This window comes from Lolium rigidum, chromosome 1, assembly GCF_022539505.1.
Source record: "Lolium rigidum isolate FL_2022 chromosome 1, APGP_CSIRO_Lrig_0.1, whole genome shotgun sequence".
NCBI lineage: Eukaryota > Viridiplantae > Streptophyta > Magnoliopsida > Poales > Poaceae > Lolium > Lolium rigidum.
Window position 1 is genome coordinate 195920376 of NC_061508.1, and position 72089 is coordinate 195992464.

At 43.1% G+C, this 72089-nt stretch overlaps 2 protein-coding genes across 2 annotated transcripts; both read left to right on the forward strand.

Moving 5' to 3' along the window:
• Positions 1 to 2741: 2741 nt before the first annotated feature.
• Positions 2742 to 15179, forward strand: LOC124687377 (protein CCA1-like). Its single transcript, XM_047221172.1, is given in 10 exon segments — positions 2742 to 2813; positions 8747 to 8834; positions 9058 to 9086; positions 9243 to 9443; positions 9520 to 9631; positions 9823 to 9884; positions 12778 to 12999; positions 13100 to 13985; positions 13988 to 14463; positions 14554 to 15179. Coding segments are annotated over 7 exon segments (2145 nt in total). The 5' UTR covers positions 2742 to 2813; positions 8747 to 8834; positions 9058 to 9086; positions 9243 to 9404; the 3' UTR covers positions 14902 to 15179.
• Positions 15180 to 66536: 51357 nt separating this feature from the next.
• Positions 66537 to 67217, forward strand: LOC124682932 (cysteine proteinase inhibitor-like). The gene is made up of 2 exons (XM_047217532.1): positions 66537 to 66764; positions 66886 to 67217. Exons 1-2 carry the CDS (start codon positions 66561 to 66563, stop codon positions 67198 to 67200), a joined length of 519 nt encoding a protein of 172 aa, XP_047073488.1. The 5' UTR covers positions 66537 to 66560; the 3' UTR covers positions 67201 to 67217.
• Positions 67218 to 72089: the final 4872 nt, after the last annotated feature.

Genomic DNA, 72089 nt, shown 5'->3' on the forward strand with positions numbered 1-72089 from the left:
CCCGCACCGCCGCAGGATCTGAGCCCGTGGAGAATCTGGGCCGTCCGCCCTGTCCGGCAGCCACCAGCCACGAGTTGCCTTCCAAGGATCGGACGGCCAGCGCAGGGGGAACGCACCGGGCCGACGGTCCAGATCGCGCTGGCGCCTGGTGGAGCGCCGGAGGCCACATGCTGCCGGGCGCCGTGGGGAAAAGCGCGGGCGTGGCCACTATATTTTAGCCAGGTGCCCCTCCTTGCGGGGCCGGGCTTGAGCCTATTTTGGGTCGTTTCTGGCCGCATATATTCAGACACTGGTCTTGCCTGCCCCTTTTGCGTCTCTTGCTTCTGGGTCCCTGGAACTCTGCGTTTTCTGCACACATCCGGGGAAAACTTTGCCTTGCTTCCATGGAACTTCTTTTGCAGCCAATCCTAGTACTGACCTCGCTCGAGCTAAGAAAATTATGGAAAGGACAGTGACCTCTCTAGAAGAGACTATATTTTTTTAACGGGTCTAGAAGAGATTCTAGGGCCACGAGTTCAGTGAAAATGTAAATAGCTTCTAGCTTGGTGAAATTTTATTCCTAAAAAGTTTGAATAATTTGGTTTAACATGCTCCGTCCGTCACATGAAATTTGTCTTAGATTTGTCAAATTTTAGATGTATCCATATCACTTAGTAGATAGTATAGTGTGTAGATACATCCAAATTTCGATCAATCTAAGACAACTTTTATGGAACAGAGGGAGCAGTTGCTGTCAGAGATAGTATATACAGTTATGTTTGTACAAAAAAAAATCATTGGCCACCTTTTTCATGAGGAACCTCATGCAACTTGGCAACTTTTCTTCCCGCAATGTCTTGTGGGGTGAGAATATCCTCTCATTAATCATCAACAAGTAGGACTCACACAATAACAAAAAGAAAGGTGACAAAGAAGACCTACCATTTGTGATTATTGTGACTTTGTATGCAATGACAAAGATAGGACTAGCAACAAGTGATGTCAAAGCTCACAATAAGTGATGTCAGAAGTTCAGATTTATTGGGTCAATTATGGTGTGTTTAGGGCATGTACAACGCGGCCGCTAACACGTGCGATGGGGATAAGAATTAATCCTAACCGTTTTGCCTAGGCACGCTCCAAAATCCTGGCATCAAGCCTAGCATCGATGCTCAAAATTGAGCAAACGCTTCAATGATGTCATGTGCTAGATAAGCACGGAGGGCAAGGGCGGACGACAATTTGGCGCTCATAACTAGCACCCCACGTTGGCTTATAGATATTTTTTTGGTATTTTTTTTTTCAATTAAGCGCCCATCTTTGCTTCCAGGGTTGTACATGCCCTTATAGCCGAGGTTTGCTAGTTGATCTTCTTTTTGTGGGTAGTCACTTAACCACACCGCCCCCACTGTTTGTACATGTTCAACACATGAAAACAATAGTACAAAAGCCTTCAACACACCAATAGTTCTTGTACATAGGGTTGCACACTTAAATATCACCGTGGGCATGGAGTCTCTGGACCACACAAGTTTTATACATGCACATTCCGCAAGTGTATGAGAGGCATGGAACAAAATGGATAGTTGATATATTCCTTTGCCCCACATAAAGATGCACTAACCATTTTCATCCATAAGGAAAAAAATATAGTACACAATAGGGTTCAAAAAATAAAAAAGAAAGAAAATAGTACAAACATGATTTATAAGAAACTCATGCATAATCTATATATCACGGAAACTACGTGTGCATGGTGTGTAGAGCATATAAGAGGTAGAAATACAGAATCCCGAGACGTAATTAACTTTGCCCCAATTGTAGTGGGTTTTTACAATTTAATAAAAAAATACATAAGAGGTGGATAACATAAATATATATATCATGAGATCCTTGGAGCCCTTAAAGAAACAAAAGGCATATTTTGGATTTTTAAAAGAATGTTTTTTTTGCATGTGGACTATATCAATAATAATACATAATTGTTATAAGTATACTACTAGCTTATACTCCTGTAGTTCCACACAACATAAATAATTTTTTTTCTATTGAAATTTATGACGGGTAGGCTGTACATAGAACACATCTTGGATTCTCCAAAAACCACTTCAGACTTTTAAAATATGATTTTTTTTCTCAAACCCCGTCCAAATCACCACATGAGAGGCCCAGAAATAACCTTGGTATTCTTCTCTTTTCCTAGAATGAAAAATAGGGTCACCAATTTTTTTCACCCACGAGAAACAAGTCAAGAAGGACAGTATACTGCACAACACAAGTAGCCAACACTAGCGGTGGTTTGCAATATCGATGGTTGTGCGAGGTTGCCGCAGCAAGACTGCGTGGGAGGAGGCCGAGAAATCCACAAGCAAAGATAGTGGCTGAGATTTGTCGCGGCGGCGAGAGCGACCCCCACAGGCTTCCGGCCACAAACACAGCCTCCACCCTGGAGTCTCGACGAGCCGGAGCACACAGCGAGGCCCGCACCCGAGTACCCGACATCTGCACCCTTCTTTCCTTCCTAGCTCGCGCGCGCACCCACCCACGCACGCTTGCTTCTTGGCTAGTCTGCTAGCTAGCTAGATCCCCAAAGCGGAGGTGCTTCTTCCGGAGGCGGAGCTGCTGCGCCGGCGCCCCGCCGCGGCGGTCGCTTGAGGTGTGTGTGCCTGGGATCGGGATTGAGATTCCGTTTTTTGCGTGATGAACTGCTGATTTTCTTTGTTGATTTGATCTTGTGTGTGCGGGGTGGCTTGTTCGTGCAGGCCGCCGCGCGCGCGGAGGGAGGGCTGGGCGGGCGACGTGGGCTGTTAGCTTTCCTTGCTGCTCGCCCCGAGGTAACCTAGAACGCATACAAGTTTTCCAGAATTTTCTGCTGCAACCGTCCCGACACGCTTCTCTGTTTCCTCCGTTTCTCGCTATAGTTTGTGACGCAGTCCACGGTTTGTTCGGCCTCTGTACTCGCAGTGCTTGATTTAGCGTTGCTCTGCTCAAATGATCGTAGTGGGCACACGCTCAGACTTTTCAACTGTAGCTCTTCACTGAGCCTGTCAGATGGCTTGCCTGTCGTTCTTTAGTAGTATAAGGGTCGGACTGCAGCTCTCAGATTGGCTTGTTCTAGCAGGTCTGCTAAGTTTACTGAGCTGTGATTTTTTTTTTTTTTTTTTTTTTTTTTTTTTGCTCTAGTTGGTCGTGTACTCTGTGTGCTTCTTGCTCTAGCCAGTCTCGGTCTTGTAGGTTGAGATGGCTGCGATGGGACGTTTCATTTCTTGTCTATTTTAGTGTGGCGAGGGATAAAATGACGAGTGATTTCCTTCTTCAAGTTCTTGCAGGTATAAGTCTGTAGGGTCGACCTGGTAATTTAGGTACAAGTTTTTTTTTTGAGGTGCGACTTTATCAGATCCCTGAATCTAATATGATGCTCTTGATAATCTGAAGTTGTTTTTAAACACAGGGTGTAATTTCTTATTCTGAATTTGCTATTCAGGGAAAGAGCATCTTAATGTAATGTAATTAAGCAGGTGAGTTCATTTAATTAGACTAGGTGGTGTAGCGAATTGAACTACGAAGAAAATTTATTTGTCTGCTAATCAAACTGTCGTAGGTTTCTGGTAGTTATGACTACACATTTATTATGGTAAAATTCGCAACTGACCTAAGAAAAGCAACTCTTTTCGAAAAGCTTAGGAATCCTAAAGCAACATATGCATATTAAGGCAGTTTACCAGAAAAGTCCTATTTCTCTCTGTTAGTTGATAGTTTTGCTTCTGGTAAGCTCATAGATCTGCTTGCAGGCATATGGGTTGTCCTTTATAAGTGATTGAGATTGCGGGAGCTAGACTCATGGATGCTCTCTCAGTTTGATACTGTTCGTGGATGTAGAAGAGGTCCATTGGCGAGCCTGGGAGCTACCGTAGCCAGCCTAGCTGCTACGTGATCAATTAACTTAGAATCGGAAAAAAGGTAAAGAACATGCTCAAATAGACAGAGGTACTGGAGCAGCAAGGTATGCCCATAAAGATGACCAGTTAGCTTCTTGGGAATCATTCACTTTGACTTTTTGTGTAGAAACTAGGAAAAAGGGAGTCTTTAATTTATAGTACTCCCTCCGTTCATAAATAAGGGACTCAACTTTCTCTAGGTATGGTTGTATCTAGACACGTTTTTAGTGTGTAGATACATCCATATCTAGAAAAAAGTTGAGTCACTTATTTTTGGACAGAGGTAGTACTATCCTTACCATACTCTTTCAATCTTGTTTAATTTAGTTTTTGTACCATATTTCCTCATTGTTGTTAATGTTAGACTCTAGTAAAATAGAGACCAAACACTTCCATGGTCTACTTAGCAAATCATGTAAAATCCTAAGCAACTTATATCTAGTGGTCAAGGTTTTTTATGTTCTTATAAAGAGAGTTTTTATTATCTGAAATGCCACATCAAGGCGATACAAGCAAACGAATTTACACCTGGGCTCTACATAGCAAAAATGCAGACAACCCAACGAACGAAACTTAAAAGTTTCAACAATAACAAACTGTGATGACAAAAAGAGGAAACTGTAATAAGCTGTAGGAGGCCAGTGGATATATTTCTGTAAGTCTGAAAAAACGTGAGGGTGCAGTGAACAAAGCTTTAGTAATCATTTCCCTATTTATAACTAATCCCACTCAAACAAAGTTTTGAGAATGACCAATAACTGACATGGAAAAGAATAACCATGACATGCCAAGAGTGTTATAACCCTGGGTTAGTCTAGCTTCTTTTGCTAAAACTTACTTCTTTCTTAAAAAATAGTTTGGACTTGGAAAGCAAGGGTCAATCTCTAGAATCAAGTTAGGGGTTATTATAAAGTATTTTACAAACATGGTTATTTAGTCAACCATTCACCAGTCAAACATAACCAACTTCTTGAATGACTTCGACATCATCGAGGCCAGTTGTGTCCATAATTTCCCCTTGTGACATTTCTCAACCTTTGTGACTAAATTTGAGAAGCCAATTTGTGGGAGGGGATGGTATTTGAAATCATTGTACATGAAGGTTACATGTCACAGCCACCCATCCAAGGCACCACCTGTGCGAGTCCTCCTTGTGATGCCCTTGATCCGTGCCACAGCAATTTTGATGGACTTATGGAATTGTGTCTAATATGCGTACGAGTTAGACTACAGTTAAACTTGTAATTAGCAGAGGGTTAGGTGTTTGAGTTGAACACATGTAACCCAATATTAAGACATAAAGTCAAAATAGACTAAACAATGCTGGTAGGCTAGACAGTAGATCACGAAAGGGGTGGACTGGGTGCGCCCTTGCAGGGGTGCCGGACCTGTCACGGCCCAATGTTTGACATAGGTTTGATGGCATTGGTGGGCTCTGTCGTTGGTTGTAGTATGTTGATTTAGTATATGGGGAGGAGTGCTCGTAGTCATGCCCCGTGGAGTAGGCAAGTTCACTGAACCTTGTCAATAAATCTCGTTGTCATGACGTGATTGCTTGTCCTCATATGATTGACGTGCGCCTCAGATTATAAACAAGTGGTATCAGAGTGAGGTTTGAAGGTCCCGTTATTTCGTTGACTTAGAGGAGGATCAACATTGATCGTGGCTGTCAGAATATGTGGTGGAATGGCCAAGGCGGTCAATGGAAGGCCAACAAACTCAGCCAATATTCCAGTCGGAGGAAGCGATCGAATAGCAACATCGTCCAGTTTGATGATTTGTTAAGAAAAAATAGAGGTCAAGGATAGTCTTGGTAAGTCAATTTTGATCAATCTGAAAGTATCACCAAGTCCGTGGTAGAGCACACGTGCATGGGCCCTGTGCAGGAATGCACCAAGGCGTGTGGTGTAGCACTCATGAGGTGTGATACCATGAGCTTTGCCTAGACAGCGATAGCGCAGTGGTAAGGAGGACCATGTGCGCAATGGCTAGGCCACGAACGCCTAGGTTAATGTGAGGTGGTCCAGTGGGTGGACAAGGTGCTGCATCAAGCTGCAGAGGGGGAAACATACGCATAAGACTCGGAGGAGCTTGGAGTGTGTCGTGCAATCAGACAAGTTCGACTAGAGCCATAGATGCAAGTAGGTAGCCCAGGCAGTCTGGCAGATCGACAAAGAGGTCGATCAAAATAGAAGACATAATGTGATTGGCCATTGCGACAAAATAGTGTGATTCTAATGTTGTCCATCCATGTTGCCACAGTAGGCCTGAGGGCTTCAACTAGGCGATGTCACGGTGTTGATTCAAGGTGGTGTACACACACACACACGAAGAGAGATCTCGAGTCAAAAGTTGCGAGGGTGGAAAAAATCATCCACCACGGAGTCATGTTGTAGGTGGAACTGAAGTCTAAAGGAGTTCTGATGGAGGGGCTATGATGTAGTGCGTAGAGAGTCGAAGCCTATTCCTCCTTAAAGCGAAAGCACGTGATCCAGGCTAGAGCTCATCGGTATGGGTGAGGCTTGCAACTCGGCATCGGTCGGTTATGATTGGTGGTTCGTTGTATTGGGGGTTGGGGAGGTAGGTTTGGATTCATGACCTATGAGACTCAACTGATGGAAAGGGCTACAACAATCCACTTGTACACTTCAACACCCACACTCACGTGTGAAGGGGAAGACAAATCAACATGTGTAGAGACTCAGAGGTAGGCTCAAGAGGCCTTGTACATGGTCCGGTGACTCAGAGGTATAACTCAAAAGGCATATACGTGGATACAAGCCTTAAGCTCTGATACCATGTCAAGCTTCATGCACTAGCCAACGTAACCAAAAGTCCAAACTGAAGGAAATGGCTAGTACAATTCACTTATACACTTCAACACCCGCGCTCACACGTGACGGGATACCATGTCAAGCTTCATGCACTAGCCAACACAACCAAAAGTTCGAACCGATGGAAAGGGCTAGTGCAATCCACTTATAAACTTCAACAACTAGGTCTATAGAGATTGAAACAGACAAAAGTTGCCTGTGGATATTCGGAGAAAGTGGTATCTGGAGAGGCTTAAAGAGCCCAAAGTAGTATATTTGGTGTTTTAGTGCACTTCTGGGTTGTTTGGTGCAGATGGCAAAGTGCAGATGAAGAATGCAGGCGGCAGAGTGCTATATTTAGGGCATGTAAAGGCTATCTAGAAAAAGGGGATGAGACAACTGTGAAGTTGACTCGGGAAGACTAAAAGGCAACCGTGAAGTCCCTTCAAGTTTCAGACATGCTCTCAACAAGAGAGAGAATGATGAGTTTAGTAATTCTTATATGTGGCACCTCATATGTGAGTTTTTTTGCTTTCACATATATGAGGGAATTAGGCTACAATGGTGACACTACGATGGTGTTTGTAGATATGATTACTTTACGATCAATGTGGGATGTGTTGATCTTTTCGTGGGAAGTTTGACGACACAAAAGAATAGTGGGAAGAACATGATATATTTGTTCACCCTAGGTAATAAATTAAATTAGTTGGATCATTGACTATGATGAAGAAAAAAGGGACTACAATTGCATGAATCAAGCAAGAAACTTGGAATAGTTGCTCTCCATCGCTTGCGACTATTGCACCATCTCTCATCCCCCAGCTCACACTTGTGTGTGCCTCCCCAAAAGCCTTTGCACTCCTAAAATCTTAGCTCTACTTTCCATAACCACATCATCCAAATCAAATGATAAAAAAGAAACATTTGATTTGAATGAAGTAAGGCTTAGTTAGTTCTGTGTATTCTGTCAATCTTCATGCACTAGCGAATGCAACCAAAAGTCCATACTGCTCAGGCCTATATGTCAACAAAGAGGGGGCAACAACAATTTTAGGATAATCTCAAACTTGAAACCCTGGGCTCTGATACCATGTCAAGCTTCATGCACTAGCCAACGCAACCAAAAGTTCGAACTGATGGCTAGTGCAATCCAGTTATACACACGTCAACATATTCGACTTCCTTTTCTGATGAAGATCTAACCAATCTAGTAAATTATTTCTATTTTTATGGTCTTGTTTTTTGGTTGCCTTTGGAAACTTAGGTTAGTATACGAAGGTTTAATTTATTTCATGTTTTACGGGCTTGTGCTTCAGTTTGTTTTCACATCATTTCTTGTAAAAATGCATAAGGTGTTTGGTTGATTATTACTTTATGTTCTAGAGTTGTTGGTACACCATTTCACAGTTCAACTGGTTCTTAGCCCAGGCAGCAAACCAAATCAGTTATAGCAATGGAACTTGTTGGTCTCATAGCGGCACATTTTTTCTTCCCTTGGTAGCTCAAATATCTTGTGTCTTGAGTTTGGAAAAAACTTTTGCTTGATCTCATTTTAGTAAATTTCAAGTGTAGGAGTTACTCAGGGGATCATTCTTGAGCTTGAGGTCCTGCATTTGTGCTGCCTGCTGTTTTGATTCACGGACTACTCATTTCCCTGTACCCTTTTAAGAAAAATACTGGAACTTCTGAGCTCAGTTTATTCAGGTAGCTGTGATCTTGTTAGTTTTTGGTTGATCTGAGTTTTGAAGTTTGTCAATATGCCTGGAACTATTGCTAGATTTGGCATTTCTTTTATCATGAACTGTCACTCATAACTGGAAGTTGATAGGACCTCACACTAATAATGTGGATTTTAGGGTGTTTGTACTTAGCTGGTGATCTGGATTGGGTTGCTTCTTGTGTTATTGCTTTTCAGCTTCTGTATGGTTTCGACTGCTTTTGTGAGTCTAATCGGATTCTTTTTGTGGATTGGTTGCATGATCTGAATACTTGAGAGTTTTAATCTGATTCTAGAGTTGAAGATCAAGATAGGAGGAAGGTTAAACTCTTCCGACTCATTTCATGTGTGCAACAAGGCAACTGCAATAAGGGCTTTCAGTAGGTAAGTGGAATGGTGCTGTTCCTTACATTGTTAGATCAAGTTATTCTTATATTTATGAAATTATTTAATTGTCTTAATTAGCTATGCCTGATTTTAGGATGAAATGAATTTCTCTTTTCTCTGAGTGCGTTCATATTTTAAATGTCAAGCGAGTGGAATTTTATTTATTTAAGGGGTGAATGTGTATTAAAATGGTGCTGTGCCATGTTGCATTGTTTTGCAGATTGACTCCAGATGGATAAATTCAAGTAGGTGAGTGAACTTGACCCTGTAGATCATGATCCAATTTCAGTTTATGAGTAGAGTGGTGAATTCCCTAGGTTTTGTATTTGGTCTGTGACAACTAATTTAACTGCTTTTTCTGGTTGGGTGCATAAATTTGAAATATTTATTGTGTTGGTGTGATAGAGAGGTGTAGGAGGAGGTATGAGATACTACTTGCGTCAGATTCAGCGTTTGGCTGGAGACTCGGAAGGAGGAGCAGTGTTGTTTGTAGAAGACCTCAACTCCAAGTGACAAGGCGACCAGTTGTTGACACTTCCTTCTTTTTTTGTTTTTTCCCCTGGAAAGATGGAGATGAATTCTTCTGGTGAGGAAACAGTAATAAAGGTGGGTTACTCATGGATCTGCCTGTTAATTTGTGGTGAAAGAAACAACATTTAATTTTCTTGATTTTTGTTTGTAGGTGCGGAAACCGTACACAATCACAAAACAACGGGAGAGGTGGACCGAGGCAGAGCACAAACGGTTCCTTGAAGCCCTCAAACTGTATGGGAGAGCTTGGCAGCGCATTGAAGGTGAATTTTTGTATTTATCATACCTTGAGTAATTGTAAGCCTTTCCCGAATTCATCGATTTGCGCTTGCTGATCTTTTATAAGGAAATGCTTGATCATTATTAGTAGTGGTCTACCTATATGAAGTTACTATGTTGTTAATATGAACTTATTTGTCTTATTTTCTTATTCGCCTTTTTGTTTGTTGTACAGAGCATGTTGGGACAAAGACGGCTGTGCAAATCAGAAGCCATGCTCAAAAATTCTTCACCAAGGTTCTTTCTCTATCTTCTTGGCTAGTGCTCATGTCTGACTATTTCCTTATTTTTCGCAGTTGTTTCGTTTTTTCTCGGTTATAAAAATGGATGCTTGCTTCATGATGTTTATGTCTTCACTTCACTGAAATATTTCTTTCTTTCTTTCATGGTACAGTTGTTTACTTCAATACTGAGCATGAACAATCAAAGATTCGTGTCTTTTGACTATCATGAGAACGATGCTTTATTTAATTGATGCTCTGCTGATTCATGAACATATTAAGTTAAAGCATGTTAAAATGGAAATATGCTAAAAAGTGTTTGCTGATTTGTACTAAATTAGTAATGCTGCAGAAACTCGATATTGAACACCTCTGGTTCTCTCATTAATTCATGTACACATCCATGCTGCAAGAGAACATTATGGCACTAGTTAAATTTGCATATGGAGTCCATAGTGTAAAATTGGATATTTGCACACACTTGAGTGGACTACAGGAAATGCCTAAGGAACTGTATGTCAAATTTATGCTAACATGCTGTTGGAACCACCATCAACATAGGTAAAAGCTTTAATCTAACATGTTTCACTCTCTACCTTGTGTAAAATGACCGAGAGGTATTTGAGTATTTTTTATTTACCAAAGCATGATGTTAATCCGCAAAATTACACACCGGCATGGAGAGTTGGAACTGTAGAATTGCATGCTCTAGCCAGTTCAACCAAAAGACTGATCTTATGGAAGAGACTAGACAATTATATTCAACACCTCCCCTCATGTCTAGGCCGGTGTTTTTTTTCTAGACGCACAGGCCTTGGACGTGGATTGTTGGATCTTTTTCTAGGGAGGCCGCAAATATTTGCTTTTAATACTGCGTTGGCCAGGATTTGATCCCGAGACCTTGTGGCTTTGATACCATGTAGAATTGCATGCTCTAGCCACTTCAACTAAAAGACCAATTTTATGGAAGAGACTAATTATATTTAACAGGAACGACAAAATTTATCTTCTTTCCCTTCTTTCTCTCATCTCTGCTTTCTGTTCTTTGCTGCCTATCCTAGGATACCACTCCAAAAGCCTACTGCAGTTGGTTCTGATTTTTGGCCAAACTCGTCCGGTTAGTCTGGTTGCCAAAAAGTGCCTTGTTTTCTGGCATTCTGAATCTCCGTTTGGAGATTTTGAATGGAAGGTGTAACTTAGAAGCAGCTAGAAGCCTATTGTTATAGAAGTTAGTTGAACCGTGAGCATGATATTGATAGTCTGAAAATTGAAAACTTGCAGTTGTGGAATGCCCTTAGGTTGATGGTCGTAAAATAATTCTTAGCACAGGATAATTCTGTAAAAGATGCTATCAAAGAGCCAGTTTAAGTGTGGACTCTGAAGGGTTATGACTTATGACTATTCCAATACTTCAGATGAAGTAGCATTAGGCTTGTAGCAGTAATTCCGACGATATAGCTGCAACTAGTAGCTGCTGGTCTGTGGCCTGAAATCCACCGTGACTAGCCTTCAGTATGTTGCTTGATCTAGTAGTGAGCACATTAACCAAATTTAAATTTGGTTCTTATTACAATTAAGTATTTGGTCTGGTTTGTCTTCATCTTTTGGTACCCCATCTCCCGTCACTCCTGTCATATTAGCATCTAGCTAATTGCCATAACGTTCTTCTTGGTGACAGCCTGCCATCTCCTTATAACCAGTCCTAATTGGTCAGTAATGATGGACGTCATGGTTGATGTTTTTTAAACTGAACATGGGCATGTTAATCTGGGGCCATGAGGATAATAACATAAGGATAACACTCTTCTTATGCAGTGAAAACTTGTAAGAACTTATGATAGTAAAGCTGCCAATGCTGGATATTGAACTTCATACTGATCGGCACTTTTGATGCCAAGGAAAACCGATTAAGATTTGTCCTGACCGTAGAGTTTGCCATGCCTTTTAAGTTAAATTCAAATATTCAAGTAAAACCAAATAGTGTTAGCATCTAAGGAGCAAGAGGGTGATTCTGGGAAAAAGGATCAATATGTCTGCAAGAAAAAACAAAAAAAAAGGTCACCAGCAAGGAAACTTGTGCACATACAGATAATTTTTTGTGAGCATACAGATAATTTTTTGTGAGCATACAGCCAACCTCCATGGCAAGCCATCTTATATGATTACAACTCTGATGATTCATCACAACATACAGATAATTTTTTGTGAGCATCAATGAATTCATAGCTTGGCTAATGGGTGTAAAAAAAACTCATGTCTGACACTTGCTGATTTTGCCTCCGTTGCATATTGTTCCTCACAATACAATGTCCCCTCATACAATTCTAAAGTCTAAACCGAACTCATCAACAAAGAACCTTGGCATGGTGATCATCAGTAATCTCCTCATACCTTAGCACTGTAAAGAGCTTGTGTATTTTCCAGTTGGTTCCTGGTTGGTTTGAGTACGTAAAGTGAGGCAAAATCCATCCAGCTACAAATGCATGTTCCTAGTACTGGTGGCTGGTGATCGTCAGTAATTTCCTCATAGCTTAGAACTGTAAAGAACTTATGTATTTTCCAATTGGTTCCTGGTTGGTTTGAGTACCTAAATTGGGGCGAAATCCGTCCAGCTACAAATGCATGTTCCTAGTACTGGCAGCTTCTAGAAACTCGCTGCCAAAGGTTTTCAGTTACCTTCAAAGATGATATATTTTTGAAAACTACAAAATCTACTAATAATACTCTTATGAGACCTATGCAATAAAACACCGCATGCATATATTGATGCAGAGACCGGGAATCTCCCCATTTCGAAAAAAAAATCTGGTAATAACAGTTCTGTGCACATCAAATTCACTGTTCCTCCAGCATCTGGTCCTAGTTTATTATCGGTATCTATTTGTATGTAACTAATTGGGAAATTGCAGCTGGAAAAGGAAGCTATCAATAATGGCACTTCTCCGGGGCAAGCTCATGATATCGACATACCTCCACCACGGCCTAAAAGAAAACCGAACTGTCCATATCCTCGAAAAGGTTGTCTCAGTTCTGAGACACCCACGAGAGAAGTTTCAAATGACAAGCCAACAAAATCAAATGTAAGCTTGAGCAATAGCAATGCACAGACGGAAAGCAATGGAACTCTTCAGGTAAATGCATTTGTAATTCTGTGCTTTGGTTAGAGCTGTGTTTATTCTATCCATATTGCTATTCTTCATTTTCTTTAACACAAAGCTCGATTGCATTCAGAAACTTCAAAGAATGGAGCTGTCCGAAAACGGTAATTGCTCAGAAGTTCTTAATCTCTTTCAAGAAGCACCATCTGCCTCATTTTCTTCTGTTAGCAAGAGGTCTTCAAATCATGGTGCATCTAGGGCAATTGAACCGACTAAAACAGAAATCAAAGATATGGCAACCATGGAAAGGAATATTATATCCATTGATGTTGAGAAGGATGTAAAAGATAATAATGATCAGCAAATGGAAAGTCTCAACAGAGTCCAAACCTGTTCTAAATATGACCATTCTCATGAAGATTGTCGGGATAACTCAAGGCAACACATGAAGTTAAAGCCAAAGACAGTGGAGACATCGTATATGAACCAACATGCTGTAAGTGCTCCACAGTGCCAAATGAATAAAACTGGGGCAACTGACATTCCAGTGCCTGGCACTGAAGGAAGTCATCCTGATCAAACAAATGATCAAGTGGGAGGAGCCAACGGAAGCATAAATGGCATCCATCCAACACTTCCTGTGGATCCAAAATTGAACATCAGCTCAGCGGCGCAGCCCTTTCCCCACAACTATGCAGCGTTTGCACCAACGATACAAGGTCACTGCAACCAAGATGCCTACAGGTCTTCTTTTGATATGTCATCCACCTTCTCCAGCATGCTTGTTTCCACATTGTTGTCAAACCCAGCAGTACATGCAGCCGCAAGGCTTGCAGCATCATACTGGCCAGCAGCAGACAGCAACACTCATATTCTTCCAAATGAAGAAAATCTTACTGAGAATGCTCAAGGAAGACATATTGGCTCTCCTCCCAGCATGGCTTCTATTGTAGCAGCTACAGTTGCAGCAGCATCGGCATGGTGGGCAACACAAGGTCTTCTCCCTCTGTTTGCTCCCCCATGGCTTTTCCATTTGTCCCAGTTCCTAGTGCTTCCTTTCCCACGACGGATGTTCAGCGAGCTTCAGTGAACTGCCCAGTTGACAGCTCATCGAAGGAATGCCAAGTAGCTCAAGAGCAAGATCAACCTGAAGCTATGATGGTTGTAGCATCTTCAGGGTCCGGCGAGGATGGAAAAGCGGAGGTGTCTCTCCACACTGAGTTAGAGATATCTCCGGCTGATAAAGCTGAGACAACACCTGCCACAGGAGCTGAAACAAGTGATGCATTCGGAAACAAGAAGGATCGCTCTTCATGTGGCTCCAACACGCCGTCAAGTAGTGATGTTGAGGCAGAACATGTTCCTGAGAAACAAGACCAAGCTAACGACAAGACACAGCAAGCATCTTGCAGTAATTCTTCAGCTGGTGACATTAACCACCGCAGATTTAGGAGCATCGCAAGCACAAGTGATTCATGGAAGGAAGTTTCCGAAGAGGTTGTAGTCTACCAGCATTGCCCAATTTCATTTGTATGTTACTCTTTGAGCATCTATCACTGTTTTTCTAATTCACATTTCTGCTGTCAGGGTCGTATGGCTTTCGATGCACTTTTCAGTAGAGGAAAGCTTCCCCAAAGCTTTTCTCCTCTGCAAGCAGAAGGGTCGAAGGCGGTTGCCAAGGAGGGACAAGATGAAGCAGCTACAGTGACGGTCGACCTCAACAAGAGCCCCACGATTATCGATCTTGAATTGGAAACATCGGTTGGGCCAAAAGCTTCCTTTCCCATTGAATTGACACACCTGAATATGAAATCCCGCCGGACAGGCTTCAAGCCTTACAAGAGGTGCTCGGTGGAAGCAAAGGAGAATAGGGTGCCTGCTGGTGACGAGGTTGGTACCAAGAGGATTCGCCTCGACAGTGAAGCCTCCACCTGATTTGCGTTCCATGACATGGTTACTGGCTTCTACAAGTAGTTTATTTTCAAGAAATTATAAGTATTTACATCTAAGCTACTATTGGACTTCTCAGTCCTTGCAATGCAGTGTTTCACAAAACTCAATTTATTGTGTCTTGTATGTTAATGCTTGCCAAGCAGGCCCTCTAGACTGTCAACTAAGCATTAAGCACCTATACATGGTACATTCTTGGTAAAAGGCAATTCTGCTTATTTTTGTACAATTTGGTGAAGGATTATACTTGGAATTTTGCTTCATTTTGCTGGATCATGTAGGTTTGTTAACTTCACAAAGGGAACATGATCGCCTTCTACAGCTACATTTCGCACTCTCTTTGTGATGTTGCAAAGATGGATGTACAGATCATTGTACATACGCGTTTCCCAGTTTTTTTTTTTTTTTTGTATATATGGCCCACTTGCCCAACCAAGAGAGCTGGGAAGAATAAATAAAAGAAAGTGTCAAACGTGTCTACTTGCGAACATGGTTAGGACACAGTACTACATTATTGACAATTCATGAATGGATACTTATTATGATAGTGAATATATACAAGTTGGCCTGCAAAATTATACTCCTAGCCAAGGCCGCGCGACTGGTAGATATATTGTGTACACATTGGTAGTCTACTCGAAATGGTTGCACGAACCGACTGGTGGCTGCGCTTTGATCCGAGGGAAACCCAGAGGATAACCGCACTAGACACAATGGAAACTACCAAGGGGGTAGCTTCCGTGAAACCAAGCGGAAGAGAGTGCTGCGAAGCGGCAACCGAGCAAAGGGCCTAAGTGGTCTGTAGACTGGTAAAACAATTTTTTTAAATATAGGTATTGCGGAACCCGATTAAACTTATCTAGCAGTAAGTTAGTTCCGAATTTATTATTATTATATACTAAAAGCAAAATAAGGATGATTAATAGAACCACCATGTTAAGCCACATCATCTAAATTATATTAGCATTAGCAGTTAGATATAAATTAAGTGGTCATGATTTAATGGATGATTATTACTTACGTAATTGGATGTAGCTTCGTTTGACACGTAGAATATAAGGAGAAGACCGTACCATATCTATAGTTTTTTTTCTCTGGTCCGTAGTAGTCTTTTAAACTAGGTGGACTCTCCTAATTGATTTTTTGCCCGAGCATACCTGTTTGAATAGGAGACTCTAATCAGAAAAAGAAACTTAAGCTCACGCTAGCTATGCAGTCCGTTTAGTAAACAAAAAATTAACAGAATAAGAAGGGATTCACGTATAGATTACCTGAGATCGACCATAAAAATAAAAAGATGTACGCGTAGAAGATTAGCTAGCTAGAAGTTGAAAGCATGATTTAGTAAAAATATTTTTGCTGTTGCTTAAACTTATAATATAGTGAAGTTTAAATGTACGTAAGTGTATAGATATATGCATGTGCATGGTTAAGTCTATTACTCCCTCCGTTCGATAAAAGATGTCTCGGATTTGTCTAAATTTAGACGAGGCATTGCTATATCCTAAAAAAAGGCTTTTTTGAGGCGCCATGTTAATCAACATAACCAAAAAAATCAATGATTTTAGTTTTAATATTTAATATTATACGTGTACAAAGAGATCGGCAATGACCAACATCATGCCGACAGAATCGGTCGATGGAGTGCCGGTCGCTCATCGATTCATTGGTTAAGTCCAGATGTTACACGTAAATCTTTTTCGACCTTCCGTGTGAGGCTAGGCCCTACAAAAAGAACATCACACCCATTTAAAGAATTTCATAAAGAATATTCTGGCGACACATCAACTGGTCCGAGTTCATTATATATAGAATTTACTTTGTCTAACACAGTTACGTTTTATCAGTATCTTTGATTCTCAAAATTAAAATGTATATAGGAGATTTTAGTGTCATGCATACTCGATTTCTCCTAAACTTAATTCGTACCAATAAAATATTATTTTCGATAGATTCGAGTGTGATGAGAACTTAATTTTAAAAACTATAGCAAGATAAATTGGTAGGCAAAAACCTTCTCAAATCCAACAAAAAAGATAACGAAGACGCTATGAAAGAATATCGCGAAAATATTCTTATTTTCAACTTCTAGGTAGCTAAAATATGCTTATAAAAAGTGAAACAAAAATCCCCTAGGAAATATAAGCATATGCCATATGAATAATAACAAACCACATGATTATACATTACAACTTAAAATTCAAAGAACACAAACTTCAATAGCAAGAATACATCACATTTACATAAACTGCATTTCGCCATAATTGATCATGTCCATCGGAGGGACTTCGTAGAGCTTACGTGAATTATGGGCTGAAAGTAGCACTCCACATGGATATTCTAAATCTATCTTCTAGACGATTATTTTGTTCAGTTAAGACAACAGTATCAACTGGTTAAATCTAGAAGACTGCAACACTAAAATATAACATATATCTTCACATTTATTTTATTATTATAATAGCTTAAAGTCTCAAGGAAGAATTAAGTGGAAAAATACCAAAGATTATTTATCCAGAATTAATTAATACATTTCCTACAACACAATAAATACAATCTCGAACTTTCTAAAATTAATAAAGATGATGCCCTCGCATTTGCGAGGGCCACCTTGCTAGTTTACAAAAATATATACAAGTTGCCCCAAACCCGATTAAACTATCATCTAGATTTTGCTCATCACGAATTTATATCCTGAAATAAATTAATTTGCATTCCCTTCTCTACAAGTACTGGAGTGATGCCACTATAATTTCTATTTGTTTTATTTCTAGCTATTACAGTAACATTTTGCTATTATTTATTTCATGACCAATTTTAAGCAATTGCACATGTTGATTCACATTTCCTACTCTATAGTTGTTGCTATCATAACTTCTATTTGGCTCATTGTTTGTTACATGTTGTTGCTCTCTTAATTGGTGCATAAAGCAAGAATATGAAGATTCAACATAAAAGTAAAAGAAGGGTCCTTCGTAGAAGGAAGCAAGACTAATAAGTTTTATAAACCTTCCAATAATTATGGTACTCATTAGCTTTGAGATCTTATTACCCCTATCATAAGCATCTTGAATGGTTAAAGTTAATGTGAGGGCAAATATGAGTTATATGCTTGACAAATCACAAGTTGAAAATCTCGTGCCCCTTGAATACGAGTACCTAAACCACATGCTACTCAACTTAGGTCCCAAATAAGTTCTTGTCATTGTAAATATACATGTATCATTAAGAACGCCAACGGGGTACCCCTGATATAGGAGTACTCCTGTCCATGATATAGCAGCATTCCCATACCAAAATGACAAGACAAACAGACAATAAGCATCTCAACAATCCTTTTATTTACTATGGGATAGCTTTTTATTGAAGATGCTTCACAGAATGCTCACTATGGTTTGCAGTAAATTTCCACCATGAATGATGCATGGCTTAAGTTGGCCACCCAGGCGTTTCTCTAACATATATACAAACTCCATGGACTTACAAGTTTCATTTTATTTCATACCGCTAGGCATCCATAAACAAAAGAACATGATATCAACTAAATAGGAATAAGTGCAATGTTGAAAGCGTGCCCCATGAAAGCATGGTTGTGCTAACTCCCAACTCGTAATTTGCAAGCATATAATCTTCATAAGATAGTCACAATGGTTCAGTTTTATTAAGTGCAAGAAAGTAAATGTGCTATCAAGTTCGTGAGAGCTTTACTAACTAATTTTCTCATGACAAAATTTAATTTGGAAGATAATAAAAACATGATGAATATACTTGGAATAGCAATGATGTTAGTAGGTAGATATGGTGGACACGTTTGAAAAACTTTGGTTTTTGGTGGTTGGATGCACGAATAGAGCTCATACTCAGTACAGACGAAGGCCAGCAAAAGACTGACAGCGACCAACTAAGAGAGCAATAATGGTCATAATCATGCATAGCAAAAAAAACATTATCAATCAAAGCATAAAGTGATATTGCAAATAAAAAACTAAATGATCATAGAGGCTTTAGTTGACTGGTTTGTAGTCATAACATGGTATAAGCATGTGCCAAGTCAACCCAATAAAGCATCAAAGGAGAATACCACAACATTATGCTTTGTATGATGGAAATAAAACATGATTCTTTCAATAGCACATTATGCACTCTTAGCTATTTGAGAAAAGTCATGCTACAAAAATAAATACTAAACATATAGTAAGAATAGCATCCAACATGACATGCCAAAGTCTATGCCACGGTCTAGACAAGCTTTCTTTTGCATCACTATAAGCATGAAACATTTTACTCGTCTCCAACACCAACCAATTTATTTGAAACAACTCTCATAGATAAAAATCAATATGGACCAGAGAGCTAATCATACATGAATAAAGAATACTAACAAGCGCTGAAAAAATTCCGGTGAAAAAACAAGAGCTAAACGGAGTACTAGCAAACTAGGACACCCGCAGAACAATCAGAGCGAAAACTAGAGTGTTCTATGCAATTAAAATGGAGTGTGTCATTCTCCAAAACAAATATGCTGAGATCCAACCATATGCTACAGCAAACAAAACAAAACAAAAAAAAACAAAAAAAAAAAGAAAGACACTCCAAGAATAACACATAGTATATGAAGCAATAAAAATATAGCGCATAGAAAGATGACATGTTGCTTTGTTGATGAAGAGGGGATGCCTTGGGAATCCCACAACTTTGACGCTTCTACCTCTTGTATATTTCTTAGGGTGACATGAGAATCCTCAAGATATAAATTTTGTCCATACTTCATCTCATTACATCATTCTTCTCTTCCTACACTTGCAAACTTCCTTCATATTACACTTCACACAATTCTTATTAGCAGCATTAGTGCAATCAAAATAACAAATTCACTTGGGTTCAGTTCTAAAATATATCAAATATCTATTAAAAAATAAGCTACTGCAGCAACTTCTTCAAAAAGTTATTTCCTTAAAATAACTCAAAAAGAAAGAGATTAAGAGGCAAATGCAAATAGTGGCAGAAATCTATCAAAATAGAATAGCAGGTAAATATTGATTTTTTTTGAAAATCTTCTGCTGCTCAAATCGAAAAGTGTTCAACTAACAAAAGTTAGATAATAACCTGGGACATATTCACAAAAATTGAAAGCTCAAAATTACATTCTGCCTGGGAATACGAATTTTTATGGTGACAGCACTGAGAATCGCTTCGAGGACAGCAACTTCCCCAAATCTTACTTTCTTCCTATTAGACCATTCTTGGCACAAAAACAAAATAAAAATGATAAGGAGAGGTTATTACAGAGGTAATAACTTACAAGACTCAACAAAAAAAATTACAAAAATAAAATATGGTTATCTCCCAAGAGTGCTTTTCTTTAACACCTTTCAGCTAGGTGCAGAAAAAGAGCTAGCATCAAGTATTATCAAGTGAAGAAGCATCAAGATTAATGCAAGAAGTATTTTCAACAAGGATTTGCATTTTATCAATATAAGTTTTAGAAGACCCTCTCTCAGTACTTTTGGGTTCACTACTTTCATCAAATGGTTTTCAGGGATAATCTAATCAAAATTCTTTTCCAAAGCTTCATGCATTCCTACGAGTTTGAAATGTATTGGTATTTTGATTTCCCCTCTATTTTCAAGTTTGGTTTTTTCTACCTTTTCAAGTGTACCAATAACATCTACACATGAGCCTAGCATCTTAAACCGATCAAAGACTTTCCTAGCTTCTATAACAACATCTCCAAATTCTTTAAGCAAAGTTTCTAGGATAAAATCTCTCTTTTCATCATCCTCAACTTCATGAAGTTTAAGAAACATTTGTTGCATTATGGGGTTAAGGCTAACAAACTTAGCCTCTAACATCCGAACTAAATATGCTGTAGCAGTTTCATAATTAGGAGTAAGTTCTACAAGGGATTTATCCTCAAAATGTTTATGCTTACTAACATGATTAAAGAATTCTTCAATGTTATCTCTCCCAATAATAGAACCACTCCCACTGATAGGTCTTTCAGATCGTACTTAGGGATCAACATAATGAACTAAAAACAAAATAACAACTATAAGAGAAACTAATTTTTTGTGTTTTTGATATAAAGAAGCAAACAAGACAAAAAATAAACTAAGCAAAACAATAACAAAGTAAAGAGATTGGAGTTGAGAGACTCCCCTTGCAGAAATCCTCTTTCTCCCCAGCAGCAGCGCCAGAAATAGAGCTTGATGAGCGCAGATTGCACACTGTTGGGGAACCCCAAGAGGAAGGTATGATGAGCACAGTAGCAAGTTTTCCCTCAGTAAGAAACCAAGGTTTAATCGACCAGTTGGAGAAAGGCGTGACTTCTGAAGGTATAGCTAGCTGACTTGTGGCAGGGCGCACTACCGGCATCAGAAACAACGTGGAACCTGCACACAACACAACCAAAATACTTTGCCCCAACTTACAATGAGGTTGTCAATCTAACCAGTTTTGCTGAACACAAAGGATTAAATGTATAGTGTGGAAAGAGATGTTTGTAGTGGAATTAAAGAGAACAATGCTTGCAGTAAGTAAACAAAACATGATGATTGTATCAGTGTAAAAGAAAGGACCGTGTCCACGGTTCACTAGAGGTGTCTCTCCATAAAGATAAATAACATGCTGGGTGAACAAACTACAGGGCAATTGACAGAATAAAGACCATACATGACAAGATGATTACTATAAGATTCGTTTGGGCATTAAAACATAATACATAGACCGTAATCCAACTGTATCTATGACTAATAATGCACCTTCCGGTTATCGTCTGAACCCCTTCCATTATTAAGTTGCAAGCAACAGATTATCGCATTACGTAATGTGTGTAAAGTAAACAATAGAATTACCCTTGGATAAAACATTGTTGTTTTCTCCCTAGTAGCAACAACACATCCGCAATCTTAGAAGTTGTTGTCACTCTTCCAGACACTAGAAGCATGAACCTACTATCGAGCATAGATACTCCCTCTTGGAATCACAAGCATTTACTTGGCCAGAGTATCTACTAGCAACGGAGAGCATGCAAGATCACAAATAACCTATGACAAGTATATAATCGATCTCAACATAGTATTCAATATTCATCGGATCCCAGCAAACACAACATGTAGCATTACATAAAAATGATCTTGATCATGATAGGCAGCTCACAAGATCTAAACATGAGGCACAATTAGGAGAAGACAACCATCTAGCTACTGCTATGGACCCATAGTCCAGGGATGAACTACTCACGCATCACTTCAGAGGCGGGCATGGCGATGTAGAGACCTCCGGTGATGATCTCCCCCTCTGGGAGGGATGCCGGGAAGAGATTCAAAACCCTCCCGAGCTAGGGTCTGCGATGGAAGCCAGGACGAAACTTTTCGTGGATGGAGGCTCGGGTGTTTAGGTTTTCCCGAGATCGTGAATAAATAGGCGGAAGGGCGAGGTCGGTGGAGGCCAGGGGCCTCACACCATGCCATGGCGCGGCCAGGCCTGGGCCCGTGCCATGGGGCGGTCTGGCCTCCCTGTGGCCTTTCTTTGTCTCCCCTCTGGACTCTGTCTTTGTTACGGAAAAATAAGATCTTCGGCTTTTGTTTCGTCCAATTCCGAGAATATTTCCTATACAACTTTTCTGAAATACAAAACAACAGAAAACATGGAACTGGCACTGTGGCATCTTGTTAATAGGTTAGTGCCGGAAATAAGGATGGCAATGGGCAGGGTATGGGCAGGGTAGAGCAATACCATACCCATACCCGTATAGCCAATGGGTACAAACTTCTACCCATACCCGTACCCATGGGTATAAAACTTTACCCATACCCATACCCGTGCAGGTACCCGTACCCATTGGGTACCCGGTGGGTAGGATAAATTGTACATAAGTCAATCACAATTTTACATTTATCGATAACAAATTTGATTAAAAAATTTAACTATCTCAACTTAATAACATGTAGTTGAGTACATAACAATTAACATAATATAGAAATCACATTCTCATATTCTAACACACAACAAAAATAGACATGTCACATAAGATTTGACAATAAACGGGCAGGGTATGGGTTTACCCGCGGGTACGAGGCTATACCCGTGCCCTGCCCATGACTTAACGGGCAGGGTATGGGTACTACCCATGGGCATAAAAGTGTACCCATACCCTGCCCATGCGGGTAGGGTACCCGCGGTTACCCGTACCCGTGGGTAAAATTGCCATCCTTAGCCGGAAAATGTATAAAAGTGCAACGAAGTGTAAGGAAATCACATATAAATTGGTGTAAAACAAGCATGGAGCATCAAAAATTATAGATACGTTTGCAACGTATCATGCTCCTCGCATAGCTTGTTTTACTCTATCCCATGCAGCCCTCGAGATCTGAACTATTGTCCGGGGGGAGGCATTTTGTCCACCCGATAGCTTGTTCACCTTGATTTTCTTTAGGTGATGCTTGTTACCCGCTTCCTTGAGTGAGATCACCAGTTTTGACGAGAGGGGTTGCCGAGGGAGTCAAAATCCTCATATCCTTCCCCAGAGTCGCCCGTAGTGATTGCATACACCTGATGACGCGCTTGAAAAACTTCATTATAATTTTTTCCCCAATCTAGATTGGTTTCATTCATACCAGAGTTGATGTAGTCGCATAGATCATGATCGATGGAGTCCTCGTCCTGATCCGATGGCGCTTCGCTTTTGTCGTCATAAGGAGATTCCGTCGAATACATCGGCGAGATATACCCACCTTGATGAAAAGTTGTCGTTGCTGGCACCGATAACCGGCGAGTTACCTCGCTCTATGAGCCGACGGACGATGTCATGTTTGGCGGTGCTGCGACTGTCATCGATGGACCCAAAGAGATCAAATCCAGAAGGCGAGAAGAACCTCTTGAACCAACTTGGAAGTTTTAGCTTCGGACCGTCGGATCCATCCCCTGATCTAGGTTGTCAAAGATTAGGGGAAGGGCGGGTGGGTGTGGAAGGAAACTGATGGAACCGAACCTGATCTAGCCACCAACGATCATCGAGTTGTTGCTTGGTGAAGCCGAGAAAATTGCCGACTCCAAGATCCCCAAAGATGGCGCGAATTGAAGAGGAGCAACCTCGGCAATGTCCATGGTCGATGGACTTAAGGTTTCGGGGAAAAGTGGTTCACTAGTGGTTTCATCGATTGGTCAGACAAGCAAAGCTATCTGACAGATTGATTATGAGGCTCGATCACCGTAAACTAGAACAAGCAACGGTTACAACAATGATTTGATATCCGTCCCGAAGGATCCTCCTAGCCTTTATATATGAGTCTAGGTCTCAAAGTCCAGTTCGGGTTGGTTTACATATGTTACTTGCCTAACTAGAAATACGTCGGCTACTTTCATGGGCCTTTCCTTATTCGACAAGATTCATCTTGTGGGCTTCTACTTCTATCATCATGGGCTTCTCCAACGTACCCACCAGGGTTACACAAGCCATAGGCCCAATTAGGCATACCCATGTCACGCGGAGCTTGCCATCCAAGTAGTGGACATGGATACATGAAGATATGTCGAGGAAGAATCTCTTCCCTAATGGAGCAATCCGCAAGAGTTTATCAAGCAAGCACATCAAGAAAGGCATTCCATATTAAAGCGGTCAAGATCTTCATCATCCAGCTCAAGTGGAATGCACAAGATCAAGGTTTCTTCTTGATACGCTTTCTCTCTTACTGGTCTCTTATTGGTGTTGGGAGACCGGGTTTTAGAATAGTTGTCTGTACTATCAACAGGGCTCTCGAATGAGTAACTTGGTCGTATTGTTTGTGAGAGATCAAACCCTTGCATGCTTTGCAGCATATTTCTTGGTTGTTCTTGGTTCTTATCCATGTGATGTTTTAGAGCTTGTCTTCATTCTCATGACAACCTCCCTAGTCCATCGAAAACGGATTACGCATGTATCACTTGTTACGTTTCAGAGTTTGGCGCTTTATCAGTGTTTCTCGTATTGAGAGCTCTTGTCGTCCTCTTTCCAACCAAATTGCTTATGTCCCAATCGGAGTTCCCAAACTCTAGATATTGCATTTACAAGTTTTTATTTTATTTTATTTGAAAACGAAAAGAAAAAAGGGGGAATCCGGTTTGGGCTGAGTGGCTGTACCGCCCGAGTTTCTTGTCCACTACTAGTCGGGGTTTTGCATGCTCTTGTCTCCACCTCGGTGCCACCGGGCCAACCCAGATTCGTGCCCTGCTCTTCACTGGCTCGCCTGCTCCAGGCCACCTCCTGCCAGGGGCTCCTACTCCTTGCCCCGTGCGGCCTCCATCTGAGGCGCTGCCTAAAGGGCTCCTACCCCCGCCATATTTTTTCTTTCTTTCTTTTGATTATCTCTAAATATGCTCAAAATTTCAAAAATTCTCAAATTTTAGAAAAAAGCACAAACTAGAAAAATGTTGAGATTAATAAATATTTAGATTCAAAATATGTTTAAATTCGAAAATGGTTCAATTTGGAAAAGGTGCAAATCAGAAAAATGTTCAAATTTAAAAATGTTAGATTAAAAATGTTCAAATCTAAAAATTTCAAACTTGAAAAGGTTCAAAAATGGAAAAGTCAAAAATAAAAAATGTTCATAAAAAATAAAAAAATGTTCAAAAAAGTTTAATTTTTAAAGTTCAAAAAACCAACCAGGAAAACGAAAAACAATATAAACCAAAGAAAAATAGAAAAACCAAAGAAAACAGGAAGAAACCGAAAAAACCGGAAAACGAGGAAAATTTAAAACCGGAACCATCTCATCGCCTTTGATGGGCTAGACCCAGCGTGCGTTCTCTTCAGGTTGCCCTGATTATCAGAGTGACAATGAGCGGCGAATAAGAATTGCCCCTCCCGCTTGCCTCGCTCGCCCGCCCGCGCGCGCTACACACCCGGTTGCTCGAGTGCGCTACCTCGTCACTTGCTCGCGACCTCGCATGCCGCATCCGCTTGCACGCTCGCTCGCTCACCACTCGCCCCGGCTGGCCTAGCTGAAGCCTAGGCCGCCTCTCCTCCCTTTCCTTTGCGCCACACGCGGGCGGTAGTACCGAACGATGTTGCAAATTTGGCCGTTATTGGCTCCAACAGACATATTTCTTGCGCCTGTTTATAGCTTTATTCTTGTTCTTTTTTGGCCAGCTCTTTCTCCCCATTCTCTCTCCTCCATTGTTGACCTTGAAAATCCCCCTCTACATCTTGATCGTCCAATAATTCTTGAATCTTTTCGAGGGAAAAGAGAGAGGAGATCTAGATCTACTACTCCACCAATCAAATCCCTCTCTTTGTGAGGGGAACCCTTTGGAACTAGATCTTGGAGAAATTTTGTGTTCCTCCTACCTTTTGTTCTTCCTCTCTTACTCCCCAATAGCTTTAGTAGCTTTTGTTGAAATTTGGGAGTGAAGGACTTGAGCATCTTTGTGGTGTTCTTGCCATTGCATTGGGTGCATTGGTTTGAGTTATCTATGGATATTTAGTCTCGTGAGAGTTCATCGGTAATTTCTCTCGGGTGGTTGTACCCGGAGCTTGTACCTCTTGGGTTCTTGGAACACTAGACGGCTTGTAGGCCTTTGTGGCGGTGTGGCATTCACGGTGGCGTAGTCTTCATTGTTTTGTGGACTTTGTGGTGGTGTGGCCTTCGTTGCGGTCTAGCCTTTGTTGCGTTGCGGCCTTTGTGGCGGTGTGACCTTGGTGGTAAATACTTAGAAGCTTCCAATTGTTGTGGAGTTCGCCTGAAGATCGATTGTGAGATTCGTGGAGTTTACTTGGGATCCCCCAATGAAGTTGTGGAGATTGCCCAAGCTCTTACGGGTTCGGTGATCACCCTCAAGGGTCCCTTAATGGATATAGGGTTTCCCTTTTGGTGGGAAAACGACGCACCATAGTGGCATTTGGAGTTCCTTGTGCCTCCACACCGCTCCAACAAAGAGTAGCAGTCGCAAGGGTGTGAACTTCGGGATACATCATTGTCTCTGTGTGCCTCGGTTACTTCACAACCCGAGTTCCTTTACTTATGCACTTACTTTGTGATAGCATTCGTGTTTGATGTTCTATATCTTGCTATCACCTTGTTTCTTATCTTGTTTAGCCTAGGTTGTTGGTGCACATAGGAAAACCCTAATTTATAAGATATGTGCTTGACAAGTAAAACCTATTTTATTCCACACATGTTCAACCCCCAACGTAGAAGTTTTTGAAACCGCATATTTCTCCCCCCCTCTAGGCGGCATCCCGGTCTTTCAATGGTAAATGAAAAATCTGGTCCGGTTCGATCCGTTTACACCCTAGGTGGTGGTGATGAAGGTGTATGGAGGCGGCGCAATGGCAGGCTCTGTTTCGGTGGAGATGTTGATGCATGTAAAATGCATGCATGCACTTTGTAGTTTGTTGAGAATATTCCCACATATTTGGAACATATATGATGTTATATCCATGTTTTATATTGATTTTTGGGATTTACCAATGATCCCCTTTATTTTGGTTATAACTCAGCAGGACACGAAAACCCTGTTTTGTGTATTATTAGCTTTCAGGGACCTACATGAAGCCAAATGGACCTAGACCTCTATGATGTCAATATTTCATCAAGAGAACCATCTGGAGCACTTGGACCTCACGAGATGGCCCAGGAGGGCCGAAAGAGGCCAGGTGGTGCGCCCAGTAATTAAGGGGGGTGCGCCACCCTACCTCTTTCCCTCTTGGACCGTCCGATTCGCTTGATTATTTTGCCCACGGACTCCTTCTAACCTAAAAACCCCTATATAAAGGACTTCCCGAGACTTCCGGAGTAGATCTCCGCAGAACCACCGAAACACCAAAACAGAGCCAGAACCAGCTCCGCAGACTTCTCTTCAGGGATCTCTACCTTCTCCAACGTCTCCACCATCATCACCATGATGAAGAGGGAGTAGTCCACCTCTGGACTATGTGTTTGTGGCAGTAGCTTGATCTATTTCTCTCTTGTTATTTATACATCTAGTACCATATGAGTCGTCCAACATGATTATGGTCATATATGTAATTTCTATGTGGTGGATCTTTATTCTATGACTTGATATATGAGATTGGAACCTATTATGTGTAAGATGTATTGATAGATGCATATCATGTACACCGTTCTTAAGTACTTGTTCTGATCCAACTTGTCTGCAAGAGCATGTGTGGGAAGAAGTGTGTATTAGATGTAATAGCATGGTTGTAGTGATTGATTATTGATGCATGTAAAATGCATACATGAACTAACTTTGTAGTTTGTTGTGTCAAAATCATTATTTTTATGCAACTTTATAATATTTATTGGGACTAACCTATTAATAGTTGCAAAAGTGCACAAGTTCTTGTTTTAAACTTTGTTGTGTAGGAAATACGCAAATATAGAGGGAAACCGCTCATTATGTTGAAATCTGGAGTTTCCTCAAATCTGTTCATGCATGACACTTTTTAAAGATAGCCTAGAAAGGACCCAAATATATCCTCAAATGGCAAAAATGCTTGAAATAGAAGTTGTGTAAATTTCCATACCTTTTGTTTGACGTAAATAACCCCTCAAATGGAGTTCGTATGCGACATGTGAACCTGTTTTACGGAAGGGTATAGAGGTAGTTTCGGGAACCTAAAATTTTGTGATGTGATTGACTCAAAATCTTTCCATATGTGAGGTATTCAGCCATGCCATGAATTTGTAGACTCATAAAGAACGAGAGGGAGTCCTAGAAGGTTCTATAGGTGCCCAAGAGCCCTTGGATCAAAGGGGCATCCATCCTATAGCCAAGATTTCATCTCCACCTCTATATATTGAGAGGAAACCCTACTTTGGAGGCACCCATCCATTGTAACAACCCCCCCTCCACGGCACCCGCCACGGAGGGGGAGAAGCTCCTCAAGATCAACACCATGGCCAAGGAAGAAGAAGGGGTAAGGGGCCACCACCCCTAGGGAATCCGCCGCCCTAGGTGGGGCGTCGGGACACCGCCGTCTCCTCCACGCCGGCGCCGCCTCTCCCCCATGGCCGGGGAGGCTCATCTCCATCACCATCTACAACACCTCTCCATCATCCCCACTATAATATCTTGGCAAACATGATGTATGAGGGGTATATTGTTTTCCCATGATCTATTGTATCTCTATGTTGATGTTTGAGTAGTGACTTGTTCTTGGCAATTGAGATATAGTTTGTTGTTGGTTGCATACAAGTATATGTTATATTCTGTGGTGATCTTGCTGTACTAACATATGAGCGCACATATATGTTGGGGGATCACAAGGTTGTCACCGTTGCATGTTGATATGATGAGGTATAGCTGGAGTTTGATAGAAACTGAATCCCAAGTCTTAGAGATACATGTTGTATTAATTCATGGTTAATCAACGGGGATATTATCATGTGGACCTTAGATCTAAATGCGGCGGTTGGACTTTATGTCTTAATAATTCCATTGTTTGCTCTTAATTGGCCTTGGAATCAATCACTAGGGGTGTATTTGCTCATGTATATGACTGCCCCTATTCATGGCTCCTCCTTAGAAGAAACACTAAAAAATAATATACTAAGCTTCACTAATTGTGACAACCACACAAATGAAATAAGAATTTGCCTAACACTTACTCCCTGGAGTTACTCCACTTCACCTCACAACCTTTGTTTTACTTGCACTAGTTTTATTCTTGCAATTATTTTTAGTACTTTACAATCTTCTAATTCATGGTAGAAACCACTTCACACATACTGCTCGGGTCGTCCCCTCCAGGGCGACTCGGGGTGGAACCCTAACCCCCCGCCGCCGCCTTCCCTTCCCCCTCCTCCTCCCTCCTCGCCGTCCCCTGAGGCTGCCGCCGGCGAAGCCTGGCGCGGTCGGTGATGGGGGCGGCGGGGATCCGCGCACGGTCCCCTGGGGCGGCGGTAGGAGGCACGCCTCCGCGCCGGGGGATGATCCCGGAACCCGGCGGTTGATGGCGGCGCGGCCATCTCATCACGTCTTCGCCGCGGCCTCGCCGGGCGGGCGATGATGGGGGCGGCGGCGCGGCCATGGAACCATGGCGGCGCGGCTCTCTCCTCTGTTCCTCGCCGCGGAATCACCGGGCAGGCGGTTTGGGGCGGCGGCGCGGCCCTGGATCCTGGCGGCACGATCCTCTCCTTCCTTCCTCGCCTCGGCATCGTCGGGCGGGTGGTGATGGGGGCGGATCTCGTGCTGCTCCTCCGCAAGGTCTGGATCACGGCACAAAGGGCGGCGGCCCTGGATGGCGATGACGGTGTTGACCTGGTGGCAGGTGGCGGGCGTCAGGTGCTTGGTAGCCGGCGATGGTGTCGCCGGTGGAGGGTTGGGTTGGCCAGCCCGGGATGGTCGCCGACGTGGGGGTCCGACCTGAATAAAGGCGGCGGTCCTAGGGCCTCTCTTGCGTGAAGAGGAGGACCTACCGGAGGCGTGGACTCGTGATCTGGCCGGAGGGTTGAGTTCCGGAAGGCTTCGCCGGCAAATGTAATAGCGCTTTGCCTGGAGTTCGCTGGATCGGAGGTATTCGGTCGTGCGCACCCATGCGTTTATTCCGACCGTTTGGTTCTGGAGGGAGCGGCGCGAAGCTCTTTTTCTGTGTTGACATCAAGTGACTATGGATCCATGATGAAAGTCGGAAGAAGAGAATTTCTTAAAGGCCGGAGGGAGGACTAGCTAAGGGAGGTTCAAGTCTCCGCGCTGTTGAGGGGCTTGCTTGGTGTCCCGGCTTCACAGCAGCGGTTTGGAAGTGGGGGCGGCAACACAGGTGAAGCGCGGAGTCCTACCTTTCAGGGTGAAAACCCAAGGTCTGGCCTTAACTGGTTGTGCCTGGTAGTGACCTTGGTGGAGGGTGATACGTCCAAAACGTATCTACTTTTCCCGAACACTTTTGCTATTGTTTTGCCTCTAATTTGTGTATTTTGGATGCAACTAACACGGACTAACGCTGTTTTCAGCAGAACTGTTCTGGTGTCTCGTTTTTGTGCAGAAATCCAACTTTCAGGAAAATCCTCGGAATTTATGCAGAAGGTCCTATTTTCCCAGAATATTGGCGGAGCCAGAAGGGCGAGCCAGGTGGGGGCCCGAGGGCCCCACACACTAGGCCGGCGCGGCCCAGGGAGGGGCCCGCGCGGCCCTAGTGTGTGGCGGCCTCGGTCGGCCCCCGACGCCCTCCTTCGGACTACTTATTGCCTTCGACCTAAGAACGCACGGGAGGAAGTCGAAGTCGCCAGAAACCCTCCAGAACGCCGCCACATCGTGAAACTCCGTCTCGGGAGCCAGAAGTCTCCGTTCTGGCACTCCGCCGGGACGGGGAATTGGAGGAGATCATCGCCACCATCACCACCGACGCCTCTCCATCGACCAGCCATGTTTCCCCCATCCATGTGTGAGTAATTCCCCCGCTGTAGGCTGAAGGGGATGGTAGGGATTGGATGAGATTGGTCATGTAATAGTATAAGATTGTTAGGGCATAGTGCCTAGTGTCCGTAATTGGTACTTTGATGATATTGCTACAACTTGTTATGCTTAATGCTTGTCACTAGGGCCCGAGTGCCATGATCTCAGATCTGAACATGTTATTATTTCATCATGATATTCATTGTTTATGGTCTTACCTGCAAGTTGTATACACATGTCGTCGTCCGGAACCAATGGCCCCGAAGTGATAGAAATCGGGACAACCGGAGGGGATGGTAGTGATGTGAGGATCACATGTGTTCACGGAGTGTTAATGCTTTGCTCCGGTACTCTATTAAAAGGAGTACCTTAATATCCGAGTAGATTCCCTTGAGGCCGGCTGCCACCGGCTGGTAGGACAAAAGATGTTGTGCAAGTTTCTCATTGCGAGCACGTACGACTATAATTGGAACACATGCCTATTGATTGCTTTGTACTTGGACACCGTTTTATTATTATCTGCAAATGCCCTGCTTGATTGTTACATGAGTTTCTCTCATCCATGCAACGCCCGTTATCCGTCCCCATGCCTACAGTATTTTAATCCTGCTGTTTACTATAATCACTACTGCTGTCTCTGTTATTCTCTTGATCTATCTCATATAGCTATTGTAGAGAAAGCACCCTTTTGTGGTACTGAAAAAGAAAGTGCTGTAGAACACATGATTGAACTTTCTTCTATGAGTAGTTTGTTTTCTGATGATGTCAAGATGCGTACTTATTTTGTCGCTAAAATTTTTCCTTTCTCATTAAAGGATGATGCTAAAACTTGGTATAATAATTTGCCTCCTGGTTCTATTAAAAGTCCAACTGATTTGCGTGATGTTTTCTTTCGAAAATACTTTCCTGCTAGTGCTCAACATGTTGCTTTACGAGAAAATTTATAGATTTGACCAGGGAGATGAAGAGAAATTGCCCGAGGCTTGGGCAAGATTTTGTTCTCTTATCGAGCTCGACCTGGACATGATTTAGAAAAGAATGATCTACTTGATATATTTTATAGTGGACTAACCATTGAGTCTAGGGCATATTTGGATAGTTGTGCTGGTTGTGTTTTCGGGAAAAGAACTCCGGACGAAGCTGAAGAATTATTGGCTAAAATAGGCCGGAATCATGATGATTGGACTACGCCTGAACCAATTCCAACGCCAATATTGAAGAAGAGGGGTTTAATTAAATTGAATGATGAAGATATGAGGGAAGCCAAGAAGTCTCTCAAGGAGAAAGGTATTAAATCTGAAGATGTGAAGAATCTACCTCCCATAGAAGATATATGTGAGACAATTCCCCCTTCATCCATGATTGAGGTAAACTCCCTTCAGCGCTTTACTAGGGAAGATATTCCGTATTCAAAACCTCCTGCGCAATGCTTAGATGAGTTTGATAATTATATTGTTAAGCAAGAAAATTTTAATATGAGAGTAGAGAATCATCTAATGGAAAATTCTCAAGCTATTAGCAATTTGCATGATATTGTGGAGAGAACCTCCAATGATGTTAAGATGCTTGTTAAACATTTTCAAATGGTTCAAACTCAAATTGATCAGCTTACTAAAGTGCAAAATGACTTATTAAAAAATAATTCTAAAGAGAAACATGCTTATGAAGTAACAACTAGAGGTGGTGTCTCTACCCAGGATCCTCTATATCCTGAAGGGCATCCCAAAAGAATTGAACAAGATTCTCAACGCATTGAACCAAGTGCTCCTTCTAAGAAAAAGAAGAAGAAACATAAAAATGTTGTAGAATCCTCTGAACCTGTTAATGATCCTAATAGTATTTCTATTTCCGATGCTGAAACTGAAAGTGGTAATGAACATGATAGTAATAATGGTAATGATAAGAATGATGTTTCTGATAAAGAAGAAGTTGAAGATGAACTCGAAAAGCAAGATAAAAATAAAAAGTATACTAAAGAAGATTTTATTGCTAAGAAACATGGTAATGAAAGGGAACCTTGGGTGCAAAAGCAAATGCCTTTTCCTACTAAGAAACTAAAATCAAAGGAAGAAGAACACTATAATAAATTTTGTGATTGGATGAAACCTTTATTCTTGCAAATCCCTTTGACTGATGCTATTAAATTGCCTCCTTATTCAAAGTATATGAAAGATATTGTTACTAACAAAAGGAAAATCCCCAATGAGGAAATTTCGACTATGCTTGCTAATTACTCTTTCAATGGCAAAGTTCCAAAGAAGTTGGGCGACCCGGTATACCTACTATTCCTTGTTCTATTAAGAATAATTATGTTAAAACTGCTCTATGTGACTTGGGAGCCGGTGTTAGTGTTATGCCTTTTTCTCTTTATAAGAGACTTTACTTAGATAAGTTGATACCTACTGATATATCTTTGCAAATGGCTGATAAGTCTACTGCTATTCCTGTTGGTATATGTGAGGATGTTCCTGTTCAAGTTACTAATAACTGCTTGATATTAACTGATTTTGTTGTGTTGGAAATGCCTGAAGATGATAATATGTCTATTATTCTTGGGAGACCTTTTCTTAACACCGCGGGGGCTGTTATTGATTGCAATAAAGGAAAGGTTACTTTCAATGTTGATGATAGGGAGCACACCGTCTATTTCCCCAAGAGGATTGATAAAGTATGTGGAGTTAATACTATTTCTAATGTGAGAACTATCAAAGTTGGAACTATCGATTGTCCTATATATGAGCCTAAAGAAGGATATCAAAATCTTATGATTGGATCCATATCAATACAATTCAAGGTAACATGATTGATTTGAGGTTTATTTCTTCTTATGCTATGTAAAATTTATTTGGTGGCAAGACTTGATCAACCTTGTTAACAAATACTTTTTATATGCATAGAGGAGGTAAACAACATCTCTTTCTTCCTCCACTTGTTCTACTTGCTGTAGCACTTTTGTTTTGTAAAGTTCCTTAGTTAATTAGAGATTTCAAAAATTATTTCCTGGCCAGTAATAATAAACTTAATACCCGAAATGTGCATTTTTCAAAGTTTTCAAAAATTCACAAAAATTATACCGTTGGTCCTATTTTTCGAAAATGCACCGGGAGCACCTGGGGATGACTAGTGGGGCACCCCGAGGTGGCACCCCACGGGCCGGCGCGGCCGGCAAGGGGGCGCGCCACCCCGGTGTGTGGGTCCCCCTTTGCCCCACTTCATCATCTCTTCCTCCCACTCTCTTCTCTCTCCCGAAAAAACTCGCACCGAGGTTCCTCTCACTCGCGTTTTTGCTCAAGAACTCCAGATTTCTCGATCTCTTTGCTCAGCCCAGATTTACTGTCTGAGATTTGGCACATTTGCTCTTCGGTATGTGACTCCTCCGATTATCCAAGTAGAATTTTGTTTGGTGGAGTATATCTTGAATATTTTGCTGCTGTAGGTAACATGTTTAGTGAGCTTGCATGCTTGTTCTAAGTGGTAGAAACTAGTTTTGATGCATGATTAGTACTCTAGCAAGTTCCTATGGTAGTTTCCCTCAATTATATGTCATCAAATCAAATTTTATATTGTTTGTTGAAAAATTTCAGAAAAGGAAGATGGATAATTGTAACTTTGGAGAAGTGTTTGAAAGAGAGACAACAAGCACGGGGAGGCCCTCTAGGTCATCCACCCGATTCAGGCCATCCTATAATGAGGACCTCATCGCACCAAGCTTCGCACCCGAAGAGGACAATGGAGTCCCTAATGCTGCATCCTTCCCATGTTATGACTTTTTGAGTAATGCAAGGTTGTTGGATGATTTCTTGACCCTCGTCGGTAAGGCAAGTTTAACCACCTATGTGGGAGATGAGAGTGAGCAATACTATACGCTCACTAAAATCTTTGTGGAGAGCTTCAAATTCAACAATAAGCACTTTCGCCCGACCGTAGAATTTAAGATCTATGGTAAGCCTATTACTATGAAGTTGGAAATTTTTTGTGCTGCATTGGGTATTGCCCCTGTAGGTACAGCGAGGAAGATCGAGGACAACCCCAAGGAATTGCTGGAGCTCTATCGAGGGATCACCAATGATGATTGTCGCACCATTCAGCGTGGCAAGATAAGAAACATTCAACTCCCCACCATTAAGTATTTTGCTTATTACATTGGTACTAGCATTCTTGGTAGGGAGAACACTAGTAACATATCTAGCTATCACCTTGGTTTCTTAATTGCTGCACTCACTGGGGACACGCCTTATCATCTTGGTGCTCTTGTTGCTCGCCGCTTGTCTAACAAGGGGCCTATATTTGGAGGAATTATTGCTTCTCGCGTTTTAGCATATTTAGAGCTTCCTCTTGACCCTAATGATGTAAAAATAACTCCTATGAGGCTCGATATTGCTGCTATGAAGAGTCATCAATTTGTTACAACCGACTCTAGTTTAGATAAGATTGTCTATAGAATATTGTTTGTCGACGGGGAAGAGAGGGAAATCCTTTTGCCGCAGCCAGATTTGTTCAGTATTGACAGGAAACCATGGTCGCGCACTAAGGAGGAGGTGGATGAGCAAATGAAGATACAAGGCTTCCACCAGCAGCATGACTCCGAGGATGCCGAGCCCTCCTACGACTACACCATCACGTATCCGGGTGCTTCTTCCAGCACATACCCGGAATATGATCCATCTTCGTCGTACTACGGAGGTGCTACTTCATGGGCACCATGGGATTGATCTCCACTTAGGCCAAAAGCCTAAGATTGGGGGGAGGTATACCGGCATCACTCATTCTTTGCATATTATGGTTGCTGGATACTTGTACATACTTGTTTAGTTTCTTTGAGTGGTTTTCTAATGAGAGGGAGATGACATTTGGGGAAGTGCTGCCTGAAAACAGATTCTGGACTGTTACTAAAAAAATTCGTGCGCACAGACAGAACGTTATTTTGAGCTGCCAATTTTTGTGCATGTTCCCCAGGTTGTTATCTAACTTTCATTAGTTGAACACTTTTCGAGCTGAGATGCGTAAGATTTTCTTAAAAATCGATTACTGTACTGCTGTCAAGTTTTGGCAGATTTCTGCCATCTTGTTTTTCTGTGTTTCTTTTAGTTTTCATTTTCTTGTTCTTACTTTGTTTCTTTCCTAAAACACAAAAAGACCAAAAATATTTCTGTTGTTTCTCTTCACCACTTGTTTATTTTAGTTTCTTGTTTTTATCTTACTTTATTTGCTATTGCTAGTTTGCTATAAGAAAACCCAAAAAGATTTTGCTTTGTTTGCTTGTTTCCTTTAGTTCTTGCTTCCAAATTCGAAAACACCAAAAATATTTGCTGTTCTTCTTTGGTTTTGTAAAGTTCTTTATGAGTTCAATGGTCTTCGGTGGCTGGAGCGTGGTTTTCATTCCATATTATTCAAGCTACACAAGTGAAAAGGCAATAATGACGATATACGACGATCCGATTGTGGTGAGAGGCTGGTATGAACTCTATTTGTTTTCATTTTTGTACATATACTCATCCATGTGAGCATGCTTGGTTGGTTCATGTGAGGTATATGTCATTTAAGAAAGTCTAGTAGTTCATGATCTCTCATGTTTAGCTCCAATTTATTAATATGAGTAGCATGTCATGGATGTTTGCTTGCATTGTTTTATTCATAAATAGGTATGATATTGTGGTATCCTCCTCTGAATAATTCGTTTGAATTAACTTGGCACATGCTCACGCATGCATATGAATGAACAAAAGTCAATTAAGCCTCGATGATTTACATTGCTTCAGAGTTCTTGTATCACTTTTATGCCTCAGTTAATTTATTTTGCCGCAAGCATGATTATGACGATTCATTGCTCTCTTGATTTGTCGCTCCCTAGTCTTTTGCTAGCCTTCACTTGTACTGAGCGGGAACACTCGCTCGTGCTTCCAAACCCCTGAAAACCAAGTTGTTCCAAAGTGTCCACCACAAATACCTATGCATGGCATTTCAAACCATTCCAAGTAAATTCTCATGCGCTACCTTTAAACCTTCAAAATGCTTCTCAATTTGTGTTAATGTTTCATAGCTCATGAGGAAGTATGTGGTGTTTAACTTTCAACCTTGTCATTTACTCTTGACGGACTTTCATATGGACTAGTGGCACATCCGCTTATCCAATAATTTTGCAAAAAGAGCTGGCAATGGGGTTCCCGACCCGATTAATCAAACTTTACTAATAATTCTCTTCACATGTTTTGCTCCGATTCATCGGTAAGCAACTTAATTTTGCTAATAGATACTCCTCCATGGTATGTGATTGATGGAAGGCACCCGAGGATTCGGTTAGCCATGGCTTGTGTAAGCAAAGGTTGGGGGAGTGTCACCCATAATAAAACTAAAATACGTGTGTAAACAAAAGAGAAGAGGGATGATCTACCTTGCTCGGTAGAGATAACGTCCTTGATGGGAGCCGCTCTTGAAAGTCCGGTTGGCGAGGTAGTTGGTGTACCCATTACCATTCGTTGACAACAACAAACACCTCTCAAAACAATTTTACTCTTGTTTTAAAAATGAAAAGCTCTAGCGCATGTTAATCCCTGCTTCCCTCTGCGAAGGGTCAATCTTTTACTTTTATGTTGTGTCTCCATCCTTTCTTTGAGCACTTTCTTGAGAGCACAACTGTTTATTCTTAGTGTAATATGCTTGTCTCAAAATATGATTGATTGTGGTATAACTTTGATGCTTTTATCTTTGACAATCACTATTTCTAGTCTTTCTATGAACTTCGAGAGGTGCCCGAGCATTTATGTTTTGCTGATCAAATATGGGCAAGCGAGATACCACTCTATCATACTCTTTTATGAACATTGCAATCCTGCTTATATACATGATTCATGATGCTTATTATTAATTGTTGGTACCTTTCCATGATTGACATAGCTATTAGATGATCTTATTTGCATGTATCTTATTATGAACTGCCTAAGTGTTAGCCATAGCATGAGAATATTTACATCATATGAACAAATGTGTTCGTGAAAGTTCTTTTATCGCTCGGTTGTTAACTGAATTGCTTGAGGACAAGCAATAAGCTAAGCTTGGGGGAGTTGATACGTCCAAAACGTATCTACTTTCCCGAACACTTTTGCTATTGTTTTGCCTCTAATTTGTGTATTTTGGATGCAACTAACACGGACTAATGCTGTTTTCAGCAGAACTGTTCTGGTGTCTGGTTTTTGTGCAGAAATCCAACTTTCAGGAAAATCCTCAGAATTTATGCAGAAGGTCCTATTTTCCCAGAATATTGGCGGAGCCAGAAGGGCGAGCTAGGTGGGGGCCCGAGGGCCCCACACACTAGGCCGGCGCGGCCCAGGAGGGGCCCGCGCGGCCCTAGTGTGTGGCGGCCTCGGTCGGCCCCCGACGCCCTCCTTCGAACTACTTAGTGCCTTCGACCTAAAAACGCACGGGAGGAAGTCGAAGTCGCCAGAAACCCTCCAGAACGCCGCCACATCGCGAAACTCCGTCTCGGGAGCCAGAAGTCTCCGTTCTGGCACTCCGCCGGGACGGGGAATTGGAGGAGATCATCGCCACCATCACCACCGACGCCTCTCCATCGACCAGCCATGTTTCCCCCATCCATGTGTGAGTAATTCCCCCGCTGTAGGCTGAAGGGGATGGTAGGGATTGGATGAGATTGGTCATGTAATAATATAAGATTGTTAGGGCATAGTGCCTAGTGTCCGTAATTGGTACTTTGATGATATTGTTGCAACTTGTTATGCTTAATGCTTGTCACTAGGGCCCGAGTGCCATGATCTCAGATCTGAACATGTTATTATTTCATAATGATATTCATTGTTTATGGTCTTACCTGCAAGTTGTATACACATGTCGCTGTCGGGAACCAATGGCCCCGAAGTGACAGAAATCGGGACAACCGGAGGGGATGGTAGTGATGTGAGGATCACATGTGTTCACGGAGTGTTAATGCTTTGCTCCGGTACTCTATTAAAAGGAGTACCTTAATATCCGATAGATTCCCTTGAGGCCCGGCTGCCACCGGCTGGTAGGACAAAAGATGTTGTGCAAGTTTCTCATTGCGAGCACGTACGACTATAATTGGAACACATGCCTATTGATTGCTTTGTACTTGGACACCGTTTTATTATTATCCGCAAATGCCCCGCTTGATTGTTACATGAGTTTCTCTCATCCATGCAACGCCCGTTATCCGTCCCCGTGCCTACGGTATTTTAATCCTGCTGTTTACTATAATCACTACTGCTGTCTCTCGTTATTCTCGCTGCTGTTATTTCACTACTGCTACTTGCTATAAAACTGTTACTACTGATAAACTCTTGCGAGCAAGTCTGTTTCCAGGTGCAGCTGAATTGACAACTCCGCTGTTAAGGCTTTCAAGTATTCTTTGTCTCCCCTTGTGTCGAATCAATAAATTGGGTTTTACTACCCGCGAAGACTGCTGTGATCCTCTATACTTGTGGGTCATCAGAGGCATTGTTTTGAGAGCGGGGACTATCATCAGGGTGAAAACCTAAGATCTTTGATCGGGCGACGACGGTGTTTGAGCACTGTTCCCTTCGTGAAGGCGTCGTTTTTGGAGAGTCTGTAATTCAGGTGTTGTCATGGTGGTGGATGTATTTCTGTTGTTAGGCCCGAGATACTGTAGCGGGACTTTTGTTTCTTAGTTTTCTTTTCCGTTTTTTTGGCTGTGTGCATCCGTAGTGCCATTAGGGTGGTGCGTTGTTGCAGAGGCTGGGTGTAATTGGTATCTTCTTGATATTAATATATTCCCTTTATCGAAAAAATATAAGTGGGTTATAGGACTTTAGAGAATACATAGTTTACCTATAGCTCCTCGTGGTTCGACACTCAAATACTTATCGAATTGTGCTATGTTGATCCCTTGCACTTGGAGGTTATCAAATAGTGACAACAAATTCAAGATCTACTATGACATTTACCTTTCTTTTGCAGCCTCACTAGGGGTAAAGTGAATTCATGTGCTATAATTATCATGTGACAGATTGATAAACTTTTTTATTCTTTTTTTTACACCTGTACCATAGGGGAATCCCCTACGGTGTAGCTTATATATAAATCATTCTGGAATCCCACTTTCCATCTGTCAAGAGAATAGGGAATGGCCTGAAAAATAAAATCATTCCGAGACTTCCAAATGTTCCATGCAGCACATGCAAAAATCTCCACAAAGCATGGCCCTTGGAAGTTGTTCTTAGCTTCCCAAAAACCCTCAACCATGGATTAATCACTTGGCCACTGTATATTGATTGCATTCCAACAACCTATAGCAAAATCACACTCAGAGAACATATGGGATTGTGTCTCCAAGCTAGCCGTGAGACAAAGAGAACAATATGTCCCAGCGTCCAACGTCCAATTCTTGCGGTTCATAATATCTCTAGTATTTAATCTATCCAGCATAAGCAACCAAAGAAAGACCTTAATTTTGGGGAGTGTTTTAGAGGACCAGATGGCCATCATTATCTCATGTTTAGGCACTCTTTCAAACATGAAACTATAATACCTTGCAGAGGTGTATTTCTCACCCCAAACAAATCTTCTTTGATCATGAGAATCAGTAATGAGAGGATTTTCATGTGCTAGCTGCTGAACTATCTGCAACTCATGAAATGCTTCTGTTGAGAGGGGAAGGAAGAACTTTGAGGCCATGTCATCAGCAGAGAATAAAGCCGCCACCGAAATATCTTCATCCAATGCAAAGGAGAATAATCATGGGAACTTGTCACAAAGAAGAGTACCCTCCTGCCAAAAATCCTTCCAAGTATGGAGGTACCATTTCCAATTTTACTTCTCGAGATACTGCGATATTCTCCAACTAGACTAAAAATGTCCCTCCACCAGAACAACCCTTTGCCTATTTTTGTGTGAGGTACACTCTCTCCATATAAAGACCAGACTAGTTTAACCCAGGGTGTATCTGCATGGGAATAAAATTTGTGTAGTTGCTTCATCAATAGTGCCTTATTTTGGATTTCTAAGTTTTTAACTCCCAAACCACCCTGTTGTCTAGGTCGACATACTTTACTCCAAGCCGCAAGACCATTCACCGAAGAAGAATCTTCTTGTTTTGCCCACAGACAATGACGCTGAGCTCTGTTGCACATGTTAAGTACAGTTTTTTGAATTTTGAGAGAGCACATATAAAAAGTTGGTAGAGTGGATAGAACTGATCTCACAAATTCAAGTCTCCCTCCATATCCAAGAAAACGTGCACTTGAATTAAGCCTCATTTCCACTAGACCAACCAAAGGAGAGAGATCTTGTATGGTTGGTTTGGTCACACCCAAAGGCAACCCCAAATAAGTAAATGAAAGCTTACCCATTGAGCAACCAAAGGTATTTGCTAAGCTCTAGAGTTTGTCATCTGTGACATTAATAGGGATCAGACATGACTTAGAGTAGTTAACTCTTAGACCAGTTGCCTGTGCAAAATTTTCAAAAAAAAATTTCAGGGCAGTTAGCTGAGTTGGACAAGCTTGAAGAATAAGTAATGTGTCATCAGTGTATTGGACAATGGGAAAATCCGTGTTAGGTATGTTTAGGGGAGCCACTAATTCACCTGTTTGGAATAAACCATTCACCATGGCTTGAAGAAGCTCTGAAACTCCCACAAACAAGAGTGGTGAGAGTGGGTCACCCTGTCGCACACCTCTTCCACAATTAAATTTCTTGCCTGGAACCCCATTGAGCAGAATTTCTGAAGTTCCACTTGATCTGAGCATCTTTAACCAAGAAATCCAACGCTGATCACAACCAAATGCTGTGATAATTTTGAGGATAGCTTCATGTTCGATAGAGTCAAACGCTTTTGCAAAGTCCAATTTTAGGATTATTGTCTCCATCTTTCCCTGTTTCCACTGATGAATATATTCATAGCCTAGCCTACACAATCCTGTATATTTCTCGAGTGTAAAAAACCATATTGATTAACATGAACCAACTGCAAGATCTTTGCTTGTAAACGATTGGCCAATTTTTTTGTAATCAGTTTAAGACAAATGTTGAGCAATGAGATTGGCCTAAAGTCATTAGGTCCCTCAGGTGAAAGAATTTTAGGAATCAAGGTGATGAAGGAATCATTTATGCTCTAGAGGTTAACAGTACCAGCCGAAAATTCATCAGAAAGGAGATAAAAATCATACTTAACAATTGGCCAACAAACCTTGAGAAAGTGGCCAGAGAATCCATCTGGACCAGGTGACTTGTCAGAAGGCATTTGGGCAACCACTTGATCGATCTCATTAATAGAAAAAGGTGTAGAGAGTTCCTCCAGGCCCGCCAATGGAGAAAAATATTGGGAAATATCAAAATTCTCCATGATGGGAACCGAGATGCCAAGTATTTCCTTGTACACATGCCATAGGAGACCTGCCTTCTCCTGATGATCAATGGCCAGAGATCCATCCGCTCTAGTAAGAGAGGCAATAGTAATTTTTCTGAATCTGATGGTTGCCATGGAGTGAAAAAAAGAGGTGTTCACATTTTTTCCAATATTCCTGCTTGCAGGTGAGAAGATGTTGCAGTTTCTTTTTTACAATGTTGCGAAAGTTCCATTCTGAGATATGTAACAATCTCTGCTCCTCATAAGAATCTAACTGAAAAATAACAGAGTTACAGTTCTTGATCAAAGCATCAAGAACCTGGAAACTAGAGCTCCATTTTCTTAAACCTTTTCTCAATAATTTTAGTTTTGCTGATAAGCACTTTGCTCCATCCCCTGGACAGTTAATGTCCCAAATATTTCTCACAACATCTATAAATCCAGGCAATCTAGTCCAGTAAGTTTCAAATCTGAAAACCTTTTCTTTGGGAATAGAAGAACCAATAGAAACCACACAGGGTGTATGATTAGATGTGGGCCTAGAGAGAGGCTTGACCATAGTGTTAGGAATTTAAGTGTCCATGCAGTGGATGTGAAAAACCAATCTAGCTGCACTAGCAAAGGATCTGTTTGCATATTGCTCCAAGTAAAGGATCTCCCTTTGATAGGAAGCTCAATGAGGCCCAAATAACTAATAATTTCATTAAAAGTAGCAATATCAGTCATATTTGCACCATCACGATTACGATTCTCCGCAAATCGATAGAAATTGCAATCCCCGAGAAAAAGTCATAGTGAGTCATCAGATATATCTAGGGAGAATGACCATGCAACAAAGTTTTCCCTAGCCACTCCCTCACAAGGGCCATAGACATTCACGATGGTGAACACATCAGCAGATAATTGAGAAGTAAAATTCACCACTAAACCAAAGCTCTCTTCCATCAATACATGTCCAGTAAATAAACTACCAACCCATAGGATTAATAGACCACCATAGGCTCCCTCAGAAGGCATAAAAATGAAATGATCAAAACTTTTGGGAGCAAAGTTTCTTATAAAACTAGAATCAAACTCACTCTTTTTGGTTTCCTGTAAACAGAAAATTGAAGCATTGCTTTCCTCCAGTTTGTTACGCACAATAGGCCATTTAGCAGGATCATTAATTCCACGGATATTCCAACTTAACACAAACCACAACCGATTATTATTAAGAGTTCCACGATTCATACTCAGAAACAAGCACAAAAGAGACCCCATAAGGGTTCACAAACAGCACTGACAAAATCACACCATAGTCCATGCACACATAAATTAAAGAAATGCATAAAAAGTTCAAAAAATAGGCCATCAGCTCTAGTTCTTCTTCTTCTTCTCCTGCATGAGATGCTCAGCTGTGAGCTCGGCAGGGTCTATCTGGCACTCTTCCACGCCAATGTGTTGCATTTCTTCCAACTGGAGCACATCCGGGGCTACAGCTTTCTCTGTTTTGCACGGACGACGAGTATCTGCCAGAACTTGGTGACAGTATCCCTCATTATTGTTGCGAGTGCAGTATATGACAGAGGACTTCACCTTGGGTGCCTCCTGCGTCTTGCGTGGCCTTCTAGGACACCTTGGCCCAACAGCAGGCTCAACAACAGGCCTAGTCCCGACAGAAGATGACGGACCAGCCCAACTAGCATTTGAATCTTTCTGCTCCAGGTCGATTGGCGCCCAACACAGCTCTCCTTCTTCTCCCAGATACATGGACTTGAAAACAGTTGACCAAACACCTATGTCTGGCTGAACCAATTTGGAGAAAGCAGAGGCAGCAACTTTATCTAGTAAGGAAAAGCCAAAAGCCAAGTTGATCACAGTAGCACTAAAAAACTTGTCCCTGAATTCAGAGCTGAAGACAGAAAAATTCTCCCTAGTAAGATCCTCAGCTATTCCCATGGGCAAAACAGAGTCCACTTCACCAACAGTGATGCACATAACTTTACTATAAACATTGCTACTGAGGAAGACAATGAGCTGCTTAAATTCTTCCACTCCAAACAGGACAGAAACATGAGTGTGATGAACAAAAAAAGAGCCAGCAGCTTCAGTAACCGAATCAGGCACAATGATCATTGAGGTTAGCCGAGAAGAGCTTTCTCCCACCTCAAATGAAGAGTTCTGAACCTCCGGCAAAGAATCCACCTGCAGCAGCAAATTTTCTCCACCAGCTCTAAGAAATCGTAGCCCACCACTCTGCCTACCATGCACACCATCATCAGCTGCATCCTCCATGTTAGAGAGCTGTGGAGACCAGGTGTCGGGATCATCTGAGACATTCCCTTCAAGGACAACACCATCCATCATAGAGCTACCAGCATAGCCAGTAATAGCACGCCAACTCTCACCTTCATATGTCCATTCACCCCACTCTCCATTATCTGCTTGCAGACCATGAGGTGCTTCCCAAGCAGCATCTGCGTTCTGTTGATGCCAAACCTGCATGTCATGGGCATGTTGCTGTGTCAGATTCAGATATGGCAAAGCATAAGGGTGTGGGGAGGCATTCATGGGAGGCACCAGATCTTCATTGCCAATCACCTGTGGGTTAACAGTTCTTCCATGCAACACATAAACAGGCACAGACCAAGATCTACCTAGCGCACCAAACAAATTTGCAGCACGGGTAACCACCATACTAAAGGGCACTAGACGCAGGGATTTGATTAGAACTTTCACCAGGACTCTAGTCATGTCCAATCTAGGATTGTGCCACAGTTGTAACTTCCCAAACAGAGAAACAACCTTGTTAACATAATAATTGGTTTGATAGTCTAATGGAAAGTTCAGCATGAGCACCCAGGCTTCCCTCTCAAAGACAGTTAATCTCATATTCAGTACTTCATCATGAAGAACCACAGAAACCATGTGAATCTCATCCCTATCCATAGTATGTGGCCCAATATCAATCAAGTGATCTCTAATCGCAGCAGATTCAAATCTAACCAAACCAACACCAATGCTATAGACTCGACCAGTAACTGTGGCATTGTGGTCTCGATTCAGAATGGTACAAACCTCTGCTAGAGCTTCTTCCTTGTCGATGTCTTCCAGTTCCGGGATGACGACGATGATCGCGTACTCTTCATGCTGCAGCGGAGGGTCACCGACTATCAGCAAACTCCTCTGCAGCCGGTCCTCCGGGCTGGGTTCAATGTTGACGGGGCCGGGGAGGAAGCGAAACGGCAGCACCGGGAAGTTCGCCATCCCACCGCCTGTCGAGGGAGGCGGTGGCAAAACTGGAGGAGTTGAGGGAGGCGGTGGCAAAACTGGAGGAGTCGAGGAAGGCAGTGGCGGAGCGGTCGCTGGTGGCGAGGTGGGCGGTGTGGTTGGTGGTGGCGAGGTGGGCAGTGTGTGCGGAGCACACGAGGAGGGACGAACATGGGAAAAGTGGAGAGAAGAAAATCCATTGCGTTTATAAGCAACTTGTTGGCAGACAGTCTCGGAATGGGGAACGGCTGTTCTGTTAATCTCGTTAATTCCCTGATCCACTTCCATAACTGAGTCATTAACCGTCAGCGTGTGATCAAAACACGATAAGGAATCTCTCCCCAAAGGAGGCGAAGCGTCTGCATTAATACCCAAATCCACCTGAACGGAAGGTTCTTTAATTCTCCAAATCTTTTTATTTGGGAATGATACATCACATGATCCGCCCGAAAGCATTTCGTACATCGACTGGGGAAATTCCGGCCCATATGGACCAAACTAAAATAGCAGCGGTAGAGAATGTCAGAAGAACATTCCTTTCTTAAATGGCCCCAGCAAAGACAGTGCGTGCACAAAATATCCAGGTTCTTGGTGGCCCATTAAGCAAATCTTGTATGATTTCCGAAGAAGGAAGGCCCCAAATTCCGGTCGCCCGCTCGATTTCAAAATCATTGTATCCCGCCTGTCTCTGATCAAGGACACAATTAAGGTTCAACGGAGAGAATTTTGGGTTTGTCATGAAACGGTCTTGCCAGAAACTTGGTTTCCTAAAATTATGCCCAATAAACGTCCGAGCAATTAACCACGAATTAATGTGCCCTTGATCCAAGGAACTTTCCAAAAAATAGCAGTTCATGCTACCCACGAAGAACTGATGTTCATGAATCATAGAATTACCTTTTGATGGAGAAGATAAAGGCACCTCTAAATTCTGAACAACAATTTTCGGAGATGAAGCTGAAGGAATATCAAATCCAAATTTTGCCAATTCAGCTGAGGAAGCACCATCAAATGCCTTGGCACTAAGAACCTCTAAAGGAGTCTTCACTGCAAGGGAACTAGCCCGAGGAACCCATCTCATACAATTCTGCTGAGACAAACTCTTCGCTGACCAACCAGAGGACACATCCTTAACAGCTCATTTCTCCAAAGGAAGAAAACATGGTGCAAACCCATCACCCCGAAAGAGAGAAAATATGTAGTGCAAATCCGGCCACACTCTTTCTCTTAGAGAGTAGATAAAATGTCCAACCTTGTTGGATGCCACTGAGAATCAATTTTTTTATCAGCCAAACGTAACACACGAAATCCAGCAGCAGAACAATCCAAACAACATTCCAAAGCAATAGCCACTGCATCTTCGGACAGATGGAAGGAGGCATCCAGAAAAGGAACCACCAAGAAGAATTCCTTGGCTTGAGAAGAAGGGGAGAAGTGAACAGAAGATTTGAATCGTCGACGCACCTGAGTAGCCACTGCTCGTCCAGGATAGAAATCCCAGAGGAGAAGCACGTCCATTGTCACCGGAGAGGAGAATCTTCATGGTCGCCGGCTAAGGTGGTGGAGAGGGGCGCGGTGGAGAGGGAGAGCCATCTCCTCAACTTTTCCCCAACTTTTTTTATTCAAGGTAGCATATATGTGATTCAAACATAATGTAAAAATACTTAATGCTATACTATGTTGATTCTTAATTCAAGATTGCTTGGAGTTTTCCATTTCTTGAGAAGTATAAGAGAGATGTGCTGAATCCTCTCTATGTTAGGACATGATGCCGATATGAATGCTTATCAAACACATGTTGAGATTCCACCAACATGTCTTTGATGAATTGTTTGTGTCCACTACAACTTAAAAAGAGAGTAGACAAGTGAGCCCATGAATCCCGGTCCATTTTAAATAATTAGAAACACCTTTCCAACACAATTAACACTCTTTATATTTTACGCAATTTATTAATCCGAAAATACAAAAATACTTTCTGCACTTGCAAACACATACAAAACCCGAAACTACTATCATTTTACTTCTTTTATCTTGCTTGCTTAGTTAACTTATTGTACATTACTTTACTTTATATTTAAATTTCATATTATTAATATGAAAACTTGTGCTTGACAACCACACGATGGAGTTGGGGATACGAGAAAAAAAACTTTGCTTTGCAAGTTGCTAGAAGAGGAGAAGAAGGATTCAACCTCTAACCAATTCCCGAAGAGTTCAATATAAATCCTCGAGTAACCCTTGTGGTGAAAAGAAACTTGCTACAACACTCTGCAATTGGAGTCCCAGCGAGTTGGTACACACAGAGTTGTTGCCTCAAATGTGTATGAGATTGTTTCTTGTGGATAATCTCCCCTCCTTTATATAGGCCTAGGAGGGGTCTTTAGTGCTCCCCCAACCGACTTTATCACCTAAGGAAAAGTCTAGAAACAAACGGGGAACGAATCCGTGGAGAATTGTATCACATCCGGGGATTTTGTGACCCAGATTGTGTGCTACGGGCACGCAGTACGATCATCCCGATTGTACCATCGCTCGTTAAAACTTCTGCCGCCTTTGGTATTTTGGCCACTATTTTTTCATATGAACTCCGATCAAGGTGCTATTTGGCTCGTTGGATTAGCATCGACGAGAGCTAAAACACTATTGTTTTAGATCTTAATTATATTGTGATGGAATTTTTGAATTTTTTCACCCTTGAAATGGCTATTTTTTCCTAATGCATTTAAATCCTCAATGTTGGCTCCTCTTGAATCCTTTCTTCATGCTTTATCCATAAAGGTTCATAACACCTGCACAGACCAAAGACAAGGAAAAGTGATAAAATCCTACTAAAACTACTAGTTGTGCAAATCTCTAATAAAAATGAATCAATACTTCTAATTATGCATTTAGGACATAGTCAAAGCTAGATACAACATGTAATGAGACAAAAAAGTATATGTTTATGTAGTGAAAACATGTCGCCGTTTGGACTCATCAATGAGTCTACCTGGCGTCTTCAATCCAGGGAGCAGTTATTTTGAGGAGCTCAACGCTAGCACCACCAATGAGCACGAGGCTGCCGCCGACACGTGGAAAGACCTTGATGGCATCGTTGCTTTGATTATTCAGATCTTTTTTGGTACGTGCCGGTGTCCATACTTATTTCTCGAGCTAACCGGTTCTCTATGTGCAGGAGCCGATACACCTATGCGCTTCTAGATCATGCATTGAAGATTGGACATTTTTCTCCGAAGCTAATCTCCTTTGTCCAACGTATCTTCAAGAATATTATGCCTAATGTTGCGACCCGGGTGGCCGCGGACAAAATCGTCTGGAAGCTAGAACTAGTACCGACCTGCTACTTAGAGCTAGTTTTAATTTGGCCCTTCCTCCTCAGACGGTTATGCTATCCGGCTCAAAGTCTCGGTCTCTACTAGCGTGTCCACCTTAGACGGTTCCCGTTCCGGCTCAAAGAAGTCATCTCAGACGGGGAGCAACATCAAGCGTCTTCGACATCCAAAGGACCTGAGGCAGTTTGAGTTCCAGACCGATTGTAAGAATTCTGAGCCCTCAAATGACTGCTATCATAGACCATCTCAACCTTGATGATGTCCTGAAACAGGTATTATCCATGACCGCCTAGAATACCTTGCTGAATTGAGACTGGTTTGATAGGTACATTATGTCAGACGCCTCGAAATTCTTTTAGTTAATTGTAAATAAATATGCAACAGTGTAACTTAATCGCAGTCATGATTCACTAAACAACAATGCATATAGTTGGGGAAATCCATACATACTACAAGTACATACATCAAACTTTACAGTAATCCATAGAGACTAGAAGTGCAGATATATATACATCAAACTTGCTAGCAGTCTACATGATATACTTGGTACTCTAACATTTAGCATTGCATTATTATTAGCCTGGAAGGGCCTCAACTAGAAGATGTAGCTCTCCGTCATCTCTTTCATTGAGGGAGAAAAGCATTTTGTCACCCTCTTTTAAGTTGAACCTACTCACAATCATGTACCATTCAATTAAGTTTGCATTGTTTGACCGATATCCCATCTTCATCGTAAGTACCATTGGATACTTGCTGGTCATGCTCGAAACATGGACATGAACACGCTGGCCACCAACAAGTCGATTCTTTAGGTACCCAACTGTGAACTCAGCTCCAATTCTCTCTGGTCAAGAGAATTCAAGAATGAGCATATACTAGTAATTATTAAGCAATTAAATATCACAAGCAGTTTTTTCATGTTTAATAAAAAAAGCATGATAATCTTAACAGTGTGCACTACTTTTGACAGATGAATAGGTCATTTTGTGCAGGTAGTACTTAATTTTTTGTGGAGAAGCGGGATCACATAAATCTAAAAGGAAGCTCACATGATGTTCTGTCAGATACATGTCGTTTCCAAACATACACTGCTTATCAAAGTTTGTGCAACCCCTGTGTTCAGGTCCTGATCATGCAACATATAGAAATATGGTATCATTGGGAAGTAGATTATGAAATAGTTTAGAGACGTGATCATCTGCATCATATATACATGGGTCTATATTCTCTATATGGTATGACATATATACACACTTTTACCATATTCAAAATTTAGAGCGACTAAGACATGGAATACGAATTATTATACTACACACCTCTAAGCAGAAGCATCTCATTGGGATCTTCATCGCTGTCATCACTATATACCATTATTGCATCAACAATGCAGGTTGCCACCTATTAAATAAATACACAGATACATAAATCATATTCACATGCATGTAAATAATATTTTTTGAAGCAAGATGCACACATCAAAGTAGGAGTGCATATATATATATATATATATATATAGGGTTAAACTATTCTGAAACCGGTGCTCAGAATATTATTTTGAGCACCATCATACTTTATACAGGACAACCGCGGTGGAAAAAACATAAAGGCCCACTAGCCCGACCGAGACCCCATCGTCTCTAGCCAGGATCCCACCACGACCTCCCACGATCCCGTCGTCCCCAACTCCCCACGCCAGCCAGGGTCCCCGCCGCCGGCCTAGTTCCTCGTCACCTCGCCACCAGAAAAGGGCGCCGGCCGCCAGTACTCGCCGCCACCAAATCAATGGCGCGAACGCCCTTCTCCCAAGCTTCTGCGCCGCTGTTGTGCACCACGCGCCGCCCGTCCCCCAAACTCCTTCGCGCCGGCAGTCGCCGCCGAAACCGCCAGAGAGCCGCCGCAGGTTCATCCTCGCGCTGCCGCCTTGAGGTCCGCGAGCCGCCGCCGAAACCGCCCGAGAGCCGCCGCAGGTTCATCCTCGCGCTGCTGCCTTGAGGTCCGCGCGCCGCCGCCGGAAGGTCCTCGAGGTACCCCGCTGCCGCCCCTCCCTATTCTCCTGCCCCCGGAGCAGAGCGCCGCCACAAGCCACGGCGAGCACCGCCTCTGACTTCCCCAAGAAAATCATTCGTACTTCCTGGATCAAAGCTTCTAAACGTCCATGAACGCCTAATTGCTGACGGAGACGACTGCCCCGACTCGCGAGCTTGATCTCGACCTCCCATCGTTGTTAACGTCTTCTAGCGTTACCGCCGTCGTCCTAGAGAATCAGCGGCTCCGTGCACTCCTCTACCTCAGCCCGTGACTTGCTGACTGTTGTGTTGCAATTGAACAAAGAGAATAGAAAAAAGCTACTGCAGTGGTTAGTGGATACTACGGTTCTTGCTGTTTTGTCACGAGAATAATTTGCTTCTAGGACTAGTACTTTGTTAAGCAGATGTCTAAGTTAATAATTCTTACTCTATTTTATTTTACATCATGGCGCTGCACAGGTTTGTGGAGCTCCACGACGGACAGGAGGATTTGGAGAGAGCGGCCTCCTAGCGGTACAGAGGTCAGGGTGCAGCGCAGAGGAGATGGACTGGTCGTTGTTCAGTTTCTTGCGCGCTAGGCAGTACAGGGCAATATCACAAGAAAAGTTCAACGGCACGTCGGCAGGAAGTGCAAGTGCATGTCGCTGGCGCTCCTTCTTTCCCCGTCGCTGGCGCGGTCCGGCTTTCCCTGCGGCTATGCAGAGTTCCACACCACTACAACACCAGCCCACTCCCGGCCGGCCGTAGTTTTGAACTTCCTGGCCTGATTCGGCAAGAAGTGCATAGCATTATGGGCAGAGGCAGTACAAGTAGATATTTAGGTAGGTGAAGTACACAGCGTCGGAGACCCCTACTTGATGTTGCCACAGAGACAGCCCGCATCTCTCTTTCTCTTGATCTTGCTCTTGTATGTTATTGAATTTCTTTCACATGAGATGGCAGCTATTTTTTGGAGCTAGCCGATGATCTGGGGGAAGAACGTGTGCATCGAGGGATTTGGAGATCGGAAAACGACAATGCGCTACTTGAGTCACAATGGTTGTTGTACTGCTGATGAAGTTTGTTTGTTTGTTTTTTATTTCTTTATACATGCTATGCACTACATACGCCAACCTCAATTTGATCCAAAAAAAAAACTTGGAGGCACTTGAAGTTGTTGTTGTAGCGTGTAAGCTGGTTTAAAGAATGAAGAAAAATAGAATCTGTGGTTATGGATAGAATGTGTGCGGTTGAAAATATCTCTCTATCTATATATATATAGAGGGACACTATTCTGAAACCGGTGCTCAAAATAATATTCTGAGCACCACTTACCTCTATATAGAGTGCGGTAAAAAAAATACCACGAACACCCACCCGCACTAGGACGAACCAAACCCACCCATCCCCCGTACACCCGCTTTCCCCTACCCCAACCGCCGCCGGCCACCCCCAGTCCACCATCCCAACCACCGCCGGCCAACCCACGGCCACCTCCACCTGGACGGCGCCGCATCGCCAACCCCGACTCTGCCTGGACGCCCCCCGCGCCGCTGGTTGGAGTGCCACTGCGCGGCCATCGCCTCGAGGATCCGCGCGCCGTCACCTGGATGGTCCCCGCGCCGCCGCCTGGATGGCCGCCGCGGTGCCGCCACGAGGGTCGCCACGCCGCTGCCTGCAGGTCTCGCGTGCCGCCGCGTCGAGGGTTGAGCGCGCCGCCCGCCCTTTTTCCTCATGGCCGTCGGCCTCTCTTATTCCCCGCGGCCGGAGAGCCTCCTGCTTCCTCCGTCGTGTGCTCCGACCACCGGCGGCCCAGCCCGGCGACCTCTCAGGTGTCCTCCGCCGCCAGCAGGGACGCGACCTTCCCCAGGTCCCCTCCATCGCCGGGAGTGTTGCGACCTCCCAAGGTCTCCTCCACCGCCGACAAGAGCTGCCCCTGCTCCCAATCGATGGCACGCGCCACTCGACCCTGCCGCGGTCTCCTATCACCGATTCCTCGCCGTAGGAAGGCCCAACACCGCCTGGGCTTCGAGCTGTGCAAGCGTCCTTCTCGTCGCCGTGGACCTGTGCTCCCATCTCGTTCTCTCTCACGAACAGAGCCCCGCGGAACAGCGCAGTTGTCTGTCAAGAAGCAGTTCAGTTTATTGTAAGTAAAATACAGGAAGAGCAGTTGGTCTGCAATGCGTCCAACACACTTATAGAAAACCAGTAAGGGAAAACCAGATGAAAAACAATAGATGTTCAGAGGCACATGGGTGAGAAAAGTAAAGTATTTAGGTATAGGCAGTGCAAGTTGGTGCATGTGGAAAGTTCAGGTGCTAGCCTTTTTACAGGAGAACACAAAGTATTCACGTCACTACACACAGTTTTCCTTTTTTGTTTTTAGGAAGTACAGGTCCTCAAAATAAGGAAGCACAAAAACGTCATTCAATAAGTACATGTCCCCTCGCTAATTAGCTAGAAAATGGTATAAAAATTTATGTTGAAATCTACGGGTAATTACATCAGAACCTACCCATCTAGTATTGCAAAAATTCAGAGAAATAAATTTGGCATAAAGGAATTCAGAAATTCGGAGAAAATAAAAAATAGTATATGGATGTACATTTAATGATATCTAAACTTATCAGAAGTTCAATTAGCGAATGTTGAGAAGTAAGTACACCTCGCTATATTAGGGAGTACATGGAAATCGGATTAAAGACCAAATGTAGAGGAAACAAAATAATCTTGTCATCCGCGGGGAATTTTAAATATTTGACGATGAGAAGTACAACCATTTGATACGAGCAGTGCAACCACTTATTATAGGAAATACAAGAAAACCGACAAAATCCGAATGTAGAAAAAAACAAAATAATCCCATCATCCGCGAGGAAGTTTAAATTTTATACGATCAGAAGTACAACCATTCGACATGAGCAGTACACCCACTTAAAATAGGAAGTGCAGGAAAACCGTGTAAAAACCAAATATGGAAAAACAAAATATTTTCGTCATCCGTGAGGAAGTACAAGAAGTGATCCTGATAATTAAAATTATTCGACACGAGAAGTACACCCACTTAATATTGGAAGAACAAGAAAACCGAGAAAATTACAACCACATTAGTGGAAGTACAAGAAGTGATCCCGATAATTACAACCGTATTTTCCGAGAAGTACAAGGTCATCCGTGGTGAAGTTCAAATACTTGACGCTAAGAAGTACAACCGTTCAACACAAGTAGTACACCCACTTAATATAGGAAGAACAAGATAACCAAGTTGTACAAGAAAATTACAGCCGTCCTACTGAAAACTTTCGTGAAACCGCGCTAAGAAGTACAACCGCATTGAACGAAAAGTACAAGTTCATCTAAACGGAAGTTCAGGGCTCTGTTTTTACGGGGCGAAAATCTTTTGTGCCAATCTCAGCTATCTAATCATTGATCACTACAATAATTGTCACCAAAAGCTTTATATGATAGACTATGTGTATAATTTCATTATCTACTGCATTTCTGTTATCACCAAGATTTGACCAAGTCGGAGGTGGGCCGCAGTCAAGGTGGGCTTAAGGAAATATACGTGGAGAATTACATGAATCGGCCTTTTATACCAAGTTGGGCTTAATTGCCCGTGTATTTGTAACATATTAGATCGCATTTTAGTTTAGAGATAAGATCTTACTCGTGCACGGTTTAGTGCACGCCCACATTAGAAAGTCCCCGGACTATAAATATGTACCTAGGGTTTATGGAATAAACAACAACTCACGTTCAACCCCAAAAACAAACCAATCTCGGCGCATCGCCAACTCCTTCGTCTCGAGGGTTTCTATCAGGGAAGCGACATGCTGCCTAGATCGCATCTTGCGATCTAGGCAGCACAAGCCCCACGTTGTTCATGCGTTGCTCGTATCGAAGCGCTTTTGATGGCGAGCAACGTAGTTATCATTAGATGTGTTAGGGTTAGCATTGTTCTTCGTTTAAGCATGCTTACGTAGTGCAACCCTTGCATATCTAGCCGTCCTCACGCCTGTCCCAGGTGTGGGGGCGGCACCCCGCTTGATCATTATTTAGTAGATCTGGTCCGTTACGATTGCTCCTTGTTCTACAAGGATTAGTTTAATATCTGCAATAGTTTGGCCTTACAAAGGGGGAGGATCCCGTGGCACGTAGGGTGGCGTTCGCAAGTCCTAAACGGGATGTTCCTAGGATCAACTTCATGTTGGTTTTTTGGCCTTGTTTAGGATCGGCTTACGAGCACCGTGCGTGGCCATCCGGCCCAACTCTGGAGTAGGATGATCCGATTATGTGGTGAAAACCCTAAATCGTCGTAGATCTCATTAGCTTCATCTTGATCAAGCAGGACCACCAAGTATTCGTACACCCCGTACGGATCATGGGTGGATCGGCTCTTTGAGCCGATTCACGGGATAACTCGAGAGCCGATCGAGGCTCGTATTTAACGTTTACATGTATGCCCTGCAGGAAACTAAGCGAGGCAATCTCATCACCTTCCCGACCAGGTATAGGTCAGGTGGCACGCCCTGCACTTCGCAACGCCGCGTGTGACCAGAAGAGCATTGCGGGCCGTCGCTCGGAGGGGTCTCGGCCAGCCGCAGCTCTAGGCTCCCCCGGCTCTACGGTGTTGACAAGGCCGCCGCCCGCCGGTGGGTTTTGGCGATCAACACATTCTCGGCACGCCGGTGGGACAATCGTCTACATCGACCACATCGCCATCTACATCTAAGATGGCGGACGGCACGCCGATCACCCACGAGGATCTGCCGGGTAACTACGTTGCTCGGCCGATGCGCGAAACAAACAATCAAAGGAAGGCCGATAGCGATGACTTCGGGCTGATGCGGACGCATTACTCGTCCTCCCGACGGAGCCTCGGTGCCCCAGATTTCCGACGAGCCGACCGAGGTTATGTTCACCACATGGTTGCTTGGGTCCGGCGGCGATCTAACGGACAGCAGCCACGTCGACTACACGAGTCCCAACGGGGCTGACTCGCAAGTACGGCGCCCGGGCGTAACGCGAGCCGATATCCGTAGTTACCGGACGGATTCGGCTCGAGGGAGGCATACGGTCACCACGCCGGACAGATGGTAAACGATAGCCGGTGGAAAATCGGCTAATAAAAAAAAAAACAAGAAGGAGAGAAGCAAAGCGTTGCAAACGTAGCGATCAACATATCAAGGCCCTACCGAGAAGCAGAATCATGTGTCTATGAAAGCCCTACTGGAGAAACACGCCGAGGGCGATAATAGCATCAACACGGATGCGTTCCGCCTCGGCAATCTCAGCTTCATCATCCGCGTCTTTGCCCGTCACCGGCTGATTGCTCGGGGAACGGATTTCAGCCGGATCGGTCTTCGGATCGGGCCGTGAGATCTTTTGCTTCTTCTTCGGAGCGGGCGACAAGGGCCTCCTTATCTTGGATGAGCTGTTTGGTCACCCCGACCCTCTCTTCGAGGTCCTCCAACTCCTTGTGCAAGGTTTCGAGTTCGGCACGGGTGGCAGAAGTATCCGTCTTGGCGTCCGGAGCAGCCTTTTTCTCATTGAGCCGTCGGCACTTCTCGGCAATATCGGCTCTCGGCGGAAGTTGGGAGTGGCGAAGAGTAATCCTTTGGCGAGCGGATTGAATCCGTGACTTGAAGACCGACGGGGTGACGGCGGGCCAAAGCTTCACTTGCGGGGTCATAGGGAGATGAGAATGGATACCCGCGAGGATGCCTTTGACTTCTTCGGAATTCTCAATCGAGCCTCAATAGGGGTAGAGAGCAAGTCCTTGAGGCGCCGGAGCCGGCCACGGACCGTGCCGATGTCCGGCTCCCCACTTGCCTTGGAAGGGGTGGGATCAATGGATGCTGGGTCGAACGCAAGCAAGCTCGAGAGATCACAACCCTGGCAAGGCCAACACAGTGAGTTTAGCAGGTGACAAGGAACTGACAGAACCAAAAGAAAAAAAAAAACATACCTCTCCCAAGGGGGAAGGAGCAGCCGGCGCAGTAACGATCGGCTTTTCTGGGGACTCGGTTGAATCAACCGCTCGTACAGCCGCGGGCGTCGGGGCAGCTAGATCCAGGGTAGCGGACGGCCTCTGTACCTCCTCAACATCCCCGCTAGAAGTTTCGGCGGCCTACAAGAGGAAGTGATTAGCCGATCCAAATGATAATGGGACAGCATGAAAGCGTGGCCGCGAAGATCATTACATTCGAGACCTCCTGGCTTGATGAAGAGGTTGGTGGGTTCTTACGAGCCCTTTTGACACAGCGGTGCTTCGTACGTAACCCTGATCCGGTCGGGGCCCGAGGAACAGGGGTTCCGGTGATCAACCTCTTCTTGGAAGCCGGCGCCGGCGAAGCCGTCGACTCCGGGTAGTGGACCTCTCGGAATCACCCGAGTTCGATTCTCCCCGGCTGGTTTCCTCGGCTCCGCTCGGAGGATCCTTCGCAGAGGCCTGTAGGAAAGGATACAAGCGCGTCACGAACAAATTCTTTGAAAAAAGCGGACGAACACCTGCAGGGTCCGAACCAACTTACACGCAAGCTTTCCGGGCCGGAGCTTTACGCTTCGGGGTTTTCCCGGCCGCTACCTTCCTCACCGCCGTCCTCGCCTGAGTCGAGGCTCGGGGGGCAACGGGCCCCGAAGATGCTTTACTTTTAGAAGCCGATTTCGGTGAAATCGGCTGACTCTGCATTATAACTTTCTTCAGGGGAGGCGAACTCGCGAGAAGAGAACCACGCGGTGCCGGAGGAAGAAAGACGAAAGGGGAGCCGTCGGCTTGTGTAGGAGCTGGGCCATCTTGTTGCTGCCAAGAGAAGAGAGTCAGTTCACGGACAATCACCATAAGGCAGTCACAAGAAATACTTAAGGGACGGTACCTGGTCGGCAGGGGGATCATATTCGGCGTCAAGCTCCTTCAGCTGCGGTCCTAGTGCCCTCCTGAAGACATGGGTCTTCCACATAGACCACCAAGTTTCAAAACCGTCGGTGGTGAAGGAGAAATGGAGGTCGTGGGGAATTGGTATGACCAAAGCGTCGAAAAAGGTATAGCACCTTTGGGCGGTGAGGATGTCAGGCAGTTCAGCTCTACTTGCTGTCAGGTGGTGTAGGAAGAAGTGTGGGGGCACCTGTCCGAGACCAAGCTGCCGAGCCGCTATTACCGGTTGATAACACTCATAACCGGGCTTGATGATCCGGTTCGAGGTGCTCATGCCAACGGGGAGAAAGCAAGGACGAATCATGAGGGAGTACAAGTGCTGTGTGCCGGCGTCATCGGCAAAGTCGTCCAATCGGAAAGAGACGGGGTTTTCAAAATTTGCCGATTCGGTATAAGGGTGGAACAGGGGGTTGTCTAAACCCCGGAAGAAAATCTTAAACCACCCTCGTCGCTTCCTTGGGGATCAATCGCTACCCGGGAGACCATACGGGGCTTGGCCGTAGCTGGTGCATCGAATTTCCTTGCCATTTTCATCCGGGAAGGTGCGGTTGGTCAGCGATGGGAAGTCCGGGATTTGGCTTTGGAAGTACGGTTGGGCCCACAGTTGAATGAACCACCGGGGGCCGCCGGTTTTAAGCTGTCTTGCGGGTGAACAGGTTTGACGAGACATCGGTTGAAGGGATCGATAAATCTCTCCAAGGAATAACTTGCCTAGACCAAGTTGGGTGCCTTTGGCGAGTTCATAGGCCGGGGAGAGGTAGTTCTTGGTAGGAGCAAGTGACGGACCACGAGAATATGAAGTGCTCCAACCAGAAGTTCAAGAAGGCTGTGTGCTCCCTCTCTGTCACTGGGCCTTTGGTTTTCATATAACGATTGAGATAGGCACCCCAGCTGGTACACTCTTTTTTAGAAGAGAGAGTGAAAGGGACCTTTGGCAGCTTGAATGCAGAAGGGCTGGGAGATGCAATGTCTAGCCCTGTGATCATGGCCACATCCAAGCAGGGTCGGAGTCATAGGGCCATGACCAAACATGAAACGAGTTCGGTGCGTCGGACCGAAGTAGCCGATGGTTTTCAAGATGTTCTCATTCTTTTCAAGAGGAGACAGCGATAATGACGAGGCATCGGCTATTCCTATGGTTTCCCAAGTGGCATAGTGGGATTTTGATACCTCGTTGTACCATGCCACCCAACCTTCGGGGGGATTGGGCCAGGCTCGCGAGCGGTCGGCCCGGGAAGTCGGATCTAGGTTTTGGCTCACAAAGGGGATTACGTTAGCTTCGCATGAGATTAACAGGGCGGGGCTCTCGGAAGAACGAGGACCGAGGCACATCGAATTTGCGAGAGAAGGATGTGGCGGAAGGATGTCCGAAACCTAAATTAGTGGCAGAACGAGGCATTAATTCAGGCGTTTGCATTAATCCCGTGTCGAAGTCAAACGGCGAGAAGAGGTTGGGGATTACCTTCAGTCCAGAAACCGTGGTACCGGTGTTAGCTGATTCCGCCATGAGATGCGTTGAAGAAATTGGAAGCCGCGCGGTCGAGATCTGTGTAGGGGTGGAGGATTGGAACCGCTCGGGCGACGATTTGGGGATCCGACTCTGTCTTTGCGAGATGGAGGTCGCGGGTTACCGTTTGGAAGGATGGCTAGCTCAACGTTACCCGGTGTGTTTATGAGAGAGACCGATGCGGCGCCATCGGTTTCCTTTTTTAAAAAAAAGGGATCGTGTGATTTCGACTATCGGCAAAACGGCTGGCTGAAAACGCTTCTTCAGTATTAAAAGAGGGTTTTTTTTAAAGAGCCGATTGTTCAAGGAGAGCCGATTGTTTGCATACCACTGATGCCATGTCACTAAATCTCGCTGCCTTCATTATCGGCATCATGGCTCCTCACTGCAAAATATGAAGAGACAAGAGGTACTGCAACGGTGATGCCACGACATGACCCGACGAGAGAGGAGCATGATGATTTTGGAAATAATATTTCCAAAACCAGGGGGGCATGTGTTATCACCAAGATTTGACCAAGTCGGAGGTGGGCCGCAGATCAAGGTGGGCTTAAGGAAATATACGTGGAGAATTACATGAATCGGCCTTTTATACCAAGTTGGGCTTAATTGCCCGTGTATTTGTAACATATTAGATCGCATTTTAGTTTAGAGATAAGATCTTACTCGTGCACGGTTTAGTGCACGCCCACATTAGAAAGTCCCCTGGACTATAAATATGTACCTAGGGTTTATGGAATAAACAACAACTCACGTTCAACCCCAAAAACAAACCAATCTCGGCGCATCGCCAACTCCTTCGTCTCGAGGGTTTCTATCGGGTAGCGACATGCTGCCTAGATCGCATCTTGCGATCTAGGCAGCACAAGCCCCACGTTGTTCATGCGTTGCTCGTATCGAAGCGCTTTTGATGGCGAGCAACGTAGTTATCATTAGATGTGTTAGGGTTAGCATTGTTCTTCGTTTAAGCATGCTTACGTAGTGCAACCCTTGCATATCTAGCCGTCCTCACGCCTGTCCCGGTGTGGGGGCGGCACCCGCTTGATCATTATTTAGTAGATGCTGGTCCGTTACGATTGCTCCTTGTTCTACAAGGATTAGTTTAATATCCGCAATAGTTTGGCCTTACAAAGGGGGGAGGATCCTGTGGCACGTAGGGTGGCGTTCGCAAGTCCTAAACGGGATGTTCCTAGGATCAACTTCATGTTGGTTTTTTGGCCTTGTTTAGGATCGGCTTACGAGCACCGTGCGTGGCCATCCGGCCCAACCTCGGAGTAGGATGATCCGATTATGTGGTGAAAACCCTAAATCGTCGTAGATCTCATTAGCTTCATCTTGATCAAGCAGGACCACCAAGTATTCGTACACCCCGTACGGATCATGGGTGGATCGGCTCTTTGAGCCGATTCACGGGATAACCCGAGAGCCGATCGAGGCTCGTATTTAACGTTTACATGTATGCCCCGCAGGAAACTAAGCGAGGCAATCTCATCACCTTCCCGACCAGGTATAGGTCAGGTGGCACGCCCTTGCACTTCGCAACGCCGCGTGTGACCAGAAGAGCATTGCGGGCCGTCGCTCGGAGGGGTCTCAGCCAGCCGCAGCTCTAGGCTCCCCCCGGCTCTACAGTGTTGACAAGGCCGCTGCCCGCCGGTGGGTTTTGGCAGTCAACAATTTCACAACAATTAAATGGATCTAATTCATTAAATTCAAGTCGCTTTCTTGCAAAATATATCGAAAACATGATTTCAAAACTTGTAAATTTAGTTTTAAATTGTTTATATTTGGAAACATGGTAGATATAAAAAAAATATGATCCTTTTGACACATTTCCAACCGTATATCATTTCCGTTGTTTAAATATTCCGCATAGAAATCATGGGAAAAATCATTCGGTGCCCCACACATAAAATGGGCGGACAATAATTTAAGTTATTCTCTTAAACTGCAAGGAAATAGAGAAAACAATTGGAATAAGAAAGTTGCGCCTAGTCCATAGCTTTCCAACGCCATATTATTTGCATCATTCCGACAAACGGTTGAAACAAATCATCCAAATTACCGTCCGCTCGTTTTTTAGTACTGCCGAATTTCGGTATTTTCAAAATTATTCAAAAACCATGAAGATTTTAAAAAAACGTAAAATATGAAAAAGTTGAGCAATTTCATTATCTATCCAACGGTATATCATTTGCATAGTTTCCATAAGCGATTCAAAAATCAAATGAAAAGTTCATTTTCTGGCCATATAGAAGCATTTTCGTATTTTCAAAATTAGATTTAAACCGTGCAAAATCTGCGAAAAGTGTGAACATGAAAAAGTTGCGATTTTTCATTATCTATCCAACGGTATATCATTTGTATAGTTCTAACAAATGGTTGAGAAATTCGATGTATAATTAGTTGCCTTGAAGAAACAAGAAGTTCAGGTAAGTTCGTCAGAAAGTTGAACCCTGTTATACGAGAAGTTCAACCGTTCGACACGAGCAGTACAAGCACCTATTATAGAAAGTACAAGAAAACAGACAAAATCAAAATATAAAAAACGAAATAATCCCATCACCCAAGAGGAATTCAAATAGTTGACGAAGAGAAGTACAACCATTGGACAACACCAGTATACCCACTTAATATAGGAAGTACAAGAAACTGACATAATTCAAATGTAGGAAAAACAAAATAATCCCGTCATCCGTGAGGAAGTACAAGGAGTTATTCCGAGAAGTACAAGCGGAGACTATAGAAAGTACAAGCAGTAATTACATGAACTGCAAATTGTATAAAGAAAAACTCACGCATAAGTTCACATATCAATGTTGGGAAGTTCAAATATTAAGATCCAGGAAGTGCAAAATCTCTTAAATAGAGGCTAGGAAAAATCTTAAACTATCATTCCGAAACACATGTTTAATTATTGTAAAACACAGTAGTATCGAAACATTTTCGGAAGTACAACCATGAGGGCCAAGAAGTACATAGACATGTCGCGAGAAGTTCAGATGCGCGTGGTTGTGCTGCACATTTTGTGTGGGGAAAATTATAACTCTGTTTTACTGAACACTTTCATGAAACCTCACAAAGAAGTACAACCGTATTTCCCGATAAGTACAATTTCACGTCGAGGGAAGTTCAATGCTCTGTTTTTATGGGACGGAAATCTATTGTCCAAATCTCATCGATTTGATCACCAACCACTTCAATCATTTTCACCAAAAGCTTTATATGGTAGAGTATATGTCTAATTTCATTACCTACAACATTTTACAACAAATAAATGGATCTAATCCATCAAAATCAAACCGTTACCCCACAAAATATACCGGAAACATGATTTTAAAACTTCTAAAATTAGTTTTAAACCGTTCGGATTTGGTAAAAAAGTAGATACAAAAACGATGCGCCATTTTGACACCTTTCCAACCGTATATCATTTCCATTGTTTAAATATACTGAATGGAAACCGCGGGGAAATCATTCGATGCCTGTCACATAAAATAGGCGGACAGTAATTCAAGTTATTCTCTTAAACTATAAGGAATTAAAGAAAACAATTGGAATAAGAAAGTTGCGCCTAGTTCATAGCTTTCCAACGCCATATCATTTGCATCATTCCGACATACGGTTGAAACAAATCATCCAAATTACTGTCCGCTCGGTTTTTAAGTACGTCCGAATTTCGGTATTTTCAAAATTGTTCAAAAACTGTGAGGATTTAGAAAAAACATAAAACATGAAAAAGATGCGCAATTTCATTATCTATCCAACGGTATATCATTTGCACAGTTTCGATAAGTGATTCAAAAATCGAACTAAAAGTTCGTTTTCTGGCCATATAGAAGAGTTTTCGTATTTTCAAAATTAAATTTAAACCGTGCAAAATCTGTGAAAAGTGTGAACATGAAAAAGTTGCGGTTTTTCATTATCTATCCAACGGTATATCATTTGCATAGTTCCGACAAATGGTTGAGAAACTCAAGGTATAATCAGTACCTCTGAAGAAAACAGGAAGTTCAGGTAAGTTCGACAGAAAGGTCAAGCATGTTCTCCGGGAAGTTCAACCTTGTGTCCAGGGAAGTTCAAGTCGGTGCTCAGAATATTATTACGCAGCTGGTTGCGGAATAGTGCTTGTATATATATATATATATCTATATATATATATATATATATATATATATATATCAACACGGATTTGCTACCACCATGGCTAGCTATGCACCCCTTCTTTGCCACTAGATAAAGGGAGCATATCTTTTGAATGGCCATGATGGAAATAGCTGGTGATTGGTATCTTTCACGGCTGCTCTATCGCCGTTTGGAAACTTTAGCCACTAGTGTGTTGCTAGCTGTAGTAAAGAAAGTGACTTTCGTTTTGGCATACAGAAACTGCAAGTTCAATTGTTGGGTTGCAAGTCTGAGCTGCGTTTGTAATTACAGTTTTTCTTGGCACTCGTTTTGGCATTTTTCTTGGCACTCGTTTTGGCATTTCTCGCCGGCGATCGTTTTGGCATTTCTGCCCATTGTTCTCTGAAGCTGCTTCCTCTATTTCCTTGTACGGCTCACGTTTCGAGGAACAGCCATACAAAGTGCATGGGTAAAGCTATGGTCGGTTCCATTGTCCACAGAAACAAGTTCAATTGTTGGGTTGCAAGTCCAAACTAATCTCAAGCTCTGACCCGATCCCATCTATCGCCTACTTGGATTTGTAAACTACCAAACAAATGGCAGGTACACGGTGCCATTTTCAAACGTTAGCCAGCTGTACCAACGAAAATGACATAGCAAGGACCATAGGATTACTTGTCGAAGCTGCATTTGAAACTACCGTTCTCATTGGCGTCCGTTTTGACATGTTAAACCTGCTTGCTTCCTCCCTTTCCTTGTATGGCGCATATTACAGATGAAATGGACTGACATAGCAAGGAGCATGGGATTACCGTCGAAACTGCATTTGAAACTACCGTTCTCATTGGCGTCCGTTTTGACATGTTGAACCTGCTTGCTTCCTTTCCTTGTATGGCGCATATTATAGATGAAATGGACAGAGTATTGAGCATGCATTCGACCCTTGAAACTGCATTTCATATGAATCTTGAAACCCACCATGATTAGTGCATGCCATATGAACAACCATGCAGAGTCTTTGTGGCGTCAGCTGGCAATGCAATGTCATACGACCAGGGCTCGAGTAGTCAAGTGCAGCTTCTGTTTCTCTTGTTATTTCTCTGCACCCGTTCAAATTGCAACTAAAATGACCGTTCTACTGGACATTTTTGTTGGCAAGTGTAACTATCACCATTTAGCTCACCTCGTTGGTTTGACCACTGAAATAGACAAGAATTGCAACTGAAACAGCCGTTCTACTGGATGTTTCGTTGGCACGGGGTTCATAAAAACAAGTGCTGTATTTTTTTTGTTCTGGCAATGTTATAATGAACTGACATGTGTTAGTACAATGATCTGGTTTGTGTGGTGAGCTAACGTAAAAGACACCTAAAAATGCACTTTGAATGGACCATTCATACTGAAGCACTCAATCCCTCAAAAAATAATCTGATCTACAGCTCTTTAAAAATATTGAAACATACAAGTTGATCTTTATTGCTCCATATGTGTGCACAGGCTTCTGCCTAAACTTTTTGCCGATTATGGCTATGAGCTTGCAGAGAGGGGGCGCATCTTGGCGCGGCAGGATATCTCGTAGAGCACCACCTTGCCCTTCACGTCGTCGGGGAGGGATCTGCAGCCGCAGTCGTCTAGGTCGATGTTGGCGCCGGGGAACACGAGTGGGAGCTGGCGCTCGACGGTGTTGTTCCGCAGTTGGAACAACGACTCGTCATCGAGCTCCTACCCGTTAAGCCGTTGCCGAGTTTGACGGTGGTGCGGATCGCATGGTTTGTGGTACCGGCCGCGACCGTGAGCATCCACGATGCTCTGTTGTGCACGAAGCCGATGGTCGGCGCAGCAATGACAGCTGCGGCGTTGACGAAGAGGCTGCTCTCCGTGGCGATGGCGATGAAGTCGTAGCTGAACTGCGCGTCGTCAGACGCGTCGACGGAGAAGGAGATCACGTTGACGCCATCCTTTACCGCGGCGTCGAGCCTGGCATGATCTCCATGATGGACACCACGCACACAAATAACTGCTTCTTTTATAGCCTAAAATTTGCTTGGTCGGATGGTTTGGTTGATGTGTTGAGCCAGCATGACATACACTGAAGTTGGCATTCGTTTGGACCATTAAATATACACTTTGGTTGGACATGGGATTGGCGACTTGGCGTTCAAAATGACCTGCAAAAGGTGGTGTGCTAGCTGGATACATGATGCTCTTGATACAACGGCGTTGGAAACTTCCGTTAAACATCCATGCTCTCGCGGCAGGATTCCATGCTCCATATAGCACATCCTACGGCTGGATGAGGGTGCATAGCTAGCCATGCGGGTAGCCCACTATTTTGCATATATATATATATATATATATATATATATAGAGCCCAACTATTCTCGAACCCCCCTTAAGAGGGGTTCTAGAATAGCTATTCTCGAACCCCCTCAACCGGAAAACCGACCGAACTGACTCCTCCCCACCTTCTTCCCTTTCGGCCAACCCAAATCCCCCAATCCCGCATCGCCTTCTTCCCGCAGGTAGCCCGCGCCGCGCCGCCCCGCCCAGTCCTCCCCCAGCCTTCTTCCCTCAGGCAGCCGCATCGGCCCTCGCCCCGTCCTCCCCCATCACGCCGCCTCGCTCCCTCCTCCTACCTTCTTCCCGCAGCCAGCCCGCATCGCCCTCCCTGAGCGCGCCGCCTCCTCCTCCTACCTTCTTCCCACAGCGCGCCGCCCCCTCCTCCTACCTTCTTCCCACAGCGCAAGGAAAGCAAAACCGGAACCTCCAGAGCATGCGCGTTGCTGCAACCCGGCCCGTCTCCTCCGCTCCCGTCCTCGCCGCCCTAGCCCTTCTCCTCATCGGCTCCGCCTCCCTCGCGACCGGAGCCATGGCCGGCCACGTCCTCGGCGGCAAGACCGACACCCCCGCCGCCGCCAACAGCCTCGAGACCGACGGCCTCGCCCGCTTCGCCGTTGACGAGCACAACAAGCACCAGGTGACGCGATCTACTTCCTCCCCCCTCTCTTCCCCCTTCCCTGGCGGTCTACTTTGATGAATTGGAGATCGATTGCGGTTCTGATTTGTGAGTTGCGCGCGTCGTGGTGGTGGTGCTGCAGAACACGCTCCTAGAGTTCGTGCGGGTCGTGGAGGCCAAGGAGCAGGTGGTGGCCGGCACCGTGCACCACCTCACGCTCGAGGCGCTCGAGGCCGGCAGGAACAAGATCTACGAGGCAAAGTTCTGGGTCAAGCCCTGGCTCAACTTCAAGGAGCTGCAGGAGTTCGTCCACACCGGGGACGCAACCTCATTCACCACATCCGACCTCGGCGCCAAGAAAGGTATGCCCACCGCTCGTCCGATCGCCGCGATCTGTTGTACGTTACTTGGTGGTAGGTGCTACTCGGGTTGTGCTTGTTTGCTCGTACCTATGTGACTGAAAATGAATACTTGTGATGCTTTGACTGGTAGGTGTTTGTAGAAATGCATGTTGCCTGATATTCGAATTCTAAAGACGTGTATTCGTTCAGAATGATTGGCTGAGAAATCAGTGCTCTAGATCACCCATTGGGGGTGGGTGTGGAATGGTGGATGAAAGTATGGACTCACTAATTTGCGCCAGAAGCTGTTAACCTTTTGCTCCAGTGTTTGAGATCTCCTGACTGATCCAACGAACTTGCATCATACATAACATTGATTTGCTTTATCACCAACCCTGTAGTGGGCGTTACTGATAGCTTGGAAATTAATGTGGGATTGTAATTCCTTCGGTCAGATAAGTTCCACTTTTTTCAGAAAAATGGGTTCAATTCACCCATGTGTAAAAACGTTCTCATGTTTTGCACATAGTTCACTATTTTGAAATCTGGAAATTGAATATAGTGAAAATGAGTTCATTTTTTTTAAAAAAAATGGATTATCCAAAATGAATTACTTCTAATAATTGTCCCAGCAGTTCACATTCTCTATCTAGGAACTCAGTGTGTATACACAAAGTACCGAGCATGCATTTGTTCTTCCTCTTGAAAAAAATAATCAGAAATTAAGTATACACAAAACAGTGAAGTCCGCTTTTATTTAAAATGCAAGTTCGCTAGTCCAACTCAAGGTGTTCATCTTTTTTTGTCCCGAAGTCTTGTTTTGTCGGGAAGTTCACCCCGTATGTGCATGAAGTTCATAATTATCGGGGCACTACAATGCATCTATTAGCACTAAGTTCGTTTCATCTATTAGCATAAGTTCAGTCTCGGTCGAAACCATTCAATCGGTCGGTTGGTGCATCTTTTTTCTTGGGACTCAAGTGTGTTGCCACTACAAATTCTTGTGGTGTCCCAGTCTCAACTTCTGCCGAATTTCCTTAGAAACATTGTAAATGCTTGCTAGGTAAATCATTAATGAATCATTTCATAAAATATTCGTAGATCCTGGTTCTCTCCTGCAATTTATAATTTATGTACGAATTCAGAAGTTCACATTTTGTATGTACGAAGTTCGGTTTCAGTTCTTTTCAAATATGTAAAACAAAAATTAAGCTGATGTAAAAGTCAACATTGCAGGGCAGAGAATCGGCTTCGTGCGTTGCCTCTGAACTGCTGCACGGTGAGCTGCACGAGATAGATTTCGAGTTGCATCATGCGGTGTGGATGGGAGGTCGGAGAGGGGCCGACGGTGTTGTTGGGCGGGGAGGTGCGCTGATGCTCTGTATTCGAGTCTATCATCTAAAGCACAGGTATTGCTGCTACACCACAGCTGCTCCTCCTCTGTCTCCTCCTCTCAGTACTTATCCATGTCAAGTGAAAACAAGTAGTAAGATGGTGTAGCAGCATGAGGCATGCATAGAGGTACGTGGAGCAGCCGCTGTTGTAGTAACTAAGCTAATTTCTTATTATGCTTCGCTCATAGATTGACATATGGGGTGGAGAATAATTGTGTATGTGTTGATGTAGTCTGGTAGTGAAAAGAAGTTCACATAGTTCTCTGAACAAGTTCAGCTTTTATTCTTTGGCTGATCGTTTTGTCCACCTAACAGTGAAGTGAAGTCGTTTGGTTCAGTTTATTTGTCCGAGAAGTTATGTTCTGCCAGCGTGGGGATTCACTCTTTTTTTCATTCACGGCGTTCACTTTTTTAATCCCATGAGTTTGAATCGTTTTTAGTTGACTTTTTTCTCTACTACTTCTGAACTCTCCAATTTCCAATACATGAGTCCACCTCGAAATATATGCATATTGTCTGATCTTAGTTGGATCTTGCTTTTGATACATATACTGTTGATGTGTCGTTCATTAACTAAAAGAAAGAAGTTCACACTATTCACATGGAAAAATGTCACCTTTTATTTCCGCGGAGTTTGTTTTAGTGAGCTCACCTATGTGTATTTCAGTTCACTTTATGTACGTCGACAGTTCAGATTAGTGCTTGATTAATATTCTCACGTTTTTTCATTTGATATGGCTATGTATGAGGCAAAATACTAGCTCACATTTGCTGGTATTATCATGTTTTCTCTATATACGAAACTATTTTTTAGTTGGAACAATTTCATTTGACCCTACAGAAAAGATGCTTATTGTACAAGTAAAAAAGGAAGTTCACCGTGTTAAAAGAAACCATTGCTGGGTAGTTCACGACTTATGTACTGGGGATTCATTCTTACTAGTATGTATGTGCTGATGTGTTTCTGACTATATAAAAAGGTAGAAGTCTAGTTTGCTTACAAAGAAAGTTTACATTTCATTTTGTAGAAGTTCACTACCTCTTGCTGTGATTTCTTTCTGCTGGCGAAAGCTTCTCCAAAAGTTCATTGTCAGCTCGTCTAGAATTAGCATCTCCACTTATATACATAAAAGCAATTCATGTGTGGTTTATTTCCTGTTTACTACAGAGAAATTCACTTATTTTTTCCCCGTAAAGTTCACTCTTCTGTTGTTAGCTATGTGTATGGATGTTCGCTCTATTCTCATATGGAGTTCACTCTTCTCTTTTTCTGAAGTTCGGTTTGGCCTTGTCTTTACGGCGAAGGAGGGAGGTCATGTTCCTGTAAAAAACGAGAGGGGAAAATGCCAGTGATACACTTGTTTATTTTGTACACCTACTCTGTGGCAGACAGTTGGTCATGAAGTTCAGACAGATAGAGTCGTGGAGTTCAGAAAGAGACCAGCATGTGTGAAGTTTAGAGACATGCCTCGGCAGAGTTATTCTGAATTGTAATCTGTAGTCATTGAATATCTGGTAGCATCTCAAGTTCAGGAAACTACAGCTGTTTGCAGTTTTATCTTGTATATGTTCACTTCGTCTCCAAGAGGAAATTCACTCCGCTTGTAGTTTTTTTTTTGGTTGTAAAATTCTATCAAAGTGGAAGTTAATATATTTATGCATTGTACACTTCTCTGAAAAAGTGGAAGTTCATTTTGTACCAAGCCATAGTTCACTTTAAACAAGCTGGTAATTTATTTTTCTCAATCTTAACTTTGTAAGCATAGGAAGTTAACCATGAACATGTCGGAAATTTGCTTTTGTCAAACTTCACTTTGTTCCGAGTGTGAAAGTTCACTTTGAAAATGTTGGAAGTTCATTTTGAGCATGCATGTAACTTCTATACCACGATCGGAAGTTCACTAACAGATATCCCGAGGTTCACTTCCTTAATCAAGCAACTCCATGTATTGTATTTTTTTTGGGCGGAAATCATACGTATAGAAATTGTTTGTACGGCCTCTTATTCTGCAAATTGACCGGCGCTACGTACAATTAGCACTAATATAACTCTATTAATACTCTAACACCCCGCAATGCCACACATAATCAATCTAGATGAGCCAATTTCAAAATGTTCTCGTGTCGGCGTTATCTCCGCTTTTGCGTATTTCAAAAATTAAACTTAAACTATTTAGAATTTGGAAAAATCTTCAACATGAAAAAGGTGCGCCTAGTCAATATCTTTCCAACGCAATATCATTTTGAACATTCCGACAAGTGGTTCGAAAATAAGACCCCCAAAACAGTACGAAAAACCGAGAAGTTAAAAAAGCGGAATCACGTAGTTTCAAATCTGCTCTTAAACCACAGAGAATTTGGAAACATGTTGTACATGAAAAAGATGCGCCTAGTCAATAGCTTTCCAATGGTATATCATACGCATCAATCAAGTAAACGGTTTGAAAATTGGAGCCCAAAAACTGCATGGAAATCGAGAAATCCGCGAAAACGTTGTTTTGTATATTTAAATTTATTTCTAAACAATACAGAATTTGGGAAAACATTGAACACGAAAAATCTGCGAAATTTCCATACGAATTCAATGGTATATTATGTGCATCATTCTGGTAAGTAGTTAAAAAATCAACATAAAATACTATCCGCACGAACATGCAATTCTGGTATTCCGTCGAGAAGTTCACTTGGAAACATCCAAAAGTTCACAAGTGGGTTGCAGAGAAGTTTTGATGCGACGGAAGTTCGCTATATTTTCTGAAGTTCACTTCAAACTAGACTAAAGTTTCGGAAGTTCGCCCTGTACAATATTGAAGTCCGTCGGGAAGTTCAGATTCAGGGGAGAAGAAGTTCACATCCACAGAAGTTCGCTATAATTTTATTACATGCCTGAAACTTTTATACCGTGATCGGAAGTTCACTAACAAATATAAGGAAGTTCACTTCTATATTCGAGCACCTCATGCACTCTGTTTTTTCTCGACGGAAATCATACGCATAGAAATCGTCCGTACAACCACCGATTGCGCAAATCGACCAACTCAATGTACAATTAGCACTAATATAACTCTACTAATACTCCAACATATCGCAATGCCACACCTAATCAATCTAGATGAGCTAATTTTGAAATGTTCTTGTGTCGGCGTTATCTTCACTTTTATGTATTTCTGAAATTAAACTAAAACCATTTAGAATTTGGAAAAACATTCAACATGAAAAAGATTCGCCTAATCAATATCTTTTCAACGCAATATCATTTGGAACATTCCGATAAGTGGTTCGGAAATAAGCCCCAAAAACAGTTCGAAAAACCGAGAAGTTCGAAAAACGTAATCACGTATTTTCAAATCTGCTCTTAAACTATAAAGAATTTAGAAAAGTGTTCTTCATGAAAAAGGTGCGCCTAGTCAGCTCCTTTCCAACGGCATATCATACGCATCATTCCGATAAACGGTTTGAAAACTGGAACCCCAAAACTCTACAAAAATAGAGAAATCCGCGAGAACGTTGTTTTGTATATTTCAAATTAGTTTTAATCAATATATAATTTGGGAAAACAATGAACACGAAAAAGTTGCGAAATTTCTGTGCGAATCCAACGGTATATTATA

What these genes read in the sequence shown, in the direction of transcription:
- LOC124682932 (XM_047217532.1), top strand. Translation starts at nt 66,561, where the DNA reads ATGCGCGTTGCTGCAACCCGGCCCGTCTCCTCCGCTCCCGTCCTCGCC. An exon ending in ACGAGCACAACAAGCACCAG is followed by an intron (nt 66,765 to 66,885) that starts GTGACGCGATCT and finishes GTGGTGCTGCAG; the next exon opens with AACACGCTCCTAGAGTTCGT.